We start from the raw sequence: 72089 nt of genomic DNA, 5'->3' as shown, positions 1-72089 counted from the left end.
CAACGCTGTTGATTACCATAATAAGTATAATATCATTTAACGTCGTATCCACAGTAATACTGGTACACCTGGTAGTACAATGTTTTATAATCTAGTGTTAATTGTTTACAGGTGACGATCTCGGATACTCAGATTCAGCCCTAGCCACTCTCCAAAAAGTAGAACGGTAAGTCAGCATTTTTCTTGAACACATTTATTGCTGTCATACTGGATAACCTCAACCTAAATCATTAATGATGCCAGATTTTAGCTCAGTAAAGCATATTATATATTGTAGTATATTTCGTATTGTACAAATGTAAACCAGAGTGAAATTTCTGTCGGTACTATTTTAAGGTTTGGAAAACGGAAAGAAAAGTACAAAATAGCATACTATATAGAATATCTTATATCTGTATACCACATAACACCGACCACTCGATTACAACACAAATAGCTACAACCAAATCAATTTAGATTTCATGCACAATGTCGTCTTTTAAGGTAAAGTACACCAACATCCTCAAAATAGCGTTAAAACAACAATATATAGCAGGTAATTTCACTTGCTAGTTACTTTCCATATGTATTTGAGATACATTTGCAAAGGAATTACTTCAAGAAAAAAATGAAACATTATGCAATGAGAGTACACTGGCTATAAGAGGTGTACTGTTCGTGCAAAATCAATCACGCGCCGTGTAGAGAGCTATGTACTATTTCCCCAGTATCAGGTGAACTGCAGCACAGCTATATCCTAAAAAATATTTTAAAAAAATGTTTTGACGTGTAATTCGTGTTGTTCGTTTGTTCTGTAAATTTTTCATTAAACACCTTTCGGTGACATATATGGGAAACAGACGATGATGTATCATGAAGTGCGTGTGTATTGCAGTAGGGGAAAGATTCACAACATGTCATGACATCATTAATGAGTCTAAAATTGGAAACAAAAATATGTCGCTTTAACAGAAAGCTCTTGGATTTTTAAAGAAATCGAGTGTAGGAAGTAGCAGCAGCCATAACCTATTCAATGTCTTCATTATTGGAGCGTTAGATCGGGTAGCATCAATTACAGTTACAAGCATCAACATAGTTACACTTACTAGCATCCACATAATTACAGTTACTAGCATCTACATAATTACAGTTACAAGCATCTACATAATTACAGTTACTAGCATCTACATAATTACAGTTACAAGCATCTACATAATTACAGTTACTAGCATCTACATAATTACAGTTACTAGCATCTACATAATTACAGTTACTAGCATCTACATAATTACAGTTACTAGCATCTACATAATTACAGTTACTAGCATCTACATAATTACAGTTACTAGCATCTACATAATTACAGTTACTAGCATCTACATAATTACAGTTACTAGCATCTACATAATTACAGTTACTAGCATCCACATAATTACAGTTACTAGCATCTACATAATTACAGTTACTAGCATCTACATAATTACAGTTACTAGCATCCACATAATTACAGTTACTAGCATCTACATAATTACAGTTACTAGCATCTACATAATTACAGTTACTAGCATCTACATAATTACAGTTACTAGCATCCACATAATTACAGTTACTAGCATCTACATAATTACAGTTACATAATTACAGTTACATCATACATAATTACAGTTACTAGCATCTACATAATTACAGTTACTAGCATCTACATAATTACAGTTACTAGAATCAACATAATTACAGCTACTAGCATCAACATAATTACAGTTACTATCATACACATAATTACTAACATTAACATCATCACAATCTCTAGCATCCACAGGATTAGTTTTTACCAGTCACTTTCTTACAGTTCAGTTTTCGTTTGTTGTTTATACAGCAATTTCCTCTTTGTGTTAATTTGTCAGAAGGTGCAATTAAATTAAATACTTTTTAATGGTAACAGAAACACAATAAACAATGAATCTTAATGTCATTAACGAATTTTATGATAATTCACATTAAATTTTAACTTAATCAGAATAACAAATAGGGAGCTGGGTGATAGAAATTTGTTTAAATTCTGTAACAAAGAATATACTTATAAATCGTTAGATTACAAGGATTGCCTACAACCATAAACTATATGTACAGAGTGTTAGACACGCGGAATGTGTAGGTGTTTTCTGATAAAGCTCCGTGTACCAGGATCACAAGGGATTGAGTGGAGGACATAAAACCACAGTATACGTATAGAAACGTTAAAGTCAGTTGCCATACAATATAGATCTGTATTAATGTGGAAAGACCAAAATGATAAGTAAGTAAAAAAGTGTCAAATGTTACATATATAGAGGCATCACTTCGATTCACCATGTATACAAACAATATGTAGGGCTTTGCCCTTAAAATCAGTTCGTTCTTCGTGTTAGCTTTGCAAGCTTCCCAAAACATAATGTAGCAGTAGAAAATAATGTAAATCTGCAAATACAAACGACTAAAACCTTGATCTGACTTAATTTCGTTATAAGATTTTGTCCAACACTGAATGACGTCTTAAATACAGCAATACACAGTTAACGGAGGGGTGGCAATATGTGGCATTCTGTGGCCTCTCAATGAATTTTACTGGAATATACGTTACGGTTTCAGCATTTTTATTAAATTTACTAAATACTAACGTCGGTAATTTCAAATCCGAGAACAGCCGACAGGATATAGTACCTTGTGTTATCCTAACCCTAACAATGACCATATGAAATAACATGATAATAAAGTAACTTTATTTTTGTTTGAATAAGAAATTTTAGGTCAATGTTAATTTTTTTTTTTTTTTTTTTTTTGCATTTTTTTATTCTTTGCTTAGAATAAAAGACATTTTCGAACAATACTGAAGTGGTGAGAAGTGTTTAGTGTGAACGTTTATGTTTTTATGGCGTGGATTTATATGATTTTCAGAACAGAATAACAACGGAAATTTAAAAGGAAATTGCTGTTGTCAATTCGAGACAAATATAGCACGAACGTCTTCTTTTTTAACTGTTACCATGTGTGCAACATGATCTCTGCGTATAACAGACGACGTTAACTCAGTTACTTTGTATCTTTTAATTCTAATAAGCTTGTGTGGCAAATAACGGTTTGACAATAGATTCATTTTGTAATCATTTCATATTTTTTATTTTGTTTTATGAAGGCCTCTGACTGATATCTAACAGTTTTGGATATGTCGTCATATGGATACCGAAAGTAAAAAATATGACTGTTTAAGTGAGGAATTTTATAAATCGGTTAATTAACTGATAAACAACGTTGTTTGTTTTTCCTGCTAAACTGATATTGTGTTCACAGTTTAGATTTTAAAAATGTCAAAAACTTCTGTAGTAGTAGATAGTTGTATATATATTATTTGATTATTTCCCATTATCAATAAACTGTTAACATTACCTTACACTTGTGTTAACATACTGTACAATATCTTGGCAATCATCAACACATGGGAATATGTATCTTGTTGAACACAAAAAATTCTGGGATTTTTGGTCACGGGGCCTCAAGCGGGATTTAATAGTGCATTTTTAGGAGACTATTTGTCTGCTTTTGATCAAATAAGGCAGAAATGATCCCAGGCAGATGGAGATAGCAATATTATATTTGGAAATATTCAATGAGGAACAGTAAGTTTGAAGAATATTTCGGGTTAGGAGATTTATTATCATCCCCATCCGCCCGCGATAATTTTTAGTTATGTGATGATGTAAGGTTTTGCTAAAAAAAGTCAAAATATCTTAGCTCATATCTTACACAGTCTAAACAAATCATTTCTTACGATTTATATTTTACTCTTTGACTCTACCTCGTTTTCAATTATCAGACGAAATCAAAGGCCACGACGGAAATGCCAGTCCTGGCGAAGAAAGTGTGTGCCGTGGTCATCAGAGGCTCGCACCAGCTGTTGTGGAGGCTTGGCCTGTAAATGTAATCTTTGGATGCAAAACTGCAAGTGTACAACAAAACTTTGGGGATAGTGTCACAGGACGGCAGAACACCACCGCAATCGTCATGGTTACAGGACACCCAGTTGTCGTCTTGGCAATCCTTCTAAAGGACGTTGGGGAAATGTTTCCCTTACGAGGCCCCTATTCAAAATTGTTGTGGTGAAAATATGTGTCGACGCCTTTTTGTTTGTATTCGTTCGGAAGAATGACGGGTGTGTTTAATATTTAAACATTCACTTGTAAATTTTATGATAATAAAAATATATTGTATATCAGCTGTGTTTCATTTATTTACAAATCAGACTTAAATTCCTCTTCAAATATATTTGTAATTCTATTACTAAGCAATTACTCCAGTTTGTCACAATATTTCCAATAGTTTACTCGGGAATGGAATAATTCAATAAATAAACAAACTGACGATGTGGACGACTTGTCGGCAATCTTCTCAGAATACTTGGGTTATATTGATAGTTATGTTTTTGCTACATATATCATTTGTCAAAGTGATTATCATGACGGTTCCTGGACATGGTCAGTTTAGATGTTTAGTAGTATGTTGTGGCTTTAATGTTGATTGTACAGAACTGCATCCAGTACTCAGTATCACACTATGTATTGACCTCCCATATATACAGCAATTTTTAATGTTTTAGAGAACAACAAAGAAAATGCTGACATGTCAACTTGCATTGCAAACTCAAATTCAAAACTAGGGCAAAATGTGATAAAGGAAATATTTACATGAAGAACTCTGAAAACGTACTTGAAAGATGAGACCAGGTGTTCTGCAATAGCAAGCGTCCTCTGCGCTTCATTGATGACATCGCCTCAATTAAAGTAATCAATTCCACAAAATAATATATAGTAAAGCGTGATGTTTTTAATTTCCCTATTGGTAGTTTTCCATTTCTGGAAAACAACACTCCTGCATCCCCAATATGTTGCTGGTGATTCATGGTTTGAGGGCTGATTGTCAACACCATGATATTTGTTCACGATGCCAGCAACTTATTGACAATATAGCAACACAGAGTTTCGAAAGATGCTGTGTCTAAAATGGTGGGGAAGTTTACGATCATCATTATGATCTTATTTTATTTCTTCATGTGTTTTGGAGTTGAACGTGTTTGATGCTAGTTAATTTCCTGTAAGTTCCGTTGTTGTATTCCTTATTCTCCTTTGAGAACCTGACATTACTTAACTTGACATAAAAAACAGATCTGGTCTGATTCTTCTTGTTTTATGTTCAGGGATCTGCTATTAAATCCTTCTTTTATTCATATTTGATATTTTGGCACGTTCTTTGGTGTTTTCATCTACTGTGGTGATATCGCCACCTCTAACCAATCCGATGAACACGGCTAAGGAATAAAATGTCAAATACTAACACCCACAAATCAAAAAGGTAATTCCATACCTGCTTCTGAATTATCAGACAATTTACTTGTTGCTTGTTTTATAGGTGTCATTTTCACATTCGTGTATAGCTGATACTGATCAATGGATTACAACAAATTGTAACACTTGCTGTGTTTAATGAAAGTACATAAAACAAAGCTCACCAGCCCTATACTGTAACAATTATGTCACATTGCCAACTTTGCCTACTCAATAACTTGTATATCCGTGTGTTAAAAAACAGTTGTGTTTAATCTGACAGCAGTCGATAAATGCAGGCGCCTTAATCCATTCGGTGACACACGATTAAACATTTAAATGTTTGTTGGAACAAAGAGCGATCCAGTACTGGGGATTATCACAGACAATGATTATGAAAAGCACTGTACATCTAAAGTCATCCCGTCATGACACAAGTGTTATTAAATGGGGACTTGTCCTTTTGATATAACTGATATGCGTGACATTGGGAATGCTCAGGGACACTATTAAAGGAAACGAACATTACATAGTCTTGCAATATTTAGATGTCTGATTAATATCGTGTCATGTTTGAAATCCGAAACCGGAAACTCAAGTAATAAGAAAGAGAACTGATGTCAATGCACTCGAACAACCTAGTATGTTAACAACACATTTCTATCAGAGAAACAGGATTTCAAATAGTTGATTACCATCATCAGTTCACATTTTTAAAAAATCGTTTTCTTTCTAACAAATCGCAATATGATAACATCGTAGATTGGTTTAGAAGGATAGTTACTGTCAGGAAAGGAAAATTCACAATCATATCAGCACCTGTGTGTTGTCAGTCACGCTTTCTTTATCAACTCATGTAGGATATATCTGATCGAAACAGTATATAGTTAGTGTTTTTGAAATTATGCAACAACGTCAACAAATGTCTGATAATAATGGAAAGTAAATGCTTTCAGATGATAAGAAAAAAGAAAATCTTCAACACGAAAAGTAAAACTAAAACGTGTCAATACTGTCAGATATTCAAATGGAAACTGAACGTCGACACCAACAATCATCAAATCTGTGGTAATGACAATGACAAAATAGATGCTGAATCCTGCATTCTGAATTTGCAAGTATTTTCTATATCACAAGTGACATATTCGAGAAATGCTATGTCAGGTTCGATTTGCTATTACGATTACTATACACTACCTAGAACATGAGAATTAAAACATCGTTGCCGATGAACACACTTGATTCTTACATATTCATATACAGGTCACCAGCTGTTTAAAACAGAAATATCTACGCCTTAAACACTTAATTCTGAAAGACACCGCATTCTCCTGAGTAAAATAAACTTCAATACATCAAGAAATCCTTAGTCATAGTCGACTCCGAATTCTCCAGACGTATGTTGACCACACACCACCTAGTGATCGTTGCGTCCTCCTCAACTCTTAAGTATGCTGTACCACGTGTGATTAAGCCAGGTTGACACTTAATTCTTCTGAAGTGTGTATGTTCGATACCAACTACTTTTCACTGAGAGAACTTTTATGTCTTAAGGGCTTCTTTTTCCATCATAGCGACTAATATCTGTCCTTTTGGTTACTGGTAGACAATGCAGGTAGACTTAAAGTCACGAGGTTTGCCGTAACCTGCTTACCACTTTTTAATTCACTCGAATAGTAGCATGGTTCAGAAAATACACTTCTTGACACTATTCTAAAATTATCGTATGTATGGAAATTTTATTATGGGTTTACTAGACCCTCTTGTCTAGATTCGGAGTTTTCTTTTGATCACTTTGGATTTACCTTAATCGCCTCCTCGGCTTCAAATTTAAACCCTTAGCATCACTGACGAGTCCTAGGAGGAAGAAAAAGCCGTATGATGTTGTTTAATTTATTGTTTGACTCTACTTTATCTCACTCTAAATTATGATGAGGTGCTATTCACTTGCGTGTCCTTGTACAATCTTACTGTGGCAAGCACACACCATTGAAGAATAGGTTTTTATCGACAACTCATCTTCGTTTAGCATGTATATTATCAATTAACAGAAACACAGAATACGAATCAGACAAGGTCTTCACTTAAGTCTAATCAAGTTTGTGTAGTACCAGCCATGTCATGCAGTCAATGCTTAATTCTACTGAAGTGGTATACCACAATAACTAAATACACGATGAACACTAAGTTTTATTATGTATCCAGATCATCAACCTTCTAATTTGTTACAAGCAACTCCATCATTTTACATTAGTATAATGGTCTATACATGTACTGAACACAAAGACAGAAGTTCCTGTTAATAGAGTCGACAATGTATTATCTTAAAGGATGTACGCCATAAAAATTATCTATAGAACTTAAAACAAATACTGCAGTTATTGACACAGAATTTATTCATTCTTGTCTCGACAGCCGATATATTTTTTTCAATTTCAAATCAAATCAAATACTTAACTAATTTCCATAAAGTGCATTAATGACAGTAACAAAAATACAAAACTTTTAAGTTTATAAAAATACATCAGTACGCGTGAAAGAGGGTTTTTCAGAAGGACTGAACAGGAATGTCATATACAACCTTGATTACCTTTAGCTTGGATCACATATATTGCGCTCACCAGAATTGCCTGGCGTGACATATCATAAAAGAGGGAAACCTTCATTCCAATATGTACCTATATTAGTCAGCTTATTAGTCAAACGTTTTTGTCAAGTTATCCTCTGATTAGTTATTTAGCTACAAAGAATGTTTTCATCTTGATTTCCATTGGAAATACCCTCGTTATAGTTAAGTGTCTAGAAACAGATATTTACTTTCCATGAAAAACAAATTATCTAGAACAATATTGATTTGTAAATTTTCCTGACAATATACTTATATATATATATATATATACAAATTCATGGACAAATGAACGACATACGGAAAAAGTACCGAGAAAAGAAGAAAAAAGTTTTCTCGAAGTGTGCTAGGTTCTGTTGACTGAACTTCAATATACGATGTTTGATCCAGAATGATACGACGGCTGCTCGCGTTCACATCTTAATTGTCCTCTAGCGAGTTTTAAGACGAGTCATATCCAAATACATTTAAGGCAGTTGGGTGATATGTACTTCAAGTAACCGCTAAACATGGTCAAGGCCAAAGACACAAATGTCAAGAAAATAAAAGCTCGCAACTACACGATAAGATAAAAATTTGCTCAATTTTCTTTGAACGCTTAAGAAAATTGAACATTGTCAGCGTGATCATTTGAACAATCAAGATACTCTATCACTGTTTTCAATGTTTGGTTTGTTTACAAGTTGAGAATATTAAGCAATATTGGCTGGATATTTGTAAGCTAATCGCCATTGGTAAAGTAATGTATAACATGTATATATCGATTAACCAGGGAAGGGTTTGACACATCGGTGACCACGTCATTGCTGCGTTGGCCGAGCCCAGATCAAATCATAAAGACCATCAAATCAAGAAGGAGATGAAAATTGATTCGTTTGCTTCCATGAGCTAAAATGAGAAGTGAACGTCGTGTAAAGTAGGTGAACTGGGAGAAACTTGATGTAAATTCCTCTTGACGCCCACTTTTCTTGTTTTTTATTTACAGCATAGAACAATGTTTCACACAATTGCTTCGCAAATTTCTTTATCTAAAAGATATGTACTGATAATACTCATCGGGAAGGGTCTCTCAGTACAAATACAAGGAAATGCAACATCTTCCTTTACCTAAATGAATTACCTTTCCCAGACCTGACGAAGCACAGAGTTGTCACATGTATTTATATCTTAAAATATGTCAAACTATTTGTTGTTGGTCTGAATAAGACAATTTAGAACATTTAGAAAATGTATGTTTTACAACAGATGTATATATATATATATATTGATTTCACCTGCATTAAGTCATGGTCTCTTATAAATTCTATTTATGAAATATTACGCTTTATATTGTACATCTTCACATACCTGTCTTGTCAACTAAACTGTTTTATATAGGCGAGGAATTGTATTTTGCAGTTTTTGTTATTGTCATTTATCGTCATATTGAACCATACGTAAACTGACCAATGTAACATTTCAGAACGATTTGTGAGATCGAGGTGTACAAGTGAAATAAACACTTAACATTTTGTTCTACATTTCATCGTTATGGACTGTTTGTGGACTTCCAGAGACGAACTATAATCTGCATGCAACATTTTATAATCGAATACGAATGCACTGAACAATCCCCAGAAAAGTATCAGATACATTCCACATTCGAAAATTTCGAAATGTATTTGATTATGGTACTTGTCCTAATCTAAATAATGACATTTTTTTTATCAGTTTCTTCCTCATTCGGCTTCCAGATGTCACAATTTAGACCCAAAGTATCACCGATGAGTCCTAAAAAGACGAAGCAGCTGTAAGGCCACGTTTCAATTCATAAAATACTCAACATTTTTGGAATAATATATATATCTATCGAAAGATAGGGGAAGTAGACAACATACATACCCCGACTACAACATACATACCCCGACTACAACATACATACCCCGATTGCAACATACATATCCCGACTACAATATACATACCCCGACTACAACATACGTACCCCGACTACAACATACACACCCCGGCTACAACATACATACCCCGGCTACAACATAAATATCCCGACTACAACATACACACCCCGACTACAACATACACACCCCGACTACAACATACATACCCCGACTACAACATACACACCCCGACTACAACATACATACCCCGACTACAACATACATACCCCGACTACAGCATACATACCCCGACTACAGCATATACCCCGACTACAGCATACATACCCCGACTACAACATACATACCCCGACTACAACATACATACCCCGACTACAACATACACACCCCGACTACAACATACATACCCGACTACAACATACATACCCCGACTACAATATACATACCCCGACTACAACATACATACCCTGACTACAACATACATACCCCGACTACAATATACATACCCCGACTACAACATACGTACCCCGACTACAACATACACACCCCGGCTACAACATACATACCCCGGCTACAACATAAATACCCCGACTACAACATACATACCCCGACTAATGCATACATACCCCGACTACAACATACACACCCCGACTACAACATACACACCCCGACTACAACATACACACCCCGACTACAACATACATACCCCGACTACAACATACATACCCCGACTACAGCATACATACCCCGACTACAGCATATACCCCGACTACAGCATACATACCCCGACTACAACATACATACCCCGGCTACAACATAAATACCCCGACTACAACATACATACCCCGACTAATGCATACATACCCCGACTACAACATACACACCCCGACTACAACATACACACCCCGACTACAACATACACACCCCGACTACAACATACATACCCCGACTACAACATACATACCCCGACTACAGCATACATACCCCGACTACAGCATATACCCCGACTACAGCATACATACCCCGACTACAACATACATACCCCGACTACAACATACACACCCCGACTACAACATACATACCCGACTACAACATACATACCCCGACTACAATATACATACCCCGACTACAACATACATACCCTGACTACAACATACATACCCTGACTACAACATACATACCCTGACTACAACATACATACCCCGACTACAACATACATAACAAAATTAGTAAAATCAATGTTTACTTCCTGTTGATAAAATCTTGAAACATCACAGACGAAGTTTAACCTCATTCCCAAAAGGTAGAATTAACAGAGTTTAACATTCAATGCTATATATCTACCGATGGCTGGTCTAAGAAGTGTGTTTGTGTAATAATGGGCCTACTTATCAGCACATAACAAGAAACAGTGACAACATACCTTGTGGGTATACAGATAGTCGTGTGCGCTTTCATTCACAGGAAAAGCACATTTGAATTATTAACTTAGCAATAAACCACAAGATAGAAGAGAAGTAAGCTTAATATAGAAATGTGTTTACAAGGGTTTGTATATGTCACTAATTGATGAAGTACATGAAACGCCTGTGAAAGGAACTTACGAGTACAGTTGTTTAAGTACATTACGCGGAGATATCGTGTGAGACGATTCACAAACATTCTGATTTATAGTTAGATATCGCGTTCCTGGACTTAAAAATATCTTATTACATTAATGTGCAAAAACTGAATGTCAGTAGCGGTCAGCAAACGGATCAAGCCTATATAGCATACATATGGTATGTGTAGTAGTGATATTGATATAGCTGTATAAAAACATTTAATGTTAGAATTTAACATTTATTTTGACGTCTAATTTCTAACTCGTGTCGACGGATATGAACCCCTGTTTCATGTGCAATTGGCAAAACATTGCTCACTTCTGGCAGAGTTCAAAATCCTCAGTCTCCAGAATTCAAACTCTTCAAATCCCCTACGTCGTCGTATTGTCGACAAATTAAAATACAAGAACATATATAAGTTGTATAAAAGCGCTAATATTTGGTTCATCATAATCATTCAAGATCAAGTTGTCTGTAAAGCTTGAACCAGTGTCGACTCATCGGTTAAAAAAACCCAGTTTAACAGTATTTAAAATATACTCATACGTGTATACGATCAATTACGTCACAAAATGCTAAATACGAAATACAAAATATATCCGACTTTTTAATGCTATTATCCTATGACGTCATAGTACTACATTACGTTTGATTGACCACTGGTGGTGTAAGACATCATAAATGTCGAAATATTACAATTTGTGGTCAATGATAAGGATTATTTATTTTTATGTTCTTAATCCACTGTACTAAATCGGGATGTTCTTCTCTTCGCGAGCTACTTATTGTACGCTTTTTGTTTTTTTTTTGTTTTTTGTTTTTTGTTTTTTTTTTTTTTTGTTTTTTGTTTTTTTTTTTTTTTTTTTTTTTTTTTGTTTTTTGTTTTTTGTTTTTTTTTTTGTTTTTTTGTTTAGCTCAATTTGTAAAGAAACAATTAAAGATATACCTTAATAAATCGGAAAAGAAATTAACGAACTGAACTCTCTAAAATCTACTTACTTTTCCGGACATTGAAACATCGAAGAATTTTAAACCTAAATATCGTTATTGATATCCTTGTCTTTATGTATCTAGATGTATGACTGTACACAATGCTGTTACCAGGCCCTTAGCTTCTGAATTAAAGCAATTATTTAAAACACTTACAGCAAGACTTCTGCTTATACAGAATATACAGTTATATCATTGAAACATTAAATTGCGGATAGGAAAGTTACATTGTAATAATGTGATTTCTCTCCATAGTGACAAGATTCCTGTATGCTACTGCAGCAATATTCCCTACGTATCATAAGCTTCTAGAGTATATTACAAAACATCGAGTCTCTCTCTTCTGTCACAGAATAGTACACATGGGATACAAATCTAGTGTCTTATAAAATATTTGCCAAGTAATATATTAAATTTTATCATCCTGCTGTTTGGTCTTTCAAGGTCGTATCAAGGAAGGACTAGGAATTTAAATGTTGAAATCCTGTAAGGTAAATATAAATGGATAGAAACTGAAAAGATTAAAAACTTTTAGTGGCATATTTATCACAACACATTTGCGTTGAAGTAAGTATCAAAATATGAAAGAGGAGGTTCACTTAAAACATAATCGTTTTCGTGAATTGATCACAACATTAAAACAAGTAAACATTGGGGACTTAAGGATGATTCAAAGAGACGTACTAGTGAATAGCATATTTCGACAAAGAATCATCCCTTAATTCAAACTAATTAGTGTTAAGACCTGTCGTCACAGTCCCAAAGATAAATATATAGATACTAAAACATTCTATTATTTCATTGTAACAATGCAATAAAAGAAACAGGACGATAATATGAAATGTTTACATTCTTTGTAAATAGTGTTTTCAGTATCCCATAACCTATCATAGGCCAGTACCAACTTCCATGGTTTAATACAAAAAAAGACAAGAAAAACATAGAATGTGTAAGCAGTTTCATATATAACAAATTAAGGATGCCTCACTTAGGACGGACTGACTTTTCTTATTAGATATAGACTTATGAGGTCCTCTTTGGTGAGTTTTATGCAATCATTTCAGGAACAGAATTCCAGTTGAAGAGAAAGGGGACCAACCATGAACTGAAAAAAGTATCCGGGCATTTTATGAAATGAAATGAATGTTAAAGCAAAAAGTTATTATCATTCGAAGGAAGAATATGAGTTGGAAGTTTATTTTTTTTATGAAGAAATTTGCCATATTTGACTCCCTATCTGGAGATGACCACTGTCTACCCATCCATCCTATTTCTGTAATGAACTTATCTGTACCTTTCCCAATCCAAATGATAACTGATTTTGATGGATATGGTGTCTTATTTTCAGCCTGATTGTATCAATATCTCGAGGGGGTTTTCTACGCGCTACGTAGTTATCAGTTTGCTTGTTTATTGATTCGGTGATAACGTTACTGAGGTCTTTTACATCATTGTTCTGAAAAATAGAAATCCGATCAATATCACAAACATTATTATCGAACAAAACGCCATCATATTCATAAATCGATTTCTCATACAATTTACGTAATTTCGTTACCTAATGAATAGAATTTTTGGGAGTGTATTCAAGTTAGTGTGTGCCCACAAAATACATATGTAGAAAGCAGATGATATCTACCTCATCGAATTAAAAACACAAATCATTTTAGACTACATAAGGTCTAAGAAGTGAATCATCCGCTCCCATACAATATAAAATCGTCACTGAATGATTTTGACCTTTGACCTTTCACACATGACCAACTTGATATGAAGATGTAAGACTCGACGATTTTTTGGTACTAAGGAATAAATACAAACAAACTTTGTTAAGAGGTTCTATAAATCGGACATCGATTTGGAACAGGACGGACGCAACGGAACGAGATAGACGGACGTGGGTAGCCCAATATCACCCCGCCGCGTCAACAAGTTTTAATAGTCAAACACAGGTCCGTTAAATGTAAGACAAAGTGCCGTTTGTAGACAATGATCACATATCCTAATACAACAGTACACAAGAGTAGCAAATCCAGACTTTTCTCTACTTGAAGAACACGAAAATCTCAGTTTTTATGATCGGATGGCAGGGATGAACCAATGCTTTACGGTGCTGTAGCTTTCGTTTTAATGTTGATGTTCATTAGTACGTCTCTACCCTGGTATTATACCTCATGATATCGATTCAAATAGCAAATAAACGTAGGATCAGGGACGTATAATAAGTATTAGACATCGGCAGTAGGATAGAGAAGATATTTATCTATTGTCAGTGATAAAGTGGCTTCCATCAAAACCAGATTACTTTGTTTTCTAAATATATCACAGTATTACTAACCTTATTTCCTGACGACTTACAAACATCGGCTGATACAGATGACCAACTTAGATATTACGCATGAATGATCATTTGCTAGTAAGGACTTTCTTTGTAATGTTATTGTCGTGCTTAACCGGATACTGTCCAGCTACCGAAACTCTTCGTCGCCAAGCTCGTTAACTGATATCGTGGGGAAAAATGCCATAAAATGTTTAATGCATACCAAAGTGGATGTCCTTATTTGAGATTTTCACGATATTTCAAAACTAGGAAACTATGACGTAAAACTAGCACAGAAGTTCTGGATTTATCATTTAAATTGAATATAGAAAAAAAATCTAAGCTGGCTACATATTATAGTAAATCGGGAATGAAATAGAGGAACATTTTAAGTAATTTTCCATTACGATTCACATTAAATATTTAACAAACAAATGCGTCAGACTATCAGAAGTGTTGTGTGTTTGACGGAAGGCCATCGAGCACTAAGAAAAGACAACTTTGTTAACGATCTATATAGGGTCACGGAAACAATGCAGACAGCATTAGCTGGACTGATAAAACCAACTGACATGCAGACTAAAGATACCATCCCTTATTTTTAATTTCTTATTTCATTAGCCTTTTTACAAAAGCTAGGTTCGCGTGTAAAATATTTATTTCTCTTTAAATGTATCGGTTTTTCTCTGAGAGGACAATCTTCATTAAGTTAATTATTCTTTTCGTCTCCAACATGCTGTGTTCTAATAAGAAAATTATCTCCGATGAGCATGTTGAGAGAGTGTTTGCTTTGCTATCTTCTTGTTTAATTCCTCTCGGAATTGACTGTACGCTTCCTAACTTCAGTAGTGACGGCTCTGCATGTCAGCTCTACGTTACCAAAGTTACATATCACTTGCCCACTAAGTAAATAGCATTACATGCTAAATACATCGGCGCACCTCCCGGATTGTCACATGTACATAATCTGTTTGATCGTGTTTCCATTTTTGGATTGTTTATACCAAGATAACACAGTCTCGGGCATAACAGAGAATGGATAAAACACTTTTAAATTGCACCAAATTATGCGTCATTTGCCCACACAATAATCAATTTAAACCATTTGACCTTGGCTGTTTAGTGCTCGAAGACGACGTTACTATCGCAGACATGTAAGTCATTGTTTGCTCCGAAATATCAAACACAGTAGCCCCGTTAACAATGATTGCAGGTTGTCTTAAGGGGGAAATATCAAGATATACGATAGGGTAAATCCTGATGGGAAACAGCCGAAATATGGATTAGCTGTAAAGAACATTGTGACGTCACAAGATAGCTAAACCTATTGGAATTTATCAACCACACTGTGTACATTCATTACCCAAGATACTATGGTCTTGTCATAACTTACCTGTATACACTGTACCAAAAGGAAATGTTCGATGTCTTTTTACATTTATAAATGTTATATGAACATGAATGAAATGTGAAGAGACATTAAGACATCTAGATGTAATGCTATATTATATAAGCATTTGCTAACTGTAGGTAAAACATAATTGTATTAATAATTTTTTAATCATTTTGTTGAGTTGTCGTCGTCAATGACGCTCAAGTGGTGCCACCTACTGCTTTCCCGTCAACTGAGCTCGCCGATGCTCAAACGACGTCTATAAGCTTATTTGTTTTATAAATGTTTTATGAAAATCTTTATTTATCTAATATGAATAAGAGGTCAGTTATTTATTTTCTGTATTTACCCGATAACTGTCCTTTTATTACATTAGATTAGTAAAGAATTTAATAAAACTGTTATAAAACAAATAAGCTCGTACACGTCGTTAGAGTATCGGCGAGCACAGGATAACAATTCTTCAATGCTGTTGTAACGGGACACTGGCGAACAAATAGAAATACCACTGCTTCATGTTAATGATTATAAAACACGAATTTATACGTTATGCAACAATGCACAGCTTAAGGACGAAATACGAGTTTATGTGATTTGATGAAACACAATTATGTTCATCGTCGTAAATGTTTTAAGCCTAATAAAATATGTTGCTGTGCATATCAGTTTTAACTGTATATGTAATGCGTGCAAAAAAATCAAAGATTTCAAATGTAATCAACAAAACACACTATCTTCCTCTTATGGGACCTCCTGGGATTCTTAATCATCGCTATATTATCATGGCAAGACTGAAAAGGTCCGGGAAAACACAATGAGTTTACGTGAATTCCACAATGCAAGTTTGAAATTGGCTCCTAATTCATCATTATCCTGAAGGAAATGGGGCTTCTTTTATCTTGTTAGTTATTATGTGTATTATCAACGCACGATTTCTCTGTGTCTTGGATTCCAGCAAACTTCTCTCTAGATCCCTAGTGAGAATACCAACTGATTTAAAAATTGTTCCGGGGGCATTCAAAATAAAGACGTTAATCTAACCTGGTACTATCACGATATCTGCACAAATGAATCTGCCGTAATTTCTTATGTAAAAGCTGAAACCTGAATAGAGCGTTTCGTATTAAAAAAAGTATTTGTATAAACAACTTCTTAAGAATCCTAAGCCAGAATAGAGCGTAGAGTTGGCTAATCTACAGCGATTCGTATTTAAAAATGTATTTATTTAAACAACTATATAAGATTTCTTAGCCTGAATAAAAACTAGAGATGGCTAATCTATGCCGATTCTTGTAGAAAATTGATTTGCAATTTCATTTGTAAACGAAGAAAATAACTGGTCTTATCATAATTGTGGTACCGGAATATTTGAATAGCCAATGTTGAGTTCAATTATATCGTTGATTGTTTAAATGTTTTGTCTGCATTATCACGTCTCACTGACAATAGTCGGTGTAACGTGGACGTGTCTTCTTGCAACATTCTTCAGATGCCAGATTATCTGTCGAGCCAGTAAAACCGAAGTCAACAGACAATTCCACCAACATAAAATGATAGTTTAAGATGATAGAATATGTTCTAGATTCTTGGTCGTAACAAAACATGTTATTAGACAAGTAATCAAATGGAATATGGGTCGCAGTGAAGACTTGTTATTCCACAGTAATTTATAACTTAGTGCAATTTATTCTCGTTCAAAGTGGACAATGTATGTGTATTTATATATATCTCTATAAACCAATTAAACATTTATCAATTATTGAGCTTTGTTGGTATCAATTAGCCCGAAGTCAATATCTTATTTCTGTGAATATAACACCATATTGGCCGAATTTTACATATTACGTATAATATGTATTATTGCCTTGAATAGCCGTACCTTAAAATTGAACACTTATACAAACAATCATTAATAAAAGAAGTGGGTTTTTAGGTCGTAAAGTCAATGTCTTTTACATTCCAAGGTCCATATGGTCCGGCTGTTTTAAATTTAGGAACACGGAGTTCATTTGTTATATATAAACCTGCATGTGACAATCTATTACTCAGTGAGAAGAAAGGGAAGTCTTGACATGTGTAATATAACAACATAATTGAAGTAAGCACCCAAGTTCGCGTATGAACACAAGGATAGTGATAAGTCTTCTGTCGATACACGCTTCGGTTTACATCGACCAAGACATGACCTTCCTATATTTTTTTCTGATACGAAACCTCTGCCTCTAACCAAACTAAATTTAGAATGACAAGAAAGCATAACTAAGAATAATTATAATGTATCATTTTTAGGCTAAACGTACTCAGTACGCGTAGCCTATTGCGACGGCCTTTCAGACAAAATTTACCGATCCTGGCCTTCTCATTGGCTGAAATATCGAAAAGAGTTAGAGCCCTCTAGCGGCAATTTTCTGCGTAAATAATGCCGCGATCTTTGAAATCGCTATTTTAAAAGCATCCAAAATTAGTTTATTTTTTTAATAACAATACGATTTCTATATTTTTTATTTGTGTTTCATAATGTATCGGTAAAAGTTTGAAAACTACAGACCAAAAACAAATGATTTTGCTTTGTTAAATATGGTAGACAGATATCACGCCATTTTCTGTGATCTCTGAGGTACATACATTAACTGTTTTTGTTTTAGATTATCACGTATTGTAAGAAAATAATGATGATTTGATAGATATATGATTGCGGTTCCAACAGGATGTGTACACGCTATGTACATGATATTGAGATTGATGAAAGAGACATTCTTGGACTCTATACTTCTTCTATCAGTTCCGATCAAGTCACACATGGTATATACAATGTCCCTAGAATAGGCCTAAAAGTGCAAACTTCTTGTATGTCATCGACGGAAAAAGTGTGTTTTGATATGTTAAGCATGAATCAATCAGGACAAACATTAATTGTTATTGTTACTATTAAATTCTAAATACCAGAGATGTATCGTGCTTGCTGTTAATCTCCGTAACAACTGGTTTAAAGTTATCATAGTAGGTATAATAAAATGGAAAACGATGTAAATAGCTATATTACTGAACTCTTGTGTGGTGGTATCAAATGATATGGAATAGCCATACTCCAAGTTGTCGCCATACAGAGTGAAAACACTGTTCAGCTCATTTTCTTATTTTCGTTTTAAAATGTAATTGAAATATTTTTTTAATTATTCATATGAATCCGTATGTACCAAAGTTAGATTTTATTGTGTTTTAACGTCATACTTCATGATTCTCCTCTGAACTATTGTTTCTAGTTTCCGCACATTACAAAACACAAAGATGACACTGAAGAAAAGGGATGCAATTCTGTTTAGTCGTGATAAACATTTCTTGCCATTTGAGATTTCTGCACTGACGCCGAATGCTAAAACTACGCTCTTAAGATTTTTTACTGAAAAAAATGCATCTGCATTTTCCTTAGAGGCACAATAGCAATTCATTCTGTCATCACCAGTTTCGACTTCAGATCTGTCGTTGGTTTTTTTGTGTCCTCAATTCATACTGTGTGTCACTACCTTATGTTTATTAAGTTTTTTAAATATCGATTTTTCGAAACTCTTTATATGAGTAACAATTTTTTCATATGTGACTACATTATGTCTTTTTCTTGAAAGACAACGATACATGGATTATTTATATTATATGTCCTTATTTGACTGACAGATTTAGTAAATAACATTGTTGTGCTAGCAGAAATATAGATTTGACTTCGATTTCACTAAAACGGGATTGGCATTGTTCCTGAACCAAATGTCAAGATGGCCTGTATATAGCCAGCATTTTGCTGCCGATACAGCATGAGGAGACGGATTGGCTTGTTTTGGTGTCTTAGTTAGAAATATCACAATGAAGCGGATCTTAAACAACCCATGTATCGATGCATCTTTGCTACTAAACCACTAGCGTCACTACCAATCCTGTGTGGAGGCGGCCGCAGTGATCTCATGTATGTAACATACAAAAAAAAGTTGTAAATCTTAATAGTATTGTTACGATTCCTGCCTCTAAGGAACACGAGAATTACGTTAAGTGATCGATGGTCGAAGACTGTCGTTAATGATGACTAATGGGCAGCTATATAAGACTCCCTAACGTCTGGACTCTCGCAGAGAAATGGACACATGACGTCCCTACTTATATATTTAGATACGACAAGCCCTGACAGAGGAACTAAAATAATTAAAGAGAAAAAATCTATGTGCCGATTCAGACAATGCCAAGGAATATAACGTGAAATTTCACTATAATAAAATGCTTCACGGAATGGCGTCGTATTAAACTAGACTAGTAGCTGTTTCGACAGTCAGTACACAGAAACTTTGATTCTGATTGGTCAGCGGAAGAGTGTCCGAATGGATTTCCTCCAACCTATCTATGTTACCGAAACTAATGCCACGCGTAGCACCATATCTAGAATCTTTTAAAAGTTCTAAAGCAAACCGATGGCACTCAGCTTAAACGTAATTCATTAATTTATCAAGGGGAGGAATCCAGAAAGATGATGTATCGGCTGCCGAGATGATGCCTTTTAATGGGAATGAACTAAACGTCACTCATTGTTTCATGATGGAGTAGGATGTATATCAGTTTTAAGAGGGGAGGGTGTTCTCTTCTTTGCTTATACTTCATGTTTGGAAAAAAACTATGCACATTGAAATAACGTCGATATCCAGTAAATAACTTTGTATTTGGTTCCTAATGTTAGGTAACTCAGATAAAGACAAACTTGTGGATATCAAGACCAAAATGAAAGAGGTTGAGGAGTCTGTCTGTTGCTCTATACTAATCATTTCCAGGAGAATCAAACAAAATGCCTTTACACTGATTAAAGCTGCGTCAGTGACACCAAAGCGGCCACGTCTCTTTACTTGATGGTTAGTATACGTCATATTAGGTAACGTGTTCAACAAATATCTCACCACAAATGTCACGTTGGTAATATCGTTATCTTAATCTTTAAATCGTCTTTACACTTCGGGCCGTTCTCGATTCGACCATCCTGATTTAAAGCATGTCTAGTTAAGGCATAGTTGTCTTCAAAGTACAAATTATATACGTTACAACCAAAATCAGTTCTGTGGCTTTTTTCTCAGTGTTTCTTACATGGTTAGTGACAGAAACCAATGAAGTAATATTGTCCCCACACTGAAAACATAGTCCGGGTTGTCCTTACATATGTTATCGCTGTATATGTTGAGCATATTATGGGGTTCCACATGTCTCCAATGAGAGCTTACATTAAAAAAAAAAAAAAACTACATCAGCTTCTATATTTTCCTCGTGGTCTATATCTAATAATATCACCATAACCTTGTATAATTATAAGTAATGTCAAACTGAATCTTACGGAAGTAGACCCTCCAACCTTCCGCCCTCGAAAATACAGCCCAGTGCTTCACATTGGCGACGATAATAAAACTATTTGAGTTGATAAAATGAACAATTGTTTCGTCGTTCAACATAATATTGTTTTGGAGATCTTTGTGTAGAATGTATAAGTAGTGTGTGAAATAGTCACAACTGAGGGAAACACTACATACATACATACATACATACAAATATTTCTCCTAATCTGTTGACCAGTTTTATCAGTTATGTGACCAAATAGTCCCACAATAATTACGGCCGATTTGTAAGCAGATTTATAAGACATATTCAATAGTATTCAATGTTTAAAACTCCGAACTAGGAACCACAGCACAACAAAACGGAAACTCCACCTGTGTTGTATATGACATCATCTGTATCCAGGTCTTTAGCAGGGTCAACGGCCAATGTACCATCATCTGTATTCAGATCTTTGGCAGGCTATCCAAGTCTTTGGCAGAATATACAGCTCAATGTTTTGTAGAATGTTTGGAAACATTTTCCGTGCCCTTTGCTGAATGCTCCTTTGTTCTCTAAGGACAGAACATTGTAAGATGCTGAGGATCATGGGATCGTGTGCTGTGCTAAATACGTGTATAACGAAATCGTCATACCGCATGTATGCTTTAGGTAACGGAAGAATGGTAAATTAGGTCATTGTTTTCAATGTCATCATTCTGGAACAATTTCTTGAAACGGAATTACTTACCTCCCTTGAACCGCGAAAACGTTTCTCCTTGGGCTAGTGCTAGCTTTTAGGTATACTTTTCGCGATGCATGACTTCGTGTTACCAAAAAGTGATTTACAAGCTTTAAATAGTAGATTTACATGTATGTATTATATGTACTCAAGCTCTCACTTTAAGCAATACTGGTCAGGTCCACAAATACACTTGTTCTAATCAGTTGGAACAAAATATGACAATAGAATATTGTCTACATCTAAATACTTGTAACTTTCATGTATATGTAACAATGTGAAATCACAGACAGAATATCTAACGAATCCCTATCACTTGGTCAATAATTCTCACATAACTCCGTGTACTCTCGGAAACACATAACTGAAGTAGGAGAATTCTATTATACAGCAATATACATCATTTATTGGTGCCTCGTGTCACATCTATGTCAACGAAAATAAAATTATTCGGAAAACACAGATCACTGTTTCTCACTTCAAGATCAACAATAAAACTAATACTGACTAATTTGTTATCGATTGACTTCCAGTAAAGGACGTGAAGAAATCCTCAGCTTGTCTCGGTGTTATGGCAGTAGACTGTTTTAAATCTCTGTCGCATACGAGGACAACTGAACTCAAAGCTGTGTTTAATGTTGGCAATATCGCGTGATCAATTACTTATCTCCATGTCCGAAATATCATCTCATACATATATGTCCAGTAGGTAGTCTGGACTCAATGACCATTAAACGGGTAAAAACTGACCTAGATAAGACAGATTTTACGACTGAAGCGTGGAATGCATATGATAATGAGTTACCCACCCAAACGCGTCTCTTATTTTCTCACTCTTCTTTTATTGTTCTGACGTTCATCAGCACCAGACCGATATTCCAAAGTCGAAAAAATGTCAGAATAATTTGAATAATTACCTATAACTGCATTGACCATTTTCACGCCTTTTGACAAAATCACAATTAAATAGTCTAGGTTTCCTGTAAATGAAGATGGCTGTCATAGGGACAATTTCCGTTTTCTGTTTACCATTGACATTGTGTATATTAATGATGTGCGTGCATGCGTGCGTGCGCGAGCGCGCGCGTGTGTGTGTGTTTGTGAGGGTGTGTGCGTACGTGTGTGTGTTTTGAGGGGGGAGGGGTGTTAGGGGTTAGGGATGGGAGTAAGTATATCATGGTTTGAAAACCGAAAACCTTAGAGATAGCGGGATTCTTAACTTTACATAGAATTAGAGATAATTCCCAATAAAAATAGAGGTAGGGAGATTATGTCTACCGAGTTAACTGATGAAAGAAATGTTCCATAAGCAGGAAGACTCTAAACCTGTACAACACTTACACATAGATAAGGATATTCCAATACCGGAGAACTTCTGGTCAAGTAGACAACGTTAATTTGTCAAGTCAGCGATTCGATCGACGTTGACAAAACAAAGCAAAATCGCTGATTTCTATGTTAACTAATCAATGATACGTACATGTATGTGTTACCAGATAAAGAATTTCTGACTAGTAATACATGTGGACGAGGCACAAAGATACGGCGATCCCCGTTAAGCTAAGGCCCAAAACCGACGTACACTCGGGAAAACTCAATCTGATGTCCATTAATTTTGGTTTAATATCCTTAAGGAATGTCACGACAAATCTGGATGTCCATTATCTGTATAGTTGCCCCATTATATGCCCAGATCGAATCGCGTGCAAGGCCACACCAATGCAATGGTTATGGGTATGAACTCCAAAGCAGTATAATTATAGATGTTAATACAAGTTGATAGGGTTTAATTGGAGAGAGTTCGTAGGGCAACATTAGCTTGGACTGTCAACACCACACAAATCCGACAGATCGCGTTACACCTAACGTTAGTCTAGCTCTATGTGATCAACACCACACAAAGTTAGCCTACCCCTATGTTATCAACATCACACAAATCCGACAGATCGCGTTACACTTAACGTTGGCTTAGCCCTAAGTGATCAACACCACACAAATCCGATAGATCGCGTTCCACCTAACGTTAGCCTAGCCCTATGTGACCAACACCACACAAATCACATAGATCGCGTTACACCTAACGTTAGCCTAGCCCTATGTGATCAACACCACACAAATCACATAGATCGCGTTACACCTAACGTTAGCTTAGCCTTATGTGATCAACACCACATAAATCACATAGATCGCGTTACACCTAACGTTAGCCTAGCCCTAAGTGATCAACACCACACAAATCCGACAGATCGCGTTACACCTAACGTTAGCCTAGCCCTATGTGATCAACACCACACAAATCACATAGATCGCGTTACACCTAACGTTAGCCTAGCCCTATGTGATCAACACCACACAAATCCGACAGATCGCGTTACACCTAACGTTAGCCTAGCCCTATGTGATCAACACCACACAAATCCGACAGATCGCGTTACACCTAACGTTAGCCTAGCCCTATGTGATCAACACCACACAAATCACATAGATCGCGTTACACCTAACGTTAGCCTAGCCCTATGTGATCAACACCACACAAATCCGACAGATCGCGTTACACCTAACGTTAGCCTAGCCCTATGTGATCAACACCACACAAATCCGACAGATCGCGTTACACCTAACGTTAGCCTAGCCCTATGTGATCAACACCACACAAATCCGACAGATCGCGTTACACCTAACGTTATCCTAGCCCTATGTGATCAACACCACACAAATCCGACAGATCGCGTTACACCTAACGTTAGCCTAGCCCTATGTGATCAACACCACACAAATCCGACAGATCGCGTTACACCTAACGTTAGCCTAGCCCTATGTGATCAACACCACACAAATCACATAGATCGCGTTACACCTAACGTTAGCCTAGCCCTATGTGATCAACACCACACAAATCCGACAGATCGCGTTACACCTAACGTTAGCCTAGCCCTATGTGATCAACACCACACAAATCACATAGATCGCGTTACACCTAACGTTAGCCTAGCCCTATGTGACCAACACCACACAAATCCGACAGATCGCGTTACACCTAACGTTAGCCTAGCCCTAAGTGATCAACACCACACAAATCACATAGATCGCGTTCCACCTAACGTTGGCTTAGCCCTATGTGACCAACACCACACAAATCACATAGATCGCGTTACACCTAACGTTAGCCTAGCCCTATGTGATCAACACCACACAAATCCGACAGATCGCGTTACACCTAACGTTAGCCTAGCCCTATGTGATCAACACCACACAAATCCGACAGATCGCGTTACACCTAACGTTAGCCTAGCCCTATGTGATCAACACCACACAAATCACATAGATCGCGTTACACCTAACGTTAGCCTAGCCCTATGTGATCAACACCACACAAATCCGACAGATCGCGTTACACCTAACGTTAGCCTAGCCCTATGTGATCAACACCACACAAATCACATAGATCGCGTTACACCTAACGTTAGCCTAGCCCTATGTGACCAACACCACACAAATCCGACAGATCGCGTTACACCTAACGTTAGCCTAGCCCTAAGTGATCAACACCACACAAATCACATAGATCGCGTTCCACCTAACGTTGGCCTAGCCCTATGTGACCAACACCACACAAATCACATAGATCGCGTTACACCTAACGTTAGCCTAGCCCTATGTGATCAACACCACACAAATCCGACAGATCGCGTTACACCTAACGTTAGCCTAGCCCTATGTGATCAACACCACACAAATCACATAGATCGCGTTACACCTAACGTTAGTCTAGCCCTATGTGACCAACACCACACAAATCCGACAGATCGCGTTACACCTAACGTTAGCCTAGCCCTAAGTGATCAACACCACACAAATCACATAGATCGCGTTCCACCTAACGTTGGCTTAGCCCTATGTGACCAACACCACACAAATCACATAGATCGCGTTACACCTAACGTTAGCCTAGCCCTATGTGATCAACACCACACAAATCCGACAGATCGCGTTACACCTAACGTTAGCCTAGCCCTATGTGATCAACACCACACAAATCACATAGATCGCGTTACACCTAACGTTATCCTAGCCCTATGTGACCAACACCACACAAATCACATAGATCGCGTTACACCTAACGTTAGCCTAGCCCTATGTGACCAACACCACACAAATCCGACAGATCGCGTTACACCTAACGTTAGCCTAGCCCTATGTGATCAACACCACACAAATCACATAGATCGCGTTACACCTAACGTTATCCTAGCCCTATGTGACCAACACCACACAAATCACATAGATCGCGTTACACCTAACGTTAGCCTAGCCCTATGTGACAACACCACACAAATCCGACAGATCGCGTTACACCTAACGTTAGCCTAGCCCTGTAACCAACACCACACAAATCCGACAGATCGCGTTACACCTAACGTTAGCCTAGCCCTATGTGATCAACACCACACAAATCCGACAGATCGCGTTACACCTAACGTTAGCCTAGCCCTATGTGATCAACACCACACAAATCCGACAGATCGCGTTACACCTAACGTTAGCCTAGCCCTATGTGACCAACACCACACAAATCCGACAGATCGCGTTACACCTAACGTTAGCCTAGCCCTATGTGACCAACACCACACAAATCCGACAGATCGCGTTACACCTAACGTTAGCCTAGCCCTATGTGTTCAACACCACACAAATCCGACAGATCGCGTTACACCTAACGTTAGCCTAGCCTTATGTGACCAACACCACACAAATCACATAGATCGCGTTACACCTAACGTTAGCCTAGCCCTATGTGATGATAAATATCCGATAGATCGAAGATACAAATGAATTGCAGTCTCCACATGTTTGATGACTTCCAAGGCGTGTTTATTCCACATTGCCCTAGGGCAAGTGGTCGGCGTCAGTTTGTCCACTCCGTCTACATCACCATGCTATATCTTACTAAAGATCGACTTAGGAGATTATAACTAAACTTGTTATAAAGCATTCCCTTGTCACGAAATTAAATTGTGTATTATAAGCGATAGATCTCAATAGGATAAATATTGTTATAAATATATTGTGAGTCTTATGAACTTAGCTGGTACATCATTTCAGCATTATGTCGTAAACTCTTGTCTCACGAGAATAATAGGTATATCATATAAACGTGACTAGAACGTCCAAATCTCGCGAACAGATTTGATATTCTCTTTAACGTTACCAAAGTCTCGCGAGCGTAGTTAATTCAGTCCTGGGCGCCAGGAAAGTAATTGGAAGAATCGGTATACTGTTCCCAAGTCTCGCCAATAACATCGGTACAGTCTTTAGTTTTACGGGCGAAATAGAAACAGTCCTAAGTCCCAGGAATGTAATCGGTTAATTCCAAACTTTAATCGGTAGAATATAAATCGGTCCTCTCTAAAGTCTCGCGAATATTATCGTACATACCACGTGTCACGAATTTACATGTTTGCGGTACGCATGTATGAAAAAAAAAGGTTTTCTTCATTTTCAAGAATATGATGGATGTTGCGTCAGGTTTCACGACGAATATAATCGTTTCAATCCATATCAAGTTGCATAAACGTTAGTGTTGTGATTTCAAGTCCCATGAATGTATTCGGTTCAATTTCAAAGCTCACAAATATAATTTGAAGCGTGCAAAGTCTCGCGTACGTAATCGGTGTTCCAGATGTAATTGGTACAGTCCCAAGGCTCATAACTGTAGCCAAAATGATTAAAAGTCTGATGAACGTGCCCGAAAAGGGACTGGCGATGATTATTGAATGTCAATGAATAGATAAAACCAAATAAGTAAGGGAAAAACACTCACGGTGGACATTTCTTGTGTTGTTACATAATTCTTCATGATTTAGAGACGGAGTTTTGTTTATCAATCATGTGATTTCTAGGCAACATCTAGTGAACCGTATGCTCTGCAGCAGTATATAACATACCACAGAATTAACTGGTATCTTGTTTGTTTCCTAGGTAGGGACGTGCCTTTGCATTCAAATCATTGCAAAAATTCCAACCGTTTTAATTCGTTTTAATAAAAATTCGAATTCAACTGATGATGACGATAATACCGGAGAGGATTTAAATGTAATCTGGCCTTCTAGAGATGATAGCGCACACCATGACCGATTCGATAGCCAGAGCCGAAAGCTTGGCTGACAAATATCGTGACTTGAAGTCACTTTATAAGATAAAAATGACCAATTTAAGAGGCCATTTTGTAATTGATTTTGGGGGTGATTTTTTTTAAACAACATTTTAACGCCCGAGCTCTGAGGAAACGGGTCTTTTAATGCAACCCATTTCATCGCCATCACAAATATAATTGGAAACCAATTTATCATGTTTTCGTCATTCCAGCTCGTTTTGTACCTGTTAGTTTCTTTAACGATACATTGTTACCTTCTCCGCTGGCGAGTCAGACATTTTGAGATTGTTTTGGAACGGCTGGAAGAAGAAGCAGAAATGATTCGTGTTGATATCAGCTTTGCGACCTAGATGGCTAGAGTAAACATGACCACCTTGTTAGAGAGCAAATATTATTACATAATACGTCTCCATTAATATTGTTAGGACGGTCTGTAATCTGAATGGCGTCTCCAATGTAATGTTATCACTATGTCTACTATATAATGACGTCATTGAACCTCATCACACGTAGCCTGCCGAAAATAATATGATTAAGCACTGGTTGGGAAACTTTTAAAACATTTTGCCTTCATATGTATACATTACATCGTTAAGTATGACAGACACACTAGACTGGGGTGTTTGGATATTCCAACAAATGTTAGAGGTTTACGTGGTAAGAACAGGCGTCTTGTAACCGATAAGAAATCGGCCGACCAGCGGCCTCTTTTTTGTTACAATAGTAGAGTTTGGAGAGACAGATTCAAGAGCAGAATTTGAGACGAGATAAAAGATAATTTTGAAACCTCATCAGCGTAAATGACTTAAAATTCAAGAATGGTGAGCTATTCGAGACCCGAACTCTTCAGGTCGACAACCAGAGTCACTATCATCCTCGAGTTTACACACAAAGATAAATCCCACGCGAAACATAAAGTATTTACAGTAGTTGTCGCAAAATGATTGGTGTTAGCAACTTAACTAATTTGGATGTTAAACTTCCATGGCACAATATGAACAAAAGAAAGATTTACACAAGAGATTTCTGAAAAAACCAAAAGTAGAATAAGACCAGGTATTCCGGAAGAGTCCCCTGCATCATCGAAGACGCCCGCCATGTAAATCTTGGTCAATCCAAGTAATTAATGTCACGTTCTCAATGAGAACGAGGTATACAACAAAGGAATCAGAAGACAGACTAACAGCATCAAAAACGTCCGGCTTCAGATCGCTCAAAGAAATAAATTATTTCTCATTGAGATCACTATGGCGACCGTAAAATTTCTCCACAATTTTCGCCAACCTGCATCTTTTGAGTTCCCGTGTTACGAGTTTGTCCATCAGTTGACGAAAATAACATCACAATGAGATAAAAAATAGTTACATCACAGTGAGCTGGTAAGTAATATCATCACAACTAATAAAAGGTGATATCACAGTATGCTAATGAATACACCTGTGATAATTCTGTACATCAACTTACTGAATATTACCACAACGAGCTAATAACAGCAGCAGAATGAGTAAATAAAACAATCTTATGACATCAATTTATTTATCATTGTTCACCAATAACAATTCTCAGGCCAAAACATGGTTTAAGTACTTTTAAGGACTTCATTTTTATGTTTCCCAGTAGTAACAGTAAATATCTTCATCAAAATACAACGGTATAACATACAGTGTATCAACAAACTGTACAAGTACCAACATACCATCCGATGTACCTCTAAACCCATACAATTCAATGTATTTACACCATACAATGTATACACATACAGCGTTGATTGTTCCATACAGTTTTTCAACACACATACAGTATAATGACACCCATTAATTGAATCAACAATACCATACAGTGTAACATTATACAATACAAAGTAGCTCAAGAAATTTAACAAAGAGTGAAAAAATAGATATTTAAAAGCCAAAATAACAACCACAATTTTCAAATATGTTTCATTATGAACGGAATGATGGCAATGGAATGCAATACAAAAGATTACTTACAGGTTTGATGTGTCTCAAAGCTGGAATATATCTAAAATAACAAATTTCAAAGTACGACAAAAATGAATCAAAATTTTGCTGTATGTTTACCAATAATGAATTTCCTATCATGAAGAGTCGGTGAAGTACAATCCGTTATACTATAATCAAACAGTGGGATATCTGTTACTCTGTGTACATTTTTGTTACCAGTAGATGTGTTATAGGCTGTCATACTGCTGACATACCACCACTATTTTAATCTGATCAGATTATTTAACAGGAAAGAAAAATGATTTAATTCAATAAAGAGAAAACTTTGAGATTCAATAGAATTGTATCCGGCCGTAAGTTTGTGACTAGAATATTAGATACTGACCTGTAAAATCTGAATGCCATTCTGGTGAAGAAACCAGATCATTTGAAAATACAAATTTTCTATATTATCACTTGGTTGCATAACACCTGTGAACAACAAATACTGTCTGCAGGCTGAGCAAAAATAATGCTTCATAAAATCATATAAAGTCATGTCTAATTAACATTTTAGTATTTATAAGGCACACCAATCGTTTAAACTAACACAACTACCAATGAGCTGATAATGATCCTAACAAGCCCCACAATAGCTCTACAATATTAAAAAGCAGACAATGGATGACATTGCACTATAGTTCAAGCATTACTATGTATGACAAAATGTGCCCCTTTGGATAGCTTATATGATATAAAAGCCATCATGTTCACTTTTTTTACAAACGTTTATGTAATTGTGAAAAAATCTTTTAAATGACAAATATACAACATAATATTGAAATTTTTTTCCTTAGAAAAATACTGGTCCAAGAACAGTGAACAGATCATAGAAAAAACATCAACTCAAAGTAAGGTCCTAACTAGAGACAGAGCCAGCTGTCGTTAAAACAGAAAATTAATTCTCAATGCCAAATTAAAAAACATTTCAATTCTGCAGTGAATAAGTACAGAGGATATCAACTATTAATTACTTGGCCATACTCGCTTCAACCCGTAGATATAGGAAGCTGTGTACCTTGTTATAACAGATATATCAATTCAATGTGGCAATTTAAAAGAAAAAATCCTTATTATCAAACACCCTGACCCATTCTTTAGAGTCCTCAATAACAAGCTACGTATTTCAGATATTTGCTGAACAATAATGGTAGATAGGGAAACTGATGATCAAATGTAAGATAACTACTGACCTAAATCAGTGAGATCTAATGGTTTCTTTAAACTCTTCAATACATCAATTTTTATGATTGTAAATCTCATACTACAACTTATCATAACACCTTATCACATGAAAGAAGATTTTGATGAAAAAATATAATGCAGATTGTAGATAACAAGGTACATGTAAACAGTTTCTATGAAAATCATACTGTTTGTAAAGGAATGCCTTTAATGCCTCTATTACAGAATTTCGGCCTTTTAGGAGACAAGAAGGAATGTAAAAATATCTATACTGTTTCACTACAGAGGAATGCAGTTTTTAAAGAAATATTAATTAAATGTGGCAAGGCTTATAATCATTCTAAAAAACAAACCCGATACAGTGTAATGATCCTAGAATGAAGACTGTAGTGAAGTATTTGACTATCTCACCAAAGATTTCATATTTCTGAGAGATAGTCAGGGAATGAAGAGTTCCAGTACTGAGTCAATACCTCTGGTGCTATACAACCAGACGAACACTATAACAATATGTAAACTGGTTATACTTGACCTGACAAAACAATGCATAACGGTATCTTATTTACAATATGTATACATATATACAGCAAATATGAATATAAAATATCTCTATATATACTCTGTTTCTTAAGGTTTACAACAGAAAATACTCCAGTATGTAAAACTGAATTAAATTCAATCTCTGATAAATACAACCTTTATCAAACTGACCTTAGTGATAACAGACATAGCTTTACAAAAATAACGACAATATAGGAATGGCAAGATAAATATATACCAAAGTAAGTCTGTGAACCATGTTCAATGAAATACATGTTACATATATTACACAGTCTTATATACAAATTTACACTGCGACAAGTTTTCAATGATTTTTCATATATATTTTATCTATTCCAGTAAAACCATTATCTTTCAGTCTTTATTCTTTCAAACCTTTTTTTTTTTATTCATTGACTTCCATTGAATCAAAACAAATGAAATTATATGATATAATGACAGTGTTATTCAGCACTAATTCTCGTTTACTACTGATATGTAATTAGAGTGAATTTAATTGAAAAATGATGTTGTGAACAGTTTTGGTAATTAAATACAATCTCAAATTAGCTGAATGATTAGAAGTGCTGTATGAGATAAACTGTTATTGTTATAATTAATGTATCAAAAATATAACGTATATCTATATATCAAGCTTCAGAATGTTCGTACTTAGTAAATCTTATCTATATATCAAGTTTCACCAGTGAGGTATCCATGTTTTGTGTATCATATCACAGTAATTCAGTTAATTTTTCGTTATGAAACACAGTTTTGATTGCTATTCCAACAATAAAACAACACATTGTTTAAGTTTGTTAATACTGAAGATCTACTAAATTAAGTATATCATGTGTATATAAATACGGTGGTTTACATCAACATTATCAGAATTCAATGTAATTTTGTTGTATGATGTTAAAAGGTCATGCAGATCAGTAAGACAATGTCAAAGGTCATGCAGATCAGTGGAGACAATGTCAAAGGTCATGCAGATCAGTTGAGACAATGTCAAAGGTCAGACAGATCAGTAAGACAATGTCAAAGGTCATGCAGATCAGTGGAGACAATGTCAAAGGTCATGCAGATCAGTGGAGACAATGTCAAAGGTCAGACACATCAGTAAGACAATGTCAAAGGTCAGGCAGATCAGTATGACAATGTCAAAGGTCAGGCAGATCAGTGGAGACAATGTCAAAGGTTAGGCAGATCAAAGGTCAGGCAGATCAGTAAGACAATGTCAAAGGTCAGGAAGATCAGTGGAGACAATGTCAAAGGTCAGGCAGATCAGTAAGACAATGTCAAAGGTCAGACAGATCAGTAAGACAATGTCAAAGGTCAGACAGATCAGTAAGACAATGTCAAAGGTCATGCAGATCAGTGGAGACAATGTCAAAGGTCAGGCAGATCAGTATGACAATGTCAAAGGTCAGGCAGATCAGTAAGACAATGTCAAAGGTCAGGCAGATCAGTATGACAATGTCAAAGGTCAGGCAGATCAGTGGAGACAATGTCAAAGGTTAGGCAGATCAGTAAGACAATGTCAAAGGTCAGGCAGATCAGTAAGACAATGTCAAAGGTCAGGCAGATCAGTAAGACAATGCAGATAGTTACAATGAAGTCAAAAGTGTGAAAAGTAAGAGAATGTCAAAGGTCAGACAGTCAGGGGAATGTCAAAGGTTATGAGACGGATAAGATTATGTAAAATGTTGTAGGTGGGCACATTTCTATCACTCTATCAGTTGTAGGCATGAAAAAAAACCTGAACAAAGAACAATTAATAGATCATGTTATATACCAAACATAATTTCTCATTTCCCTCATACAATTTTACGTATTTGAAAAGCAAATGTATACAATAAATGGATGGTCCAATTCAGAACCCACCAATATGATCAATACAAACTGATCACTGACCAAAATATCAGAAAATATGAAGAACAAAAACTCATACGAACATTAACTTAATGATGTCCATGTCTCGTTTGTAGTGTTTAGATATGTTCTATGTATTATGTGTAGTTTGTGCACAATAATTTGCATTTGGCATATAGTACTAAACACAAAACTAAAAATTTGTGAGAAGAACACACTACTACATGACACCACAGCCAATACAAAAGCTGCATCAAGATGTGTTATCATCACTAGCACCACACATCACTGACAAGTCTTAAAATGTTACATGACATGGTACCAGCTTTAAAACCAGCACCACATGTAGATTGTAATGTGATGTGATATAAGCTGTAAAGCTAGCAGCACATTTCGCTGACAAGTCTGTCTATACAATGTGATATAGCTGTGAAGCTAGCAGTACTCATCACTGACAAGTCTGTCGATACAATGTGATATGGTTCTGATGCTAGCAGCACATTCCACTGACAAGTCTGTCTATACAATGTGATATGGTTCTGATGCTAGCAATACTCAACACTGACAAGTCTGTCGATACAATGTGATATGGCTGTAAAGCCAGCAGCATATTTCACTGACAAGTCTTCCTATACAATGTGACATAACCAGTACCACACATAGCTAACAAGTCTTAAAATGCTATGTGATATGCTGTCAGCTGTAAAACCAGCACCACACATCACGTCTGAAACTACTACCTTGATGTATGAAGCGTGAGAAGCACATACCCAGTAAGTCACATGAGTGTCACATGAGTGTCACATGAAAGCAATCAACTGCAAGATCTTGAAAGAGCACCAATTATCAATTTTTTTCGCTGGATAAACTTGATTAACAAATTAAAATAAATGAATAGTGATGTAAATTTTTCTGACTTTTTTTTATATATTTATGTCTATGTTTCAATGAAAATATGATGCAGTTAGACCAACTATGGCATTATTTCCACAAAACATTTCCATTTTAAGAAAAACGTGATGATATTAGAGAGTACAGCATCCTCCCTTTTGTACCTTTCTTGATATACATGATAATTATTACCTCCATTAGTGAACATCATTTTTTACATCCCCATGGTGAAACGTGTTATCTCCCATTGGTAAGTGTGAAAGGTTACCTCCCCTTGGTAAAACATGTTACTACCCATGGTAAATGTAACATGTTACCTCCTTTGTGGTAAATGTGACATGTCCCTTCCTTCTTGGTAAATGTGAAGAAATAAATTTTTGTTTAAATAGGAGATTACCCATTCAGTAAGTGATTTATCTTTCAATGCTGTATACATTAAATGTATTGAACTTTTATCTGGAGTGATTCTGGGTAGTTAAAATACTTTGTTTCCAGGTGAGAAAGTTGGTTTTAATAACCCATATTACACATTCTCAGCTTCTAAAGTAACACTGTAGGAAATGTTTGATGCTAGTCGTATGATCACAATTACTTTGGAAACAAGGCACTACTCAAATAATATTAGGCACTTATATATGAATTTAAGGCAATACGTGCAGAAAAGTACATCCTTTCATTTTTTACAATGAAAGACCTAAAGAGGTCACTAGTAATTGGTGAGACAGTTACACTATATTTATTGCCAAATAGCTTCTCTAATATAACACTAAAATATCCAACAAATAAATCTCAACATTAAAGAGACTTTTGCGTGATCCCTATAGTGACTTAATTAGTACTGGTTTAATCACCTACCTGTACATTAGATTAAAACATCAAATAAAAAATTATGAACAACATTACAGAAAAAAATCTCTTAAAAATGTTGCAATAATACAATCTCGCCAAACAGTCTTTTTTCTGTGACTGTTTTAGTTTTCCTGTCCTCAGAACAGATTGTAATCTTGATATGATCTGGTATGGATGCCTGAATCACTGTACTTCCACATTGATGCCTTCATCATCTGTAATGATAAAACACAAGAGAAAGATAAATAACTACTATTTATAAAGAAAGCCATGTATCTTCAAACAGAGCTAATTAACACTACCTGTTAATAGACATGGATCTACAAGGTGTGGTCTGTTTATAGAGTCTGTAATTAACAGTAAACTTCCCCATTGAAAGGCAGAATTCTTTTGTCTGAACAAATTACACCATTTTGTTGTGGCTTCTGTAATCACTGCAAATTATTCCATATTAAAAATCATTTTCAGTGAGGTCTTTCTAAAGCATGCAAGCTATTAATAATTCCCAGTTGTCAAGACAAACAATCCAACATGAAACATCCCTAATGACAACCCATATAGTTTATCCAATTTCTGATTAAGATTTCGTCCTATCACTTATCCAATATTTGTCCCACTAAACATTCAAAACTTGGCCTACAAACTTTGAGTGTTCTTTTCACTAAACATCCAACATTTTCCCAACTAAACGTCCAAAGTTTGTCCCACTAAACATGCAACATTTTCTCCAATAAACATTCAGTGATTGTACCACTAAACATCCAGTGTTTCTGCCACTAAATACCCTATGTTTGTCTCACCAAACAATTAGTATTTGTCCCTCTAATTGTGAACAGTTTTCCTTCCATCCATCCTGTGTTTATCCCACAACACAATCATATAGCTTGTCCAACTAACCTGACATCAGTGTAGGCAGATACTATCAGAACAAAGAACAGAACACATGCTTGAGAAGCAGTGAGCTGTATCTAAAATGGTGCCAAATTATCTGTATTACAAGAGGCTCCTGGGGCCTGTATTGCACACAATGGTATTCAGCTTTCACTGTAACGCATTTTCCTTCACAATTATTGTCACATTTTCCCAATAGATAAGGAGTTAATTAAAACTTTGAACTGAACTTTGATGAATAATTAATCTAAGCAAAAGAAACGATAATTTTAATCTTTTACCTATCTTCCTACATCGGGGTCTGCCTCTCTACAAGACCCCTGATTTAATTCCCCAAAGGATATTTGAAAGAAAATCTAGTCGAACATACTGTATAATAATACAATTTCATTTCAAAAGAAGACAGACTTTAAAGATTATATCCATCTCCTCTATAGTCCCCAGGCCTCAGGAGCCATGTCCCCAGGCCTCAAGAGCAATGTCCCTCAGTCCTTAAGAGCCATATCCCCCTGGCCTAAGGAGCCATGTCCCTCAGGCCTCAGGAGCCATGTCCCCAGGCCTCAGCAGTCATGTCCCTCAGGCCTCAGGAGCCATGTTCCTCAGGTCTCAGGAGCCATGTCCCCAGGCCTCAGCAGTCATGTCCCTCAGGCCTCAGGAGCCATGTCCCTCAGGTCTCAGGAGCCATGTCCCCCTGGCCTCAGGAGCCATGTCCCCAGGCCTCAAGAGCAATGTCCCTCAGTCCTTAAGAGCCATATCCCCCTGGCCTAAGGAGCCTATTCCCCTGCCTCAGGAGCATGAGACACAGCATTAACACAAAATTGTGTACCCTTCACTATAGAATCAAACCAAGTTTGAACAAAATTCTGTCATTCCTAGAAACAAAGAAGGAGACTTATGAATTGGTTAAATTTCCCCATTTTCTTCCTGCCATTCAGGCCAAAGGAGGGTGGAGACTCAACACTTATGCAAAACTGGTTCCACTTAGGACAAAAGCTGATGGACTGAGGACAGAGGACGGTTGTCACAGTATGACAGCTAACCAGTCCTTCAGACCAAGTGAGCTAAAACTGTAGCCATATCATCTATTTAAAATATAGTCAGATTACAGAAAAAATAAATGATCAAATTCTGGAACCTTTTAAAATAATCTCATGCCTTACATATGTATAATAGTATCTGTTTATCATGACTTGGTGAATCACACACTTTTTTAAACAGCTTCAGGTAAATTACTAACAAAATAAAAAATTGCCAAACTCACATTCAATGTAGATAAATGGATGGGAAAAACAACCTCAGAATAGACATTAAGATTCAAGCTCCTTATAAGGCTTCATAAATAACCTTTGATACTGTGTCTAACAGTTGTAACAAGAACTTGGTTATTTCATGTGAGTGCGGAGAGAATGAAAAAAATAATATACACATTCTTGTTCAAAATACTGATCACGAGGCTGTGACAGATAAATGGTGACATCAATAAAGTATATGGGACAATAAAGATTCACTGAAACTGTAACAAAGGAGTTTTAATCTAGCAAATATATTGTTAATAAAATGTTTAAGATTTTATTTTTAAGACTCATGCAAACCAAATCATCAGGTTTTAAAACGGGATCATCTCATTCTTTCATGACTTTTTGATAATGAACATGCATGGTTGTGTTTTATATGTCAGTACTGACAGTGGGATCTTAATCATACACAGACTTATAATAAGTACAAATGTTTTATCTGTTGTATAACAAAGTCAACCTACAGTACAACATTATCCTCCAATCCCTATGATTGGAGAATATAATGGTCACCAGTGGGAATATATATACAACTTCACTGAAGATAATATGAGAGACTTAAGATATTCCCATTTACCCAAGAATACTAAATTTGGGCAAGATCCATTTATTCTTATAGGACAGTTTTCCAATTTGGACCCCACACCTAAGGCTCCTGAGACTACTTGTTAGGGGGCCACAATCCATTGTTATAAACAGCTGATTCTGCTTCACCCAAGAATACTTCAGGCTAAATTTGGGATATATCCAGTCATTACTGCAGGAGGAGTAGGCTTTTAAAGAAAATACTCTCTCATTCCCCTATTAGGCAACGCCCTCCCTGTCCCAGGGGGTCAAGATTCACAATTAATATCAAACTGATTCCCTTTCACCCAAACACGATCAACAAATTAGGACAAATCCAATCATTCTTACAGGGGAAGTAGGATTTTAAATGACTTGCCATATTTCCCCTTTAGGCCTAACCCTCATGCCCTAGGGAGAGTAGGGGGTGGACGCACAATTTTTACCAAACATTTTCTCCTTCCCCTAATGATGCTTCTAACCAAATTTGGTCAAAATCCCAAAATAGCATTTTGTAGAAAAAGTTAACAGGCAAAAGATAATGTATGAGGGGTGTTGTTGTATTCCTAAAAACAAGCAATGATAATTATCAAAATATATTTACACCCAAGCTCCATTACATGCCCCTATTCATAAAAACCCATGCTTCAAGCCTCTATGCTGTAGAATATAGGGTGATGGTACAGATCCCCTACAGAGGGTAAGAGAATGATACAGGCACCTGTGAGATATATAATGTCGAAACAGGTCCATGATGTGGAATATAGGGCAATGCTAAGTAATGAGTTAAGACACTGACAGTAAAGATCTCTGGGGGATAAGTTAGGACACTGATAGTAAAGACTCCTTGGGGATGAGTTAGGACAATGATAGTAAAGACCCCTGAGTGATGAGTTAGGACACTGATAGTAAAGACCCCTGAGTGATGAGTTAGGACACTGATAGTAAAGATTCCTTGGGGATGAGTTAGGACAATGATAGTAAAGACCCCTGAGTGATGAGTTAGGACACTGATAGTAAAGACCCCTTAGTGATGAGTTAGAATACTGATAGTAAAGACCCCTGAGTGATGAGTTAGGACACTGATAATAAAGACCCCTGAGTGATGAGTTAGGACACTGATAGTAAAGACCGTTGAGTAATGAGTTAGGATACTGATAGAAAAGACCCCTGAGTGATGAGTTAGGACAATGATAGTAAAGACCCCTGAGTGATGAGTTAGGACACTGATAGTAAAGACCCCTGAGTGATGAGTTAGGACACTGATAGTAAAGACCCCTGAGTGATGAGTTAGGACACTGACAGTAAAGACCCCTGAGTGATGAGTTAGGACACTGATAGAAAAGACCCCTGAGTGATGAGTTAGGACACTGATAGTAAAGACCCCTGAGTGATGAGTTAGGACACTGACAGTAAAGATCTCTGAGTGATGAGTTAGACACTGATAGAAAAGACCCCTGAGTGATGAGTTAGGACACTGATAGTAAAGACCCCTGAGTGATGAGTTAGGACACTGATAATAAAGACCCCTGAGTGATGAGTTAGGACACTGATAGTAAAGACCGTTGAGTAATGAGTTAGGACACTGACAGTAAAGATCTCTGAGTGATGAGTTAGGACAATGATAGTAAAGACCCCTGAGTGATGAGTTAGGACACTGATAGTAAAGACCCCTGAGTGATGAGTTAGGACACTGATAGTAAAGACCCCTGAGTGATGAGTTAGGACACTGATAGTAAAGACCCCTTAGTGATGAGTTAGGACACTGATAGTAAACACCACTGTCAGGGAGGAATTTGGACAATGTTGCTAAAGACATTGTACAAGGGACAATATGATACTGACTGCTGTGGGTGAATATGGAACTATGCTGGAATCTAATTTGGAAAAATATACAATTATGCTAAACAGATCAGTGAAGCTAAATACAGATGGGAATATTGGACAATGTTAAAGGCCATGTTAAGTTCCTTCTGGAATAATTTCACAGTAGCCTGAGGTCATGAAATATCCTATCCTGTTACAAAAGATATTTTCAGTATTGGAACATACTTATTTTGCAAAAGTTCAAATCCCAAGTGGAAAACAAAATGTAAAGTTCCTTTAAAATAAAAACAAGTATCAAGTGATGCAAGTTTTTCATGGCAGCCAAAAAAAAAAAAAAAAAATTCACAAACAGAAAACAAACGTCATGCCATCATAACTGTTGTCAGTGATTAGTACAAAAAATAATGAAAAAGAGAGAATAAACAAGAATGATACAAAAAACGTTAACGCACCTTTATCATGAGCTGGAATCAAAGAATTAGGCTGGATACAATTTACCAAAAGTCAGAGAATTGATAGTTTGTTGAACAGGTAATCATACCTACTGGGGATTCATAAACTTAAAATAAATTCTTGAATTCAGGAAAATGTTCCACTCCTTTCACAGACTAGTAAATCCTCATAAAATGGTGCAGCTAAATACCCCTCAGGATATCAAACTCAATCTAAAAATATTTGCACGTGTATCCAAACTGAGTTACATCAAAATCCAAACTGTTTTTAAAAGCACCATATATAAACAAATAGCCAATCAGATGACGACCTCTATGTTAAATCTGTATAGACTATCCCTAACATCATTACTGTTCCCACTCATTCCATTGTAGCACAATCAAATCACTTTGGAAATATCCTCCAAAAACCATTAAAGGTAGCAATTAAAATCAAAATTTCAAAGTTACAACATAATGTAACCGTTATGTCAATATTCTGACAGGATCAATCTAGTGTACTAGTACCCTTTACAGAACACAGCAGTAGATTAAAATCCTTCACTGAGAGAGCCAGGCTAGGCTAATTCATTATCAAGTGCTTATTTTGAGGGGTCAGAAACAACTTCACCATGAAACTTTATCAGAAAGCAATGCTTTATCCTGTAGTACCTATATATGAAAACCTCACCGCTGAAGGAGGGAACGGTTATTTTGAAATATGTTGGATGAAGAAATAAATTAAATTTTGTCACAGGTTCAAGGATTTAAATTGAATAGAAAAAACTTTTTTAAATGTTGAGTGCAAATGAAGCTTTAAAACTCTAAACGAGCTATTGATTCTGATAGCTATCCTGGTAACTCAATTCAAACTGAAGGTATCTCCTGGAATCTGAATCAACAAACTACAGTACGCAACAATGTAATGAGACATTTGAAATTTTTGCTATTGTTAATTAAATGTCATTTATTTCTCTTTTTAGTTTAAAATGAAATTACTCTTAGAGGAGAAGAGCAGTGAATTGAAAATCAATAAAGTATTAAATTTACAACAAAAGACACTACTATTAAGTTATACAAATGAAGAGGCTTAATGGGCCTGTATCACTTACAGTGTGTAATAATGATAACAAACTCGAAGTTATTAGGTACCTGCTCAAATTAATTTCAAAAAATCACTCAGAGAATCAATCATATTATTCAACATTTTAATTCTTTTCAATAGATTTTTATTTATCTATTTATTTATGCAACCTTCAAGAATGATAAATGTATTTCAACACATATCACTTTCGTGACCTTAAATGTAAAAGTCAAGGTCATTATTTTGGATAGACTTAGACATCCATTCAACCCTCCATGCTACTCATCCTACACTGTACCTGTGAATTTATCTTTCTTTGATATTTAGAAGCTGGAAAAAAGTTTACAACTGACAAATCTCACACACTGATATACTAATTAGCTCCATTTCCTGTCAGAGAGCTAGCTAATACCTGGTATATAATACCCAACAAATCAATTTTTTTGACAAGTAAACCTTAAAACATTCTAATGGCTAATGTTCCTTCACATGATATTTTAGATACTGACACAAACACAAGGTTTTTGATAAGAAAATAATCACAAAGCCGTAATATAAAGATAATGCGATTGTTTTACAACAATTTATCAGTGTGTATGGACAGTTTAATCAATTTCTTATTTGGTGACACTCAGTATGGATAAAATGTTGCAGCTAAGTATAGAAAATAGATGCTAATGAAGAAGTGGAGACAAATCTCCACTGGGAGTGTAGGCCAATCTATCTAACTTTGTCCAATGTCCTGGTGATACCTTCACTGCTGTGTCCAGTCAAGGCCAATCTATCTAACTTTTTCCAGTGTCCTGGTAACTACCTTCACTGCTGTGTCCAGTCAAGGCCAATCTATCTAACTTTGTCCAGTGTCCTGGTGACTACCTTCACTGCTGTGTCCAGTCAAGGCCAATCTATCTAACTTTGTCCAGTGTCCTGGTAACTACCTTCACTGCTGTGTCCAGTCAAGGCCAATCTATCTAACTTTGTCCAGTGTCCTGGTAACTACCTTCACTGCTGTGTCCAGTCAAGGCCAATCTATCTTTGTCCAAAGTAACCTACACTACAAGAACCTGTCATTAGTATCCAATATATTGGTCTTCTGCTGAATTTTCCTGAATTGTGTTCTACATTGGACATGTGACCAAATCTTGTTCTGAAATTGGAGTATAGAGTGACAACTCTAGTACTATTGCCTACTGGTGGCTGCTAAAATAACTCGGCCTTCTAGGCAGGACAGCAGCTGAGATTACAGCCAGCCATGAAGTCTGAATACATGTCAACATATATTTACAGGCTTGCCCTTTGTCCACAGGTGGTTCAAAATTTGTTTCACTTTACTAGCCTTTATCATTATGGCAGTGACAGAGGAAGATCAGGAAATCTTTACTGATACAATGTTGACTGATTGTCACATAAAGCTGTATATTTACTTAAGTAGATGAGACCTAAAAGATATATCAAGGATCTTGTTACCTTGTAGTTCCTTATACATCTCACATGAAATAAATGACAGTTTCTAAAACCAAGACCTAAATTTGCAGACCTTCTCATGAATTGAAAACCTTGTAACCTGAATCGTATCAACATAACAAATACCTTGTAAATAAATGATTATGACTTTACTCTTAGACTCCATTTCATCTCCTTTATATAGATCTCAATGTGACTTCAGGTCATAGAACACAACTGAATAAAGGACAATGTAGCTGTATATTGTGGTATGTACTGAAGGGTCATTATAATTTAGATTTACTAGATACAGTTGTAATACATAACATATTTTGAAGCTATAATAACCCTTGAACATTTTACTGAACCATCAAATTTCAAATAAATATCCAACTGAAGGTTTGTGTGCCCAATATGCATATAACAAGCTGAAGCCAAGAATGCCTTGGTTTTTTAAATATTTCACAGAATCCTAATTCATTAACGGCATTTGTGCAAGGCTACAAAATTGACAGAAAAACTAAATTCTGATAGCTGTTCTTGGAACTGCTAGTACGCTCCACACTGGTCGTTTGTCTGATGAAGGTGACCGTGTAGTCAATGAAACACCACACTCTGAACTTCTACTGGTTTTGTTAAAAGATGAAGGTGACAGTGTAGTCATCCAAACATCACATTGTAATCTTCTAATGGTTGTGTTATAAGAACTTCTATTCTGATAGCTGCTTTGCTATTAAGGCATTAAGTATGAAATATAAAACCATATTTTTTACTAACAGTTCAAAAAATTGAGACTGTTTCTTGGGAGCACATATTACTGTGATCATAATGGTAGACTTCTAAGTATAAACATCCATATTATAAAGAGATACTGATATGATGACAGACCAAATGACAGAGAATATAAATGACTTTCCATTATAGGATACTGTAAAGCATGATCTACAATTACAAATGCAGCTACGCACAAATGCAGACAATACAAGGTCATAATGAGGTAAATACAACAAGGTCAACATAAGGTCAAATCAAGGTCAATGCCAACAGAGACATTGACTATGCAGTACCTACATGTGATCAGGATATAGTCATTTGAAGGTCACTTGAAAATGTATCTTAAGGTCAACGTATGAAGGAATTGGCAGTATTTATACAATATAGTACCATCTATTACTACCTAATCAGTTGGTCAACATAACAACTATTTAACTTGGGCCTATGAGATCTTAAAATGTCAGACACTGGCCTAATGGTAAAAAGCTTTACATGGCAGAGCATACTGTAACACCACTAGTTAAACCCTGGTTTTAGATAAGGAACTGTACCACAGAATCACTCTGACCAGCAGTACATCTATAACACCAGAAAGTCTGAAATGTAAAATTCTGTCAACTTGATTTCAATACACCTTGATTTGATAGAGTGAAATATCCTGTGACTGTTAGCTAGCTCTAGCATACAGATACATACCAAAACTATAGGAAATCCTTCCATTATGCAGTTGAGACTGTTGAAATGATTAAAACCAGTTGGATTATATATAAATCATTAACATTACAAGCCTGTTCAGCTAAACGTTATCGGGTTTTATCTGAAGATACGATGTAATACATATAGTATAATGAACAGCTATATAGATTAGTGTATTGATTAGAAATCAAAATCTTGTACGTTATATCAACTTTTCAGACTACATAATGAAAGGATATCAGACTTTTATGACAGAATTACAGCAAACAGAAGCAATCTTAAGAATAGCAACCACTGACACTGACTGATTACTCACAACACCAGCAATCCTGTATATTCACCATTAAGCCACAATCAATCCATTATGTAGGACTTACCTTCATAACCTGCATTTGAGAATGCTGCATTTTCATAGACATGTTCGTCCTCATGGCCCTCCACAACACAGAGGATGCACTGGTGAATGCAGATGTACTGTTGCTGTAGTAAAATAGGATTATGATTTTGGATAAACATTTGTAAATAACATGTGCTCTCAAGTCATCAAATAACGTCAAATCACTACAAGGTTTCATCTCCCAATCCCTTTTACTGAAAGCATTGACGCTTACTACTAAGTATTCTGTATGTTAAATGATTTAAAACAGACATGAAGCATTTAAACTGAATATCAATGAAAACAAACTTATGTAAATTTATAACTAACAAACAAATTTTAATTGACATTCATCAAATATTATGAGAAGACTTCAATATTGAATATTAAGGTTAAATAATAGTTATCAAGTGTCATGAAACAGAAATTGTGACACCTGATATAGTAAACCAGTGTCAATACATGCAGAACATCAAAACTGTCATCCTATACTCATAATTCTTACAAAGTTATTTCCAGTGGGAAATAACCAACATTATGCTCAAAAATGCAATTTTTCTATGAGAATTACAGTAAAGTTTTTTTTACAGATGCACAACACCGGATAAAGATGATCACAATAGTTCACCATGATATTTTGTCTCAAATAACATAAAAATGATAGTTAAAAACCCTTACCTCTGTCTGAACCATCCAAACACGTTCTCGTCTCATCTCAGCGACTGTTTGGAAGATATCCACTTCGCCATGTTCGCTAATGTTCTGTAGTAGTCTATCCAATGCTATGTAAGTCCCTGACCTCCCCACTCCAGCACTGAACAAAACAATTCCAATAAGTCAATCAACATTCACATCACTTCAGAATAAATCATTATATGTGTGTAACGTAATTAAACAGAATGTTACAGTCTTCTGTCGGCCATTTGTTTCATGGACTCAAACTTTTATAAACATATATAACATTGATTATATTACAACTTATCTGTGTATAGAGAGTTATATGGACTTAATATCATCAACAACAAAAATGAAACAAATTCTGAAGGAAAGAGCCAACATCAGGTATCCAAAGTGGTTATTAAGTGTGGCACTTCAATGTGAGTATGGATAACAGAAGGTACACAGGGCCATTCAACACAAACTGTTACAAGTATATAAGACAAGAATATCAATCACAACATACTAACTTGTTGTCAATAAAATCAATACCTGCTTATTGGCAACATGTGGGTATGTTGTGATTAGTATTCTTGTTTTCTAATTTGTGTATATGTAAAGTGTGTATGTATACAGAGATTCCCAACAAATACTGACCTACAATGAACTACTATAGGACCACATTCCCTGTTCAATTTATCTCTCACTGTCCGCACAAACCGAATCAGTGTCTGTGGTTTGTCTGGAACACCAAAATCAGGCCAAGCCAGGAAATGGAAGTGACGAATCTGTCGGGATATGTCTCCCTGGAAGCGGAAAAACCAGACACAATAAGTAAACAATCACTGTTTATTACATGTATATAAACATGATTTAGCTATACCGACTTGACTGTGCAGTTGTATAGACCTGACAGACGATATTGATAAAGTCAAGCCAAACATAACTTTTCAACATCGTTTAGCAATATTTTTAATAACATCAACTGAAAATCTTTAATTTTAACGACTGATGTGGAATGAATCCATATTTTAAATTGTTCAAAGTATATCCAAGGAATATAAACACCATATTTCCTGTTGAAAATTCCAGACCTACAGTACAACTTCTGCTTATGTGATAGTAATCTGTGTGATGGATGGACAGACCTAGAGTTTAAAGGATACTGGCTGTCTTTAGTCATGTAGAGATTTTATACAATATTTGAAGGGCTATGAAGGCATTATACATCAAGTTTTACAAAGTCATAAATTGGTCAAATAATTGAATGATAAATATGTACTGACCAAAGAGAGCCGGAATTCTGTGATAGTCCAGGATGGAAATTTGGTCTCATTTAGTGCTGCCACCTGGAGGTCACCATAAAACATAGCATCTGTGCCATGAGGCCAGTAATGGTCACACTTTTCCTGGAAAAAAAACATGAAGATAAATAATGTTCAAGGTCATCCCAATATCAATACCTAATGTCAATACCCAATACCTTATATCAATATGAAATATGAACAATGTTTACATCTCAATTATAACATATCACCATTTTTTTTAAAACCTTATAAGTGTCTTGTTGTGTGAAATATTTACAATCTATATCTATGATATATTTTGATTAATTGACTGATGACCAAAGTCCAGCCTGAATTAACCTTGAATCAGTCTTTACATTTAGTCGACTTTCTGGACATCAGTACATTCATCAAAACAACAGTTCAGATATCTTGCCCAACCTTTATAATTCAATTTCAAAGTCATCAGGGGAAAATCTACAGCAAAATCAAAAAGTATTATCTTATCTACGACTAAAAGAGCCACTTGATCATTGTCACAATGATTGTCACATTGGCTATCAGCTGAGGCTGTCTGTTCTCCTTATACCATCCATCTACCAGTTCATCTAATTCCAATTCTATGTAAATCAATCGGATTTCCAACATAGGACAAATGACACTTGATGAATATCTCGACTGCATTAATTGTAACAATGACCAGTCCAGCACAAAGACAAATGGCTGAAGCACAATTGGAAAAAAAAGGATGGATTTTATGTGTTGTCCAATTGATAAATTGTAAAAGAAACTAAGGTGTATTACAACAATATAATATTACACTTAAATGAAAACACAATATATCCTTACCCTTCCTTTCTCCACACACTTTGTGAGCATGACAATATTGCGTGAGTTCTGTTCCCATATCATCCTCCAGAAGTCATCTCGGGTAGACGGTAGCGCCCCCTGAGTCACAATATATTCACGTCTGGAGTTGAAGCCCTAAAATCCAACAACAAAACAATACAGAAAATTGTCCTTGATTAAGAATACCTTGGTAATGATCAACAGTTAAACTAAATTCAGAATCAACTCCATCTTCAGTATGTATTTCTTAAGTCAGAAGGAAGATAATACAGCTGATCAGAACTTTCAAAATTTGATAAAACATTTTCTTGTTTCAACATAGAAATGTTAAGTGATTGCTTTCCTCTACAGGTATAAAAAATACCCTTTGTAAGGTATTAGAAAGAAGACTTTTACATACAGGCATGTAGTTTGCGTTGATGTAGTCAGAGCCTTCCTCGTCATCAGTGGGTAGAAGCTTCACACGAGAGTGGTCATATGGCAGGATGTTTGTGAATCTGTTCTTCCCTCTGTTTTCTGGGAGTTCTGCTGCAGAACATGGCTGTTCACGGCCAATCTCTTTCAAGTCCTAAGGATAGTGAGTAAAACAGATCACTAAGTTTATAGAGCAGAATGTCTGTAACTTGCCATGACCTCCTGAGGTCATACATATATAAAATTGATACTACGTCTGTAACACACCATGACCTCCTGAGGTCATACATACATAAATTGATACTACGTCTGTAACACACCATGACCTCCTGAGGTCATACATACATAAAATTGATACTATGTCTGTAACACACCATGACCTCCTGAGGTCATACATACATAAAATTGATACTACGTCTGTAACACACCATGACCTCCTGAGGTTATACATACATAAATTGATACTACGTCTGTAACAAACCAGGACCTCTTGAGGCCATACATATATAATATTGATATTAATGATAAAAGGGGCCACTACGTTCAGATCAGTTGATGAAGAATCAGAGTAATGTGACCTTGACTAAAGATTCTAGATTCAATCCCTACTGTGCTCTGTTCATGTTTGTCAGGCGGTCGAGATCATGGACTGACTCTGCGTTCATGATTGTGGCCTTGGGCAACACATTTTAACCTTAATGCTGTGGATAATATATGACTGGTGCCCTGTTTAATGAAACAGTTGCCACCTTCTACAAGGAGACCCCACGTCTCAAAATGACCCTGGCTGTTTACTAGGTAACAGACCCAGCAGACAAATAAACAAACAAGCAATCAATTGTCTTATGGGGAAGGGGAAATAACCTGTATATTACCACTAGTAGAAGTGTATGGTTTGTAAAAGGGTTTACATGTAACGTAAAACTTATACATACCTCAAACTGTTCTGCATACTTGAAATCGGAGTCTGCTGACATGGATATGATATGATTACTGAAATCTGCGGTACTGACAGGGTGACTGTAGGAGAAAATTTGAATGATATTTTTTACTCAAAATCACATATTCTTCAGAAATAGATTTTTATGATTTTTATACTACAATTTTTTAATTGGTAAGACTAGAAGACTAACCTCTTTCTGCTTTTGCGTAGAGATGACCGAGGAGTCATGCTTAGCCTTTGTGAGTTACGTTCTTTGTACATATTACTGCGTCGATCCCGCATTCGTCGGAAGGCAATGAAGAGAATTATGAAGATGATGACTAACAGAATGGCAGTCACCACCCCACCAATAATTCCTCCTACATTGTTGTCTTCCACAACTTGACCTGCAGGTGAAATAGTGTTCTTTGATAACAAAAATTTTGACAATGGATTTATCATCATTCTTACATAATTGACGTAAAGAAATTTGGTGTTGTTACATGGTCATATTAAGTAATATCTGACCTTTACAATATCATCCATACCATGTGATATAATGGGGATCATAATTCTGCATCAATAATTGTGTACACTATGTACAACACTATATATACTGTGTACACTACCATATATACTGTACAACACCATATATACTGTGTATAATGCCATATATACTGTATACAACACCATATATACTATACAACACCATATATACTGTGTATATTGCCATATATATTGTATACAACACCATATATACTATACAACACCATATATACTGTGTACAACACCATATATACTGTGTACAACACCATATATTCTGTGTACAACACCATATACACAGTGTACAACACCATATATACTGTGTACAACACTGTATACACAGTGTACAACACTATATATACTGTAAACAACACCATATATTCTGTGTACAACACCATATATACTGTACAACACCATATATACTGTACAACACCATATATACTGTACAAACCATATATACTGTGTACAACACCATGTATACTGTGTACAACACCATATATACTGTGTACAACACCATATACACAGTGTAAAACACCATGTATACTGTGTACAACACCATAAATACTGTGTACAACACTTTATGCACTGTGTACAACACCCTATATACTGTGTACAACACCACATATACTGTATACAACACCATATATACTGTGTACAACACCACATATACTGTGTACAACACCATATACACAGTGTACAACACCATATATACTGTGTACAACACCATGTATACGGTGTACAACACCATAAATACTGTGTACAACACTTTATACACTGTGTACAACACCCTATATACTGTGTACAACACCATATATTCTGTGTACAACACCATATACACAGTGTACAACACCATATATACTGTGTACAACACTGTATACACAGTGTACAACACTATATATACTGTGAACAACACCATATATTCTGTGTACAACACCATATATACTGTGTACAACACCATATATACTGTGTACAACACCATATATACTGTACAACACCATATATACTGTACAAACCATATATTCTGTGTACAACACCATATATACTGTGTACAACACCATGTATACTGTGTACAACACCATATACACAGTGTACAACACCATGTATACTGTGTACAACACCATATATTCTGTGTACAACACCCTATATACTGTGTACAACACCATATATACTGTATACAACACCATATATACTGTGTACAACACCATATATACTGTGTAAAGTATCACATATTCTACAGATAATCACATAAACACATGTTTCTTGTATTTTACATATTATCTTTCATCACTTATTCCCTAACATACCTATTATACATACATCAATATAAATACTACAATTTGATCAACTTTTATAAACTATCCTAGTACATATAGTACTATAGAGTAATAGTATATAGTGAGAGTTGAAGATACAGTTACAACACAGTGTATGTGTAGAGATTTGAGTGTTTACTTACTGGTAAGGAATGGTTTGGAGTAGTTTGTATCTGTATATCCACCATATGTGTAACCTCTCAACTTGACATAATACTTGGTCTGTGGTTTAAGCGGCCCATTACAATATGAACGTGAATAACAGTCAGACTCTGTACCAATCTCAAACACTTTAGAGTCCACAGTGACGCTACGTTTGTGTAGACGAAACACTCCATTGCATGTGGAAGTCTCCTCAAAGAAAGAAGAACAGTTAGCAATGGCCTGGTAAGCCTTTATACTGGGGTCCACTTGGGCGGCCTTCCAACCCGGGAGCGTGGCATGGGTGTTGGTGTACTGTTCGGTCGTATCCGTGGCAACAATTACGGTGTAATTCACAACATTCCCATATTTTACTGAGAATGCATTTGTAAAATGAACAATTAGTGTTGTTGGAGTAACTGTGGCAATACCTTTGTCAGTTACACCTTTAGGCGTAGAGGTGGCAGCATCTATAATTGGAGGAGCTGTAACAGAAATTAGATCAAATCTTTATCAGTAACTGTGGTGATACGTATATCAGTAACACCGTTAGATGTTGAGTTGGCAGCGTCTACATACAACTGACTACAGACAAACATACCATGGTAAGAGATGAATTGATTCAGTTGACCAACACTATAAAGTCAACGGAACAGTACAGGAATGTAAAGGATCACAATATGTTGCTTATGATATTTTGGTCGTGTTAACACCACCACTACCTTCTCTTGAAAAAGTGAGAAGCTCGAGAAATCAAATGGAATTAATCTAATTAACACATTTCAAAATGAGAGGGCAAGTTGTTATCAGGTACCAAGTGACAGATTCTCCGCATATCATTAATCTGATGTTAGTTTGACAGGTTGCACTCATGTCAGCTTGGAGATAAATGACAGTTACAGTAGTAGATTCTGTTAGTTGTGAAATATAATGCCTCTTACTACCTTATCTGTAACTGGAACATGAAAATAACAGATATGCAGGCCTTTGTCCCCATATACATAGCTAAATATAATTGTTTAATCAATTTATTTACAGAAGATGCCAAGTGCGACCTTTGACCCTTTAACTTTGCCTGATGACCGTCTTAATATGTAGGTGTGGAACTTTAGAAATTATGAGTTAAATATGAACCAATCTGACCTGAGGTTTTTCAAGGTATGACATTGATTCAGAAGGTTGCCAAACTAAATGGTGGGTGCATAAAAAACTTAATGATAAAGAAAAAAGAAGAAACTTACGATAAGTTCGTAGAGTGATGTTGTACACTGCTGCCATTCCTACAGTCACTGTCTTAGCATACACCTACAACACCAAGTTAGAGGGTGTCATATTAAGTTGTTATAACAGAGAACTTTCAATGTCAACACTTTATATCAAACAGTTTAAGTATATAACTTTCTAATCTAAACACCAATTTATATCACACCAGGAAATACAATGAAATGGAAAAAACTTTCCAGAAGATATTAAACATGATATTTCACACAAATAATTTCAAAAAAAATGTAATGTAGAATTGTAAAGATATTTCATTTGAAAAGTATTTTCTTCTCTGGACCTTATAAAATTTATCATTTGAAAGTTTGTTACATATTTCAGTGTAAGATACATATGATCAACTGACTGTGAAGGTGTAGGTGTGACCAGCCTGGAGATTAGTGAAGTTCATGTTGTACACACTCTGGTACTGCACACTGCCTGCCAGGGTCAGGTTTCTACTACCAACAGTGCCGCCAACCTGTAATTAGGTGTACAGTATTAGTTTCAAAAAGAACTCTAAAAGTCTTCAATATATACACCCTATCCCTGGATAAAAACAGTCAAGAGTGACCCTCCGAGATTTCTTCTACACAAGGTTATCACAAATACACACAGATGTAAGCACTCTAGGGGGTACAAAAAAATATGAAATTTTGGGTTTGATTTTAAGCACAAGCTTTTTTAGGAAAATTAGGTCTTAGCATACACCTACAACACCAAGTTAGAAGGTGTCTTATCAAGTTGTTAGAACAGATGTCTATTATGTCACCACTTTATATCAAACAGTTTAAGTACATAACTGTCTCATCTAAAAACCAAATTTTGGGTTTGATTTTAAGCACAAGCTTTTTTAGGAAAATTTCCTTACATTTTTGCATTCAGTATGTATTGAGGATGTTAATAATTGCCAAGATTGTTCCAGTAAAACATCTACTTGACCCCAGGAATCCAAAGTAAGGCAATTCTAACCATTGTTAGGTTTGCTGTCTATTATTTCACAGCAAACCATTGATTGATTCTGTAGGTGAACCCCTAAACAAAACCTGGAGTCCAGTTGGGATCAATGTTTCACTAAAACAGCTCTAAGTAGTTAAATAGCTACATATTTTTTTAATTACATTTTTTTTCAAATTCAAATCTTTTCTTTACAGTTATCTAATAAACAAATAGCTTGACACAACAAGGCAAATTAAAAACAGTTTGATATAAACCACTCACCTGGCTGGAGTAAGTCACCAAATAGGCTGTGATAATGCCATTAGGTACTAAAGGAGGACGCCAGGTCAGATTGACCGTCAAAGGGGACAGCTCCACTGCCTTCAGGTCCTGGACTTGGGAAGGAGCTGAAACAACATAGGAATTTTCCTTTAAATCTGGTAACTAAATTAATTACACCACCCAATTCAAAGTTTTCTTTTTCCTTAATTTAATTTAATAATTTTGTTTTAAACTTATTCTGACAATTTTCAAAACCAGAATGAAATGAAAGAATAAAAACCTGCACTGTTCTTTGGCAGGAAAAGTTTAACCGTACAACAGTACCTGCATGTCTACAAGTACTTTGGAGACATTCAACCACTTTAACTCTGTCATGTCCATTTCATTTATAAAAGTAGTTTCACATGCTGCCTATACTTCCAGTGACAGCCAATACAGTCATTCAGCAAACAAGATCAGTCTATTTTAGGTTGTAAGTAAGGTAATGGTTTTGTTTTAGATTTTCCACCTGATACTGTGGATATTAAATGTTATGATCATATTAAGGCTTACAATTTAACATTCACAAGCTTATGATTGCATAAAAACCTTGAACCCACTTTAACCTTAGTTTTCATAATTCTAACACATACAGAGCATCTGCATGCCTTTACACACTTACCATTACATAAACCATACAAATCTGAAAAGTACAGCTGACCTTTAGATGTCAAGGTCAATTTGGATATGATGGCTACATGCTGTGTGTTATTCATTGTTAGCAGATACCAGTTATATTTAATGTAAGAATTCATAAAATTTGAAATGGAAATCCAATATTAATAACAGGCATCACTATATAACATATATCTCTAAAATATCAAATTAATGAAAAGTGATTATTTTAAGACAATGGAAGTGTGGACATTCCATTGAGCAATATCTACATGACATGGATAACATTTGTCTTAATCATTGACAGAATTTTACATAGGGATTTAAATTGCTGACAAATACAACTTTTCATGCAGATCAAAACTATTTTATGAATAAAATGTTTTTTGACACTTGACACAGAATGTGTCTTATTAGTCCCCAAGGTCAATAAATTGATTTAATTCTTATTGATTCAATTTTTTGTAGGAGTTTAGTTTCCCTCAGTCTATAATGCTAATCCACACATATCCATGGATAGACTTCATGCATAAATCATCAAAATATCTAAGCTTTATGTTTACATTTAATCAGGCTACCAAGTCATTCATACCTATTATCTGTTGAGTTATCTCCCTTACACATTAAACCTGTGTACTGATTCCTATTATACACATATCATCAGCCCAAACTATTTAACATATTATATCATGACTACTACTTTCTACTTCAACTACAATTCCATCTGACCACCAAGTATACATCTATATAGAAACTACTCCACCTACCAGCTTGGTTGGTTGTGATCCTCGGGAATACAGAATTCTGTTTGATCCCTGCAATGGCCACCACTTGGAAGTTATACAACGTAAAGGGTAATAAGTTATCAAATGTGACTGAGTGTTGATCTGCTGTCACAGCCAGACTGTGAATTCCGCATGGGTATTTGTCACGGAAACACACCACCATGAAACTATCAACATGACCTTCAGGCTTGTGGATTGTGAGAGTTATTTCTGATGATGTGGTGAGCTGCGTAACGTGAGGCTGGTTTGGTACTGAGGAAAGACAAAAAAATAAATATAAACACCAGGTACATAAAATCATACTATATGATACGCTCTGTCATACAACAGTTTGGTTGTCTGACCCAGACTGTACCTGTTGTATATAGATGTATTGTGGGTTGGTTTTCTGACCCAGACTGTACCTGTTGTATATAGATGTATTGTGGGTTGGTTGTCTGACCCAGACTGTACCTGTTGTATATAGATGTATTTTGGGTTGGTTGTCTGACCCAGACTGTACCTGTTGTATATAGATGTATTGTGGGTTGGTTTTCTGACTGAGACTGTACCTGTTTGTATATAGATGTATTGTGGGTAAGTTTTCTGACCCAGACTGTACCTGTTTGTATATAGATGTATTGTGGGTTAGTTGTCTGACCCAGACTGTACCTGTTTGTATATAGATGTATTGTGGGTTAGTTGTCTGACCCAGACTGTACCTGTTTGTATATAGACGTATTGTGGATCACTGGTCTGATCTTCTGCCACACTGACAACCTTTACACCGTAAACTGTTCCTCCTAACAAACCAGAAAATGCCACAATTCTATCGGTGTCCAGTCTGTCCTTTTGTATGGCTGGCCACTCACTCCCATTGGTCAGGTAGAAAACATAATGGTCAAAGTAGTTGGAAGTGTTTGTGTACAGGACAGTAATGGTATCAGTTGCATTTGCTCCTTCTGAGAGTATGGTCAAACATTCAGGTTCTGTTGAAACAAAAATGAAACTATGAAATGACTTCTCAAAGAAACAACAATCAAATGACAATATTTTTTTACTGTGTTAATTTAAAATCCTCCAGGTGTTTTAGGAGAAAACCTGAGTTACACTTGATGTGTTTGAGGTATCTAAATCAAGTAACATTTATTGAGTTCCTAAGTTTGGTTACTGTGAACAGCACTTACTAATTGAAAGAAATTTTTTAGAAGTTACACTTTCTGAGAGTAGCATTTCAGAAGTTACACTTTCTGAGAGCAGCATTTCAGAAGTTACACTTTCTGAGAGCAGCATTTCAGAAGTTACACTTTCTGAGAGTAGCATTTCAGAAATTACACTTTCTGAGAGTAGTATTTCAGAAATTACACTCTCTGAGAGCAGTATTTCAGAAGTAACGCTTAATGGGAGAAGCATTTAAGAAGAAACACTTACTTAGTGTAGCATTCCTATAGACCTCTTCAGAGTAGGCATCATTGGTACTACTTATAAATGTGACCTTGTAAGTTTCCCCAGAAGTCAAATTTCCCAGGACAAGGTCTAGGCTCTCTACTGTGTCATTTGGCTGAGGGATGGTCATTGTTTGAACAAAACTGGAACGATAGCTCTGGTAGTCAAGTTTGTACTGCTCAATAAAGGTAGTACTTCTATTATAGGTCCAGAAGAGTGACAGGGTACTCTCTGTTGTTAGGGAGGAGTTGATCAGGAGGTCAGTGGGTGCCAAAGGAGCTATGAAAAAATAATTGAATAAATGTCATCATTCATTCTTAGTCAATAGTTGAACAAATGTATTTATAATTCAGCGTTAGTGGATGGATAAGTGGCATACTACACCAGAAATATATTTGATACTTACGAATCTGCACGGAGACATTTCTATGAGGACTCATTTCTCCATAGCTGCCAGCAATGACTAGTAGATCATAGTGTTCCCCTGGGAACAGTCCAGTCAACAAGAGTTCTGTAGTATTGGACAGTGTCTGCTCCCAGCTTGGATTTACACCTGCTATTGTACCCCTGTACAAAACGTAGTAGTGATCCTGAGTACTGTCTGGGTCAGGTGTCCACCTGAGGATTACATTCCGACCAATCAATACAGCCGTGACATTCAGGACAGGCTTGGGTTCTGTAACAGTTACAAAGACAAAAAATGTCAAAAACAGGATCTAATTATAGAATTGGTGTTCATTTTGGTATACATATTGTATAGTGGAACTTCATTACTATCATGGAGCATATTCAAATTACAACAGAAATAAACCATATAAACAACAGCAACTCTATTGTTTACAATTTTAGGAATAACTTATGAAGCAATTTTTACTTTTAAGGCTGATGTGGACTTACTTGTGGTTTTAGATGCAGACTCCCAGGCACTATAGGATGACAAGTTTCCGATGGTTTTAACAGAACGGACAAACACTTGGTACATATGTCCTGCAGATAAGTTATAAAGAGTCTCACTGTAGCCCAACTGTCCCTCCACAACTGGGATTTGTGGTACTGAGGTATTCTCCATCTGGTATATTGTCTGATATACCACCTACAAAACAAAAGTACCAGGTGAATGGTCTGGTGTACAACCTTTACAACAAAAATACCAGGTGAATGGTCTGGTGTACAACCTAATATACAACAAAAATACCAGGTGAATGGTCTGGTGTACAACCTATTATACAACAAAAGTACCAGGTGAATGGTCTGGTGTACAACCTAATATACAACAAAAATACCAGGTGAATGGTCTGGTGTACAACCTAATATACAACAAAAGTACCAGGTGAATGGTCTAGTGTACAACTTTTACAACAAAAGTACCAGGTGAATGGTCTGGTGTACAACTTTTACAACAAAAGTACCAGGTGAATGGTCTGGTGTACAACCTTTACAACAAAAGTACCAGGTGAATGGTCTGGTGTTCAACCTGTATGACAAAAATATCAAGTGAATGGTGAGGTATGCTTTATGCAAACAACAATTGAGTAAATTGGAAACTTGTAACAGCATGTTGAAACAATCTCTAGGACTTTATTACCCTTGAGACAGAACTGTGCCAGGGACCTGCCTCTGGTAAACAGATAGATTCAAAACCTCCAAGGACTGATGATTTGTATAAGTGACCTGAAACTGGGTGCACAGATAGGTTTAAGGACTTACCTCGAAATAGGACTGTTGATGTGTATTGAGGACCTGCCATTGAGCATAAAGACTACTTGAGGCATGGGAGGATACATTGAGAAACTCCACTGGCAAGGGATCTAGAACAAATACAAGTAAATTATCTATTATAAATATAACAGCAGCTAAGGTAATGCTATTCCCTTCATCAGCCCATCAAAGAGTTAAGTCTCTACATAAAAATTTGTGATTGACTAGAAATTGGTGAAAATAATCATTTTAATTTCCCTGTAGTTTTGCTACCTGACAGTCCTGTGTAACTTCAGGTTCTGTCAGTAATTAAAGATTTTGTATTCCACAAACAAAAAAGGTAAAATATAGATTCCATCTAATAGTATGAAGACAATAGTACAAATACAAAAATGATATAGAAAAATGAAAAAAAAAAAAAAAAACAAAAACGTGAAAGTGTTTATCTTTCAGAAATATCCGATAAATGTTATATTTATTTATCAATTAGAGAAAAATTGAGAAGGGATTAAACAAAAACACGAACACTCCCAGTCAATCACAATCTCCCTGGAATAGTCCTGTATAGTATACAGACATAATTCGTACCTGTTATAACTGTGACCTCTGCCTCATCACTACTGGTATTGTTGATGAAAGTCTGTATGGAGATGTTGTACAATGTGCCAGGATTCAGGCCATAAAAACTGTAGTGGAGTTGTCCCTGAGCCCTGTAACAGTCAGATAAAGAAATTGTAATTCTCTTCCTCTATAGAGTATCTTGAAAACAAAGCTTTGGAGACAAGTAAGTAATGTAATTAAAATATTGGTTCTCTGCAAAAGTAAAAAAAATGCTTTTTTCTGTAGAAATAAAATATTTACTCTAATATGGTGACGGGTGATGTTGTGTCTGCGGGTGAGATACTGAGTTCATACATGTCAAACATTGACCCGTCTGGGCGCGGCCAGGAAACGTTGATAGTAGAAGTACTCACGAAGTCTACATAGAGCTCGGCAACAGAAGTTGGATCTATTGATAAAGATTAAGTAAAAAAATCACATAAACTGTAAATATTGTAACAGTAGTAAAGCAAGCTTCAGCTGATTAGATTTTACAAGTGATGTTAAGTTTTTCTGTTAGAAATATATATCTTTTTCCAGAGTGCTGTCCTTCTAAGGGTTCAGACTACTGGCACGGAATACTGACAGTATTACTTTCTGAACAAATATTCATAGATTTATCTCCCTTAAAATTCATGCAAATGAGATATTTCAATTATACTTTAACACAAAGTAAGGATTATCATCAAGAGCTGGATTAACAAAGTTGAAATATTAAAATTAATTTTCATAAAATGTCCTACATGTGGTCGCCTGAACTTTGACCTCTGCACTGGACACATTGCCACTGAGAGAGGTAACTGTGATGTCGTATGTCTCCCCTGGATGTAACTTGGTAAAGGTGTACCCTGGTGTGGCCACGGTGACAGGTGCTGGAGACACACTATCCAAAAGGGTGGACTTTGCTTTAACCAAATAGTTCTCCACCATTCCATCTACAGGTCGTTGCCAGGTTACCTCGATCACACGACCACTCCTAGTGACAGCCGTCAAATTGACAGGGGCATACGGTCCTGGAATGAAATCCAACACATCATCCTCATAGGAAAAATAAGTTACAGAGATGTTATGTGTTCAGTGGATCGGAGTCAACACATATAGGTTTGACCTTCTGGAACTGTTTTGGAATACAATAATTTGTGGTGAATAAGAAATTGATAATAAAGTTTACAGTACCCTTTAATCTGTACAAAACAAAATTCTTCTTTTAAAATAATTACTTATTTGGATTTTTCTTCAAATTGGTAAACAAAATTGTAGCATTTTCATTTTTCACGTAAAGTGTTCTATTTATAAATTCCTTACGTGTCCAAACCACTTTTTCAGTTGGGTTGCTTTTTTTCTGTCCAACTCCTGACACAACAGTTACAGTGTACATCTTTCCAGCCACCAATTTCTCAAAATGAGCAGTGCGCTGATTTACAGTATAGTCCATACTGAAATAGAGAAAATATCAAACATTCACATAATTTTATCTAGGTGTCTCATTTGCACCATAACACCTTGAAAATACCTACAGTAAGTCTTAAAAATCCCCGGACATTAACTTTAGAATTAGCTTACAAGACTTGAAGGAGGATGATACATTGTTTACACCAGTTAAACTGATATTTTTTAATTTGTTATGTCACAACTTGTCCAAGAATTGGGACAACTTCCTCATGTCAACACTTGTTTAAACATATTTCTTTTCAGTTGATACACATACAGAGGTTCGTGGCTTATGAAATATAAAGAAGACATATAATTAAATTTTTTTTGGTCCATTAAGCTTTTATACATTGTAATACCAATATGTGGACTGTATAGCCCCTGATCTCTGCCCCGTCTGTAATGTTGAGCTTATCCACTTACACAGGTGATATTGTCTGAGGTTCCTTCGGGAAAATGCTGACCTCGTAATAACCCACACTACCACTGATGACGTCCTCCCACAGGACCTTGAGGGAGGTGTGAGTGATTCCTGCTGGGGAGATTTCTATTGGCCCAGGAGGGTAAGGGTCTTATGAAAATAAATAAATGGATTTAAATGATATTTTCAAACTTCAGACCATTCCAAAACAAATGTGAAATGTATATATATGTTGGATGTAAAATAAATCTCCTGAGCTAATATAGTTTAATGTTTATTGTACTTACCTGTGTAGAACATATCAGAGAATGAGATACTCTCCTCCCACTGGGATGCCACTGTGGCTGAAATATTGTACGCTGTGCCTCCAGTAAGATTCTGGAGAGTGACATTCGTTTCCGATGGAGGGACACTAAAGTTGTAGAATAAAACGCTGTCAATGATGATACTGAAGATGAAGTTTTGATAGCTGGAGGTTGTCGGAGGTACCAATTGTAGGTAAAGGTCTGATGGGGTGCTGTCCAGCTCTATAATATCTCTTAACGGATCAGGCTCTGTAAAACGTAAAAATACCCAACTCCTCACAAGATACATTCATATGTATTTGCAAGAAAATTCAGTAATACTGCTTTTGAGATATGGCTCACAAAAACCCAATATATTCATATCTTGAAATATAGATAGTTTGATATAACATTCGGCCATTTTGCATTCTAATTCATTCAAGATGAAAGGCAATATTTGGTTGGTCAAGGAAATTAATATGTGATCATATGACCATGATATATTGTCCACATTTTTCTCATTTACATATCTAGCCCAGATGGCAATTAACAATGACTCTGGTCAGAAACAATTACATGACCTGAGAAATAAACCAATTCTAATTTTTACTGGCATCACAAATGCTGAACAGGATAACCCCGATTAAGGAAATGATGCACAAAATGGCACCAAATTACCATGTTTTTGCTTTTTAAACTTACATGAATTAGATTAGAGATAACAATTCTGTGTTTAGAAATTTGTGTTGCTATACCATGATTGCACTGCCATAAAAATCCATTTTACTCTCTCTGTTCTGTTACCATTACCAGTAAAACCAAATTTGCGATGCTGTTATCTGGATATACATTTCAAACCAAAACAGGATTATCCCTTAAATGAAGCAACTGATGAAGACAGAAAAGCTATTAAAAGTATAGTGCCTTCTATAAAATCATAGGAATATGAATATCAGCATACTTGTGCTGTGATAGGCTGAATCTGGTGCACTACTCCTTGCTCCTTTGACAGCAAAAACTTTCAGGAGTAAAGTTTGACCAGGGATACCAGGCACGTCTGCAACACAGCTAGACCATAGTTTGACCTTACATGTAAGGTTAACTTCCTCTGACAAACCAAAGGAGGTGTTGTAGGTTGCTGTGAAGATCTCATGATCCTGTCAAAAAGCGGGGAGAATAAATATCATATCAATAGAAATAAACACAGTTATGATGTTTTAATGATGGTAACACAATGACAGCATTCTCTTATTACATCAGAGCAAATTTATAAAGTAGTGCCAGCTGTTAAAAACAACAGAGGGTTATTGCCAATTATGTAGTCATATATATGATCTATACCAGTGGTGTGAACTTGTGTGTCACATTAACCTTATGAACTGCCTGTATGCTGTACCTGTGTGATATATTTCACCTGTAAACCTTGTGAACTACCTGAGTGCTGTGTACCTGTGTGATATATTTCAGCTGTAAGCCTTGTGAACTACCTGAGTGCTGTGTACCTGTGTGATATATTTCAGCTGTAAACCTTGTGACCTACATGTGTGCTGTGTATCTGTGTGATATATTTCAGCTGTAAACCTTGAGACCTACCTGTGTGCTGTGTACCTGTGTGATATATTTCAGCTGTAAACCTTGTGACCTACCTGTGTGCTGTGTATCTGTGTGATATATTTCACCTGTAAACCTTGTGAACTACCTGAGTGCTGTGTACCTGTGTGATATATTTCAGCTGTAAACCTTGTGAACTACCTGAGTGCTGTGTACCTGTGTGATATATTTCAGCTGTAAACCTTGTGACCTACATGTGTGCTGTGTATCTGTGTGATATATTTCAGCTGTAAACCTTGAGACCTACCTGTGTGCTGTGTACCTGTGTGATATATTTCAGCTGTAAACCTTGTGACCTACCTGTGTGCTGTGGATTTCAGTAACCCAGGACATCATGATACTACTGTTATCCAGTGCCACTACGCTCTGTATGACGGGGGACAGCGGTACTGAACAAAAAAAAAACTTCAGTTACATGGATGTTTTCACACAACATAGTAACAAAAAGTCATAATAACAATGGATGCTGAAGCAGTAATATACTTATCTTGATCCTAAATATATGTAAATGTTCCAGGATTTCACTCATACATCTGAGTACAATTTCTAAAATAAATTGCTAGCAGACAGGTTGTATGGCTGTCATGGCTGATTTTTGAAGAATTTACCTTTAGCATTGATTAATATTCTGAGTTTTGAAACAAACTTAGACTTCAAAAGTTTATTTTCTGTTCAGAATTCACACAGAAAGGTTATTTTATAAAACCAGAATTAACATGATTGAATGTCTGAATATTACCTGTATTATCATCAACAATTGTGGAGAAGTTACTGAGAACCCCTTGACTTGAGGAGACAACAGTGATAGTATAAACATGGCCAGGGTAGACTCCTGTGATATTGTGAGACAGTACTGTGAGGAGTTCTGACTCGTACACCTCAGAGAAATTAGTGATTCCCGTCAGGTAGACACGATAGGAGTCCTGTACACTGTCCGCATCAGGTGTCCAGGAGATGTACAAGTTCTCAGTGCCAGCTTCATCCACACTGATATTGCTGGGAGGGAGGGGTTCTGAAAGGTACAATTATTTATAGCAGTAAATACTTGTAGGTCGTTCCAGAAGGGAACATTTCAATCTTTTATATAAGTGAAATCACTTGCCGTAGAACTTTAACAAGCTTGGAAATAAGTTTCATTTCTGTATAGTGTTAGTTATTACTCTGTAGTTTTCTGTTTGAAATAAACTTACACTATCAGCACTGTATAAAAAGGAACAATTTCAGATTGAAACACAAACTGATAAAAACATGTTTACTTGTTGTATGACTGGCATTATAAATGGATGTGCCATCATGTCTTATGTCAATTTGATAGGTGACCCCAGGTTGAAGGTCAGTGATGGTGTAAGTGACCACAGCTGACCCTGAAGATCGGTCAACATCCTTGTAGGAGATATTTCCTGGCAATCCATAGCCAACAGTGTAATTGTTATCCACGTCACTTGCTGTCCAGGTGAGGTCTAAGGAGTATTCTGCAGGTGTAATGTTTACTGCTTGTATCTGTGCTCTGATAAGTAGTGTCTGAAGTTGGATGAAAATAAGAGGATATTGATAACATATATCATATAACATAAACGTGTCTGAAGAGAGAATGATAATTAGACAAGAGAGGTGATGTAACTGACAGAAGCTAAATATTTATCAATAATGAGGGTATCCTAATTTAAGATCCTTTCATTATCTTAATTATGCAAACTTTACCACATGATAATTAAGCATTATACCTGGTATATCAGTATGTTTAGGACTCTTTACATCAATATACACATATATTGTAGGATAATAATATTGAGAATCTGAGTCCATAACACTCAAGCAATGTACCTGTAACTATTTTGAAAGAAACAATATGCTTCCTACTTAATGACTAAGTATCTGAATGAATAAATCAAATACAATTACTTTAATCCATTCATAATTAGACTTAAAACATACAAAAACTGCTGGTGAAATCAAAGCTGATCTTTTACAGTGTACTTGGTGCTGTATATAGAAATAATTACTGGTAAAACAATATTGTACAAATGACTAACTCCACCTACAGGTGTATATACCTATAATGTAGATCGCTGTCAGTCTACTTAACAATTAATTCAGTTTAGAGCATCTGTTGCTGGGATTCTTATCACAGTACCAAGGTAACACCGGTACAGACAAAACTTTTATTTTAGAAACTTCAAGTTGTTTCCACCTGTTGCTAAGTGTGTTATCAAATCCTCCCTAACGTTGGTATTCTATTTCTGTTTTTAAAATGACAACATATAGGCCAAAAGACTGTTAAACAACATTAACAGTTTCAGGAACACCCTTCTTAACTTTCTTGTGAGTATTTTGGGAAATTCTCATGAAATTAATCAAGCTGGAAACATCAGGGTACACAACAAGTATTAAAAATCTTCACATTGACCATGTGCCTGATTTTTTTCATCTTTTTTTTTTTTATCTTTAATACTGTCGATTAGTCACCACATCCTAAAGCGTTTTTTGTTCTACAGAAATTTAGAAAACAAACCTACATGAACACTGATCACATTTCGCATTTATAAAAAAAACCATATTAAAATACATTGAAACCATACATGATATCTTATGGATGACTGTCCAGATAAAATAACGTGATCCCAAATCATTTAACGTCATATATACATATAATGATAGAAGATATAGCTGTATGATTTAAGGTATGAAAATGTCACTGACACGACTGGTCCTACATATACCAGAGATTACTGTGTCACTGCATTGCTATGTTTCAAAACAACCTTGAACTTTGTAAATCACACATATATATACATGCTTTTGAACCTGATCAAACTTAGGGAACATAATAAAATTTAAGATATTGAAGTTAAAAACAAATTTTGATGTTTCATTACTTTTTTAATTTTTTAATTTTGTTCATCAAACAAGGAGCACTGAAATATTAATAGCAAAGAGTAACAATATGTAAATTGTTTTTAGCCAGTTACAGAAACCAGTGACCTTGCATTTGACAACTTCCAAAAGCGCCTTCATCAAAGGCAATAATATCATTAAAGTCAAGACAACATATGTCAAGTTTCATTCAAATCTATCTGCTAAGCGATAGCTCTGTAGAACACTGAAATTCTGTTTTAACTAATAATAAAGTGGAAATTTGATATTTGCTCTTAAGTTTGATTAAGTTTACGATGGACAGCTGTACAGAAGGACAGATAATGCCATACCTTAATATGTATTGTCGAAATGTTTTGATGGATATGTAATTTTTTTTAAACATGACAATTCATCACTGACAGCTAGAAATATGACAACTAGTTTTATGACAACAATTTTAATTGACTACAAAATATATCTCTCATCTCACGTTCAAACCTATATAAGTTTACTATGTGCAATAATTACAAGTTGTCTCGGTAATATTGTGAACACCAGTCATTTCTCACACGTCTGTGTAACTCGTTGTAATATCTGTAGTGCACCGCAGGACAAGACTAGTGACTAACCACTGATATATCACAGATCAATGACACATCGACATGTCACAGATAGAAAGGAGGAAATATACTCAACGTTTCCTCGGAAATGATGATAATATGGAAGAAAACAGGTAAAACTACTATTAGCAACGACAACAACCCTCCCTCCCCCCTTCGACCCCCAGTCACACAACATGACCCCTAACACCTCAAACCTCATTAGAAATCGACACTGATCATGATCAAACCAAAAAGTGTTACTGTGTAGACATCAGGCTGAAGGAGGTTAAGACTTCCTAAACGTATGATTGGATGTTTGAGAACAAAACATTTAGTACTACTGTATACCTATCTAACAGATATCTTCAGCTTAAATATACTAACATCCCATCACTCTTGATAAAACAATAGTGCTTTTTACTTATCTGTTACTTATCTTCTTGACTTATTCAGTAAGACAGGAAGTTGATGAAGTTCTGGAGGAGTTAAGACACCTATTAATGACAATGGTCCATTCAAGACAATCAAGGAATGAATCAGATAAAATTATCAGATTCATCCAAAATATCCATCTGTATGGTTCTTACTATCACACACTGACTGTAATGATATTCACGTCTGTAAGTTTAGTAAACTCAATACTTAACAGATATACATGTACTTCCTTACTTGTTTAGCACAGATCGAGACTTAAAAACATTGAATGAGTCCCAACTTGCTTAATTACTCATCTATCATAAACTACTTCTCAAAACCGGTGACAAATACAGCTCTGATTGATTAGCTGTAGTACACAAGTCAAAGTAATAACCTGACCAGGTAAAAATATAGGTATACTCTGGAGTATTATATCTAATGCAGGACAATTGCTTTAGCATTATAAAATATACGTAAAGATTGGTTACTAAATAATAATAGCAGCCTTTTGATTCAAAATTTGAAAAGAAACCTAACCCAGAAGATAATGGCAGATCATCACAAGGTCATAAATGACTTCATGATGAGAAATCCCTATTTTTTAGTATGAAATGATGGATGACTGTCATGTACAAGAGATATACACTTATTGACCACAGGATTATATATATATATATATATATATACCTGATGATATTGGGTGATATTTACATATTATAATCATACACGACCTAAGTTAGCTGTGCGTGTCTCGTATGATATTGAGGTTAATTTTCTAAAGAGACATGACCAACAGAGTGAATATCTGCTGTCTCATTGTATACACTGAAGATTAACCTTAACAGTTAAATGAATGTATAAAACATACCTAAAAGAAAAAAAAACATGTACTTGTTGTGTGAAAAAAAAAATAAAAAATTAATGAAATTTGTTATATATGTGTTAAAGAACAGGGAAAATGCATACTCCTGTTGAGTGACCTGACCAGCAACTGAACCTTGTCTCCAGCATAATATCCTAATCAGTCATTAGCTTAGTGACAGAGACGTAGTTAAAACTGTATATACAAGCCACGCCCACTCCTTTTACAAAACAATATAAAACAATAACATCTATTTTATTCTGTCATAAATTACCTAGTTATAGAACAATTTTTATGATATTATCAAAGTAATGATACATAAGTTTGTTCCAGTAGACAGCCCTAAACATTTGTGTCATGACAGGGATTAGGTGTGTTTATATTTGTCAACAGCTGGAACATTTCACTTGTCTCATGATATTTTAAGAATTTGTTCACAAAACAATCCTGATCTTCATAATTAACCTTCTGCCATAAAAAGACTTCAGTTTTCTTTACGACATATCTATAATGAGCAAATAACAGGATGTAGTCTATTAATGCTTTAATGTTCCTCCTTGATAGCTCAAGTTCATAAGAGATTCAGCACAATGCCTCCTTAGACTTTCTCATGCACAATACCATCAGCCTTCACAGTGGTGTGTAGGGATCATGCTTTATTATAGAACACACCAGTTAAAATTCCTGTGTGTAATTATCACTCATTTCAATTTTTTCCAAAGTGAGATGGGCTCTATACTGCATATAATAAATATGAATTAACCTTTCAACATACTTTGTACTTGAGGTTCTATTCCATTTCAGTATTGGTTTTTCAGTAAATGAAATCATTTTTCCTTAACAAACCTATGAGTAATTAAGATTTAGAAATGTGTCTGCCACTATACCAAATAGTGACGCCACTTAGTGAAACTCTAGTCTTCTAATATCTGATCACAGTCCTTCAAAATCAAGGGTGATGAGGTACAATGAGGGTCATCGAGGAAAATATCTTATAATCAATTCTATTGTCTAAAGATCACATCCATAATTAATTCTATTGTTTAAAGATCACATCGGCGATCAATTCTACTGTTTAAAGATCACACCTGTAAGTATTCAGATGATGTTATATGTGAACATTTTCATATTATTTTGATTTAATGTAACCTAAAAATTGATTCTGAAACTTTAAAATCCTGAACTCAAATAAAGAAATGTAAGGTGATTCTAGGATTTTTCATGATTTGAGAAGGATGACCTGACAAAATAAGGGGAGTTGGCGATACTGCAGAAAAAGTGTGTTAGATTATTTCCTCACCGTAGGGCAGACATATGTCTTTTTTCAAATGATTTTCTTCTACTGGTTGTGTTATAAGAACTTCTAATCTAAAGCCTGACATCTTACAGGATGTACCTTTATCAGATTTACATTTTACCACAATATAACATAATCCTTATCATGAGAACATGTCACTGGAGTTTACAGTTAGAAGCAAAAATTATACCTCTGGGTCAGATTCTGATGTATTTCAAGGACAATAACTCAAGGACAAATCAGCTTATACCTACATAATGACACACAAAACAAATGAAGTGGACAATATCCTTGTCAGGACATTTTCTGACCATTGCTACAAGTTGTGGATATATTCCTGTCAGGACGTTGTATAACCTATGATACAAGTTGTGATCTCCATGTCAGGACAATGACAGGCCACTCATACAAGAGGTGGCTCTCCCTGTCAGGACATTGTCTGATCTCTAATACAAGTTGTTGCTAAAGCAATCCTGTCAAAACAGTGCCAGACCTCTCTAATGTCCCTGTCAGGGAATCGTAAGACTTCTGATAAAAGTTGTTGTTATGGCAATATCTGTTAGGACATTGTCAGAACTCTAATTACTATATACATATATATATGATGTCCCTGCCAGGACACTGTCAGACCTCTGATGCAAGTTGTTGCTATAGCGACCCCTGTATGGATCTTGCGAAACCTCTGATGTCCTTGTCAGGATATTTGTCTGACCTCTGATACAAGTTGTTGCTATAGTGATCCCTGTGTTGACCTTGTGAGAACTCTGAGGTCCCTGTCAGGACATTGTCTGACCTCTGATACAAGTTGTTGCTATAGCGATCCCTGTGTGGACCTTGTGAGACCTCTGATGTCCTTATCAGGATATTGTCTGACCTCTAATACAAGTTGTTGCTATAGCAATCCCTGTGTGGACCTTGTGAGACATCTGATGTTCTTGTCAGGATATTGTCTGACCTCTGATGCAAGTTGTTGCTATAGCGACCCCTGTGTGGACCTTGCGAGACCTCTGATGTCCCTATCAGGATATTAGTCTGACCTCTGATACAAGTTGTTGCTATAGTGATTCCTGTGTGGACCTTGTGAGACCTCTAATGTCCCTGTTACAAAATTGTCTGACCTCTTGATATAAGTTGCTACTGTAGCAATCATGTTGGGACCTTGTCAGACCTCTAATGTCCCTGTCAGGACATTATCAGACCTATAATACAAGTGGTGTCTATCCCTGTCTGGTAGAGACACACTGGTACATTCAGTGATAAGTGTTTCCTAATCTGATTTACGATGCATGTGTCACCCTGTAACAGCTAGTCCAAACCACTACTCCCATGACATTACAATTCCATCCACTTGAAGAAGTTATTTCTAGACAAAAAAGACAACACCTACTTCAGTTTGAGAATGAGAGTTCCAGTATGTTTCTATCACAATAGAATGCCATGCATATTGGTATGCATATTTATAAATAGATATTTCTGTACTCTGGGTCAATCAAATAACAGAACAGGTATAAATTATAACTGGACATAATCTGAGTAAATTTGATTTCTTCAAAGAATCATTGGAACTTGGTTATCTAATTATTATTCAATGTCAAGAAGACTGCTTTATATTTTACTAAGAAATAATCCCATGGAAAGTCCATGCCTGGTGATATGGACAACACATTCTAATTAGGGAATGTTCTGGGAGGTAAAATTGATACCAATTTTTGCCCTTTCTTGGTCATATAATATATCTATTATGTCTGCCCATCCCCTGACATTGAGAAAACGGTAACATAATTAGTGCTCTTGGCATATTGTAGGATACTTCTTTGTATGTTTACTGGGTATATCGTCTTGTGAATACCACATGTATGTACTATGTTACTATATTTGTGTCTCCAAATAAATTTTCAAAGCGCATGTACTTTAACAGTAAATATTCTAATAGTGAGAATGTACACTGTAAATATGTGCAGTTTATCTCATCAATATTCTCTTTACATGATAAAGCAAAGGTCTTAAAAATTGGCAGAACAAGTCTTGGATTTCACCAAATTGGTAAGATTAGGACTCTCCTACATGATAATGGGAAACACTGATACATGTATATAACTTGTAATTAAGATATATAAATGACTATGTACATGCCTTATATACAATAAATAATGAGTTTCTATTCTGTCAGCATGTATTAACTGGTCACCACTACAATGTCCAGCTGTGAACTTTTACACCTACACTCATCTAAACGGTGTTGGGTGTCAATCTGTTCAAATACCTAGGTCGAAACATGGACCATACTTAATCCCCTACATCCAAGTGACACTCTACACCCACCAGGTATCTAAGTATCACAACACTTAACACATACTGTATACATGGTATATATAGTATAAAACATGGTTTTGCCAAAATCAATGAAAATAACAAGCCTTTTTTTCACCAGCAGCTTATTAAATGTGGCTGATGAACATGTCAGATTAATTTCAATCAACAATGTGGTAAGTATTTTGTGCTGGTTTAATTTTGAGCAAAACCAGAAATTCAATACAGATATATACAACCAGAGACTGTCTTATTTACTTCCTTTCGTTTCTTGTGCAATAAATGCTCTTAGCAGTTCATTCAGGCTAGACCAAAATGTCTAGTGCATTCACCTGCATACTTATGTCTCAGGTACAGTGAAGTCAGATATACATATTAAAATGATACATGAGGCCCATGGGCTTAAGCGGTCACGTGACTTAAATCTCAGCCAATTTTTAACTGAAAACAGCCATAACGCTGCAAGTTATACCAAATCAGCTCCATGCTTGATCTTATCTGACATCTTAATGATACCAAGCTGCATAACAAGTTTTATCAAAATCCATTTATATTTACCCAAGTGATTGTGTTCATGCTTGGTAGTAATACAACTGCAAAGGACCATAACTCTGTATATTACTATCACAATAGCCCCATTGTTGAACTCATCCTAGATCTTAGTGATGTAAGGATGAATGACAAGGTTTCATTTAAATCTGTTCATATTTACACAAGTTTTTCACCTAGTTCACAAGGCGCAATAGAAATAAAATTGCAAAGGACCATTTGTTTAACTCAGTAAATGACATTTCCATCAGTCCAATTGTCAAATTCATATCAAATCTTATCTATAAAAGACTACAGATCAAGTTTCATCAAATTTGTGCTTATTAACTCAAGCTATCATGATCACAAGAATAAATTAACACATACCACACATCATACACACGATTACTAAAAATCAAACTGTATATATACTGCAACATATAATTTCAGGTAAATGTTTTTCCTCTGGATAGCTCTCAACCAGTGCCATCTACAGCAGGTGAAGCAGGAAAAGGGTGTAAGGTTACAGGTGGGGCTTGACAGAGATAACAGTGGATCTGGATTGTTTACCATGTACACTTAGTATTGTT

At 35.8% G+C, this 72089-nt stretch overlaps 1 protein-coding gene across 1 annotated transcript; it reads right to left on the bottom strand.

Annotated features, from left to right (window-relative positions):
• Positions 1–35914: 35914 nt before the first annotated feature.
• On the bottom strand, positions 35915–71476 carry LOC132548000 (tyrosine-protein phosphatase 10D-like). The gene is made up of 31 exons (XM_060211814.1): positions 71444–71476; positions 63884–64148; positions 63367–63639; positions 62928–63016; positions 61978–62173; positions 61020–61286; positions 60735–60882; positions 60186–60316; positions 59624–59893; positions 59142–59289; positions 58869–58990; positions 58290–58390; positions 57480–57675; positions 56989–57258; positions 56568–56861; positions 55859–56125; positions 55140–55409; positions 53719–53843; positions 52865–52978; positions 52479–52542; positions 51240–51722; positions 49452–49647; positions 49254–49338; positions 48305–48472; positions 47905–48039; positions 47056–47178; positions 46427–46575; positions 45791–45926; positions 45114–45216; positions 40761–40772; positions 35915–35946 (listed from the first exon to the last, which is right to left on the bottom strand). The coding sequence occupies exons 1-31, from the start codon at positions 71474–71476 to the stop codon at positions 35915–35917; spliced, it is 5265 nt and encodes a 1754-aa protein (XP_060067797.1).
• Between the last annotated feature and the right edge of the window lie 613 nt (positions 71477–72089).

This window comes from Ylistrum balloti, unplaced genomic scaffold, assembly GCF_031769215.1.
Source record: "Ylistrum balloti isolate Yb309-2 unplaced genomic scaffold, AGI_CSIRO_Ybal_v1 Utg369992, whole genome shotgun sequence".
In the NCBI taxonomy this organism is placed as follows: domain Eukaryota; kingdom Metazoa; phylum Mollusca; class Bivalvia; order Pectinida; family Pectinidae; genus Ylistrum; species Ylistrum balloti.
Note: the sequence above shows the minus strand (reverse complement) of the source record. Positions and strands in the feature narration are given on the sequence as shown.

Excerpts from the sequence above, each read along its gene's own strand:
- LOC132548000 (XM_060211814.1), bottom strand. The coding sequence starts at position 71,476 with ATGTCAGATAAGATCAAGCATGGAGCTGATTTG. Across the intron at positions 60,317-60,734 it reads CCTCAGACAATATCACCTGT|TATGGACTATACTGTAAATC; the intron begins GTAAGTGGATAA and ends TCTCTATTTCAG. Across the intron at positions 48,040-48,304 it reads TCAACGCAAACTACATGCCT|GGCTTCAACTCCAGACGTGA; the intron begins GTATGTAAAAGT and ends GTTGGATTTTAG.